Here is a 69,536-nt window from a genome sequence, read left to right on the forward strand (position 1 = left end):
ACAAGACAAATACACGACGACAAAGATTTAACTAAAATATAATGTGTGTGTACGTTTGTGTGTGTGTGCGTTTGTGTGTGTGTGTGCCTGAGTAAGTACATATACGTGTACATATTTGTGTACTTGTGTGTTTGCGTACATGTGTGTGTGTGTGTGTGTGTGTGTGTGTGTGTGTGTGTGTGTGTGTGTGTGTGTGTGTGTGTGTGTGTGTGCGTGAGTGAGGAACAGGGAAAAGGGTGGGGAGAGGTTGGTGACGAGTAGCCTGGTTCTACCAGACTCTCGTACTTCACTTCATTTCATTTCATTTGTACTAGAGAGTACTAGTACTGAAGGGAAATTCAAATTGAGCGGAAGTACTTAGGCGGGCGGAGGCAGGCTAGGTGACGAGTACATGCTGCAGAAAATCAGCAGAGAACATGTATATGCATACAGAACAATGCATATGCCTATAAAGCCAGAAATGCGACAACCAGCACACTGAATGCAAAATCCCTCCTAGCATGACGTCCTAGGTGTCCTTCAACAGCAAAGCTACATTGGCCATCCAGGATCTAGCGTTTGTCACAGCGTTGGTTAGTAGAAAGAAATTGTTTTCATGTTTGTTGAAAGTCTCTTGTCAACAGCAATCAATAAATTCTCTGCGAAAAATAGTGGACATTTTTCTGTAACCTTGCTCTCGCTGGCCTTTAAGAATGATTTCATTCGGCTCGGATGAAATTATTGGATGGCTCATTGCGCAACTCCTGAGTCTTCCACAAGGCTCGGCAGGCCCAGAGCCATTTTACAGAGAAAATCTACCGAGCTTGTGCCGTGTTTTTGGGGGAGTGGCTTTGGAGGAAGGCCTGGAGGAAGCGGTGTAATTTCTGCGGTCAAATACATAACAAATCCTGTTTACCCCGGCTGTTGCCTTCAAACGGCCCCCCTGGCTTTAAACGTGATTCGTTAATGCGAGTAGGTTATGTTTGGGAATGTTTATGCTGCAGGGCTCCTTGCAGTCCCCCCTGTTCCCTGAACGTCTGACGCAGGGTATAAATAGACCTGATGCAGGGCATCAAACCCCCACCACCCCCTGCTATGGGGGGTTTATGCACTGCCATTCCCCCCTGCAGTCAAATCCCACCTTCATGACCTCAAGGTCTCAAGAGGAGAGGGCCAGGCTAATACCACTGTCATGCCGTGCGGCTCCACTTAAATGATACAAAGGCAGGGTTGGCAACTTTGGGACTTTGGCTGGAGTGAGACTCTAAAATATTAGTGTGAGCGGCTAATTTTTTGGACGACCCTTAACCCTAAAAAAATGTTTTATACAAAATAGTCCTCGTTTAGTATAAAGCCTCATCTATGAAAAAAAGTTAAAGAATGGAAACGCTTTTTCAAAATGTACAATCTGGGCCACCTTGAATCATTTGGGGAATTTAAAAGTGCCACTCGCCCGATTCTCAAGTATTCCAAGATATACCCTGGGCTAGGCTCTACCCCCTGTGAAAATCGACAAGATATACTATTTTGCTTAGGCAAATGTCCCACCAATATTTTTACCACTTGCTTACTCTCTATATGTCATTCATGGTTTTATTTTTATAATTTTTATTTTACTTTACATTTAATTCTTCATAATTCAGGCATTACAGAACTTTCATGGTCATAAATAAAAAATATGAACTGCAGTTTAATTTCTTTGTTTGTTCTTGAATTGACGTAGAATGGAGAAAAGGCTCATGGGATTGGGAAATGCGTTTATCCAATAAACAGATGGAGGTCAAGTCTATTTTCGGAAATGTAGGGGGATATATTAGTGGCCCCACGTCGAATGGTATGACCCAAGATACGTCAGACAGAGAAAGCGCGCAAATTCGACGGTACCACCTTGTCATTTGTTTACCCAGGTGCCATGGCAACACCATTGCTACCTCTCATTGGCTGAATCTTTGAGAACGTTGTAGACTCAATCGATATAAGGTGGCGGGGAGACGAAGCTCTGTTCGTTTGTATATTTTATTTACGTAACCATATTTTTGTTTTATGTTAAAAAAAAAAGAATCAAAGAACCAGTTCTTCTTGTTTTGGGATTCATTCGTTGTGAACGAATCGGTCGCGACCGACCCATCCCCAAACGCGCATCAGTGGGCTCCGACTCCGGCTCTGAACTCTCTCTGACCTTTTCAAACGCAACTTAGTATCATGTGCGTGGTTTTCAGCGAATCAACGATCAGAGAATACTGCCGTGATCACGTTGTAGGTAGGCAGATGATACAGCTGTTAGTCTGCTCCCGCAGAAAATGAACGGGAGGATTTTTTATTTTGGCGTGACATTTCTTGCGTGTGCGTGACAGCGTGAGATTGATGGTGAAAGCGTGAGAGTCACGCCAGGGGCGTGACTGTTGGCAACCCTGCAAAGGCTGCGGCACGTACGGTACACACTGTCTGCTGCCGTTCTCTTGGAGCATGGCTTTGCATCCAATGGGGGCTTGTTCGGTGTGAGCTGCCATGTAGCACCTGTGGAATGTTGACCGAAAGGTTGTGTTATTGTTTTTTGCTGATTAAACACTAAAGACTACAAAACTATATTAACCCTGGTCAATTCCCATCCGGGATGAATGTAGTACATTTCTTATAATATGGATTTTTGTACTTTGATGTAACACGCCTCCGAGACACCTTAATGTTTTTCATGCAACACAAAGAAACAGGCTTTTAATGATTCAAATTACAGCAGAGTGGGTGTACCGCGTGTGTGTCACAGGTATTCTTTTATCTACCAAGCTGGCGTGTGTGACTAAAAGTGTGTGTGGATGGGAGAGAAAGAGGAGGCAGATCAAATGGGAATATTAATGAAAGCCTGCGTTCAGTCGCAACATTGCAGCCCATTGTGTGAAGCCCTGCCCCGCGGGATTACCCTGTTCACCCGGTTCACTGCGCATCTGAGTGACAGCCTAGGACGGGTGACCCTATACTGACAATTGTTTACCTCTCTTTCTCTCCTTGTCTTTCTTTGGCTCTGTTTAATTTTCTATCTCTTGTTCAGTCTTATCTTTCGTTCTCTTTTCGCCATCTCTCTCTCTCTCTGTCGTTCTCTCCCACTCTCTCTATGATGTGTCTCTCGCTCCCTCATCTATCTCTATCACTCTCTCATTCCCACCTCTCTCTCTCTATTTGTCTGCCTCATTATACATCTCTTTCGTGTTTGTGAATGTGTGCGTGCGTAATTGTTCAAGTCATCATGACATCCCTACCATAAAATTGATAAATTGTCCAATGGTTGCTTCAGCTGTCCTCCACCGAAGGTCACCATCACCATGTGCTTTGGTCCACCTGGCGAGCGGCGGGACCCTGCTGCTGCATGCTGGGTAATCAGTTGAAAGTGCAGTGGAATACATTGTTTTTAATATAGCACATTTATGTGCAAAGCCTTACCCCAACACAAACACTTATGCAAATCGTATATAGTAATGGGGCATTAACTAATGTTAAAAAAGTGGTTAATTAATGCACCGTTTTTGGTACTACTACTAATTAGTAGTAATTAAAAAAAAGTACTAGTAAGTCTTAGGTAAGATGGCGGGCGAAAGATGCTACAGGATCGAAACCAACAAATGTAAGTGTTTTCTTTGTTGATAATCATTCAAAATTATGCCCATCGCATTATCATTATTCAGTTTCAATGTAGTATAGATATGTCTCTCTCCCATGTCTCCCCCAAACATCATGCCCCTGCCACCTCTCAAACTGATTAGAAAAACTCTACTCTGCAAGTCAGTTACATTATCAACTGGATATAGGTAAAACATATGGCTTATAAAAGCATGAATCATACATGTGATGCAAGATATTGTCCAAAGAGTCGAGATAGTTATTCCTTAGATAACAAGGAAGACATAAAAAAAGACAGACGACAACAATCTTTCAATTCATTTTATTGTATTTTACTTAAGCTATTTGCATTCACATTTTGTCTATCCATGTCCTGTACATTTTTATTTGAACAATAATGATATTGCAGTGTCTTACTATACTTATCACTGTATACAGTATGCAGATGTCCATCTTTTTAAGACTAACTCCACAACGACAAACACTGAAAGTATATCTAACACAGCTGAAATGTTTGCAGATGCATATGCTACTCTGATCCACAAACCGATAAAACAACAACAATTCTTATCGCGACAATAAAAACTTATGCATATGCCTCATATTTTAAGGTTGGTGGTATGTAAAGCACTATATGAGACCCATAATGGCCCTCCACATAACAGACATCCAGTTGGTGCTTAAAGAACATTTATGGCATGGATTCACAGCACCTCCGTCTACCTACAAACCATAAGTCTTAAACACAAACACGACATCAACGGATCCAAATAAAGCAGGCCTGTAGAACATCAAGGTGACACAGCGGGTCTGCTGCCATTCAGACTCAAGACCATTTCAACAGCTACAGTACTAATGTATCAGAGCGACGACACCATGTATTCAGCAAACAGTATTCAGAGCTGAGTTCACGCTACAACAAAACAACTGCAGCATAGCCATGTGCAATGTTTGACTTCCAACTGAAACAGGAATGATGAGTGAGGGCAAGCATTCTAACATGCTCCTCTACTTTTCTACAAAAATGTATTTCTCTGACTGGAAATTCCACGATTTAAAGATATGCATACAGACAGTCTTTCCATTTATTTGCACATAATTACTTTCCCTGATGTCAAACTCTTAAATAAACATACAGACACAAACAAACAAACATTTGACGGTTCAAAATAAGATGTGATTGACTTCTAATTGACTTTTGATTATTACTTTCAAGTTTTAATGCACGCTTTTCTCTTGAATGCAAATGATGCCATAACATACAAAATATCCCTTTTTCAAATGTCCCTTAAGACTTGTAAAAAAAAATATTCTTTCCTTTCACGCTTAGAAAAAATAGTTTTAATTGAGGTTGTTTACCTTTTTATAAATGAGCAACTAAATAAAATACTATCCTGTCGAGAGCACAACATATAACTCTCTTCATCATTTATACACAAAACCCTTTCACATACATCATGTGAATTATTGTGCTTAAATAATGAACATTATTGAAATTGTCTCACCACTCATTTCAACATCCCATAAACCTTACAATTCATAATGTGATTGTGGTGTTTAACCAGAACTTTGAACACATATAAAAAGGCCAACAATATTTCTGCAGATAAGTATAGGTCAAGTAATTTCCCTTTAATTGGCATTTACGTGTCATTTAAATGTTTATAGCACTATTATAAGTACCAATTGCTTAAATTAAAGTTTGAGTTGATTAATTGCTCCTGACTTAAGCAGTGTACTGACCCTGTATTAAGATTCAATTGGCAGTTAATAGGTGAATACATTTGGTAAGCTTACTAGCACTATCGCAAAATTGTTATCTAACTTCATACTTTGAACTATGCATTGAAGAAATAATGAAATTACCTACAATAAAAGCTGTGGTTATGAAAAAAGTTAAATTAATGCAATGTGCCCCTTTTTTTCTTAAATAAACACAAAGTACAGTTTGTCACGTCTCGCGTCTTTCAGTGTGTAAATAACTATACAGTGTACCTGCGCATCATTTTACATGTAGACTTGCCTAGCTGTGAAATATCCCTTAAGGACTATATTCTATATGTTTAGTGTTTCAAATTCTCTAATTCTATTGAATTCCTTTTAGTTAGCGCGGCTGATGCATAAAATGAGCCCGCTCATCTAGACTCCTCTTTCAAACCTCATGATGAGGCCTTCCTGTGGACACAAAGGAAATCCACGAAACAGACATTCTCAGGGTTACACTTCCATGAAGATGTGCTTATGCTGCTTCTGGTTTCCCATTTAAATAACAAAAGACTAATAAGTATCCGCAACTCAAAGTGTCAAAGCCGTGGGATTCTATTGTAAAACGCACACCACTGTGATACAATATCCATTATATGAACACCTGGCTAGTATCTGCTACTTCCTACCGTCATGAACGTAAAAACTAAGAAGGCTGCCGGTCGTACAGCGCCCCCTACTGGATCATCGGGTCGTCTCCCCCGGGCGAGGTCAGCACCGGCACACCGAGAAAGTGGCGGGTTTTGTCCTCGTACGACGGAGTGGCGACGACGGTGGTGGTGAAGGACAGCTGGTCGTGCTCCAGGATGGCCAGGCGGTCCTGGGGCTTCTGCTTCCTCAGGTAGAACATCTTCCTCAGCTGCTTCAGCTGCTGCAGCTCGCAGAAGGTCTCCAGTACCACCAGCATCACCACCAGCCCCAGCAGTAGGTACACTGGTAGGACCAAACCCAGGGAGGAGACGCAAGAGTTTTGTACATGTATGGTGATGCATTAAGATATTAAAAAAAACTAAAAACTACTGTTATTATTATACAAAGACATACAGTAAACCTGCACTGTTTTTCTACTGCAGCTATATGCTCCACTGTTTCCCCCAGTAAATGTCTTAGTCAAGGTGGTCAAGTGGGGGGGGGGGGGGGGCACGACCATTGTTGTGAACAGTATTACCGATGCATTATTGATCTTTATTTTTTACACCTGATGGAAGTATGTTTTCTTTCCCTACGAGAGTTTTCTACTTTGTTAATGCATTTCTTTATTTTTTTATAGATATACATTGGCAGTCAAGGCGGGGCCCTATTGTTGTTAAGGCGGCCGCCTTAACAACACAGTGCTGGGGGAAACACTGTGCTCCATCAGAAATATACGCTTTAGAAGACATATATATATATATATATATATATGTAGGCCCCCCCCCCTATATGATATAAGTTTGTCAAGTAAGAAACTCCTATCCACGAGTCAAAACCTTAAGGGAGTTTTTTGTGGTACACTTCTGCGCTACAACTCAACCACTAGAGACTGCTATAGAGAAAACATACCCGGGGCAGGATTTAATATATGCATTGTAAACAACACGCCCAAGTTAGAACAGCGTGTCCTCAAAAGAGAAAATACACGCAAACTCTAATGGGAACACATGCCAGATGGCATTCAAATGAAAATAGACAAATGGAGGCGAAATGAAAGCAATGAAAAGGTTAGATAAACCCTTTGAACGCCGACCAATGCAGAAAGTTTTGACGTGTCCAATGATTAATCTTTGACTTGACAATCATTTAGGTTATGAGATAATACAATCAGCCCAGAGCATTGACCACGGTGGAAGTGATTAACAAGGGTCATGAAGTCCATTGAGAGGAAGTTTCAGATAACTTGGGGTAGGGTATGGCAGCATACACAAAAGGGCGGCTTCATTCTTTCTTGCCCTTTTTTTTTGCTCTTATTTCTTCAAAATGTTTCTTTATTAGAAAACGACATGAAATGTTATGTTTTCTCATCAAAAAGGTAAAAGCTGATCATTGTACTGCCACAAGAGGGCAGTAGCGGATTTTCACATCAAAGGCTGCACAACATCACTTCATACAAATCCAAACGTGAATGATAGAAAATGTCAATGAAATATGCATTCCATTCATATGCTTTAGGCTTCCCGTCAGCATAGAAATTCACACAACCATGATGGTGAGGCCCATCAAGCATTTAAATCCATTCTGTCACATGACGTAAAAGACGTGTCCGACCAGTCAGGTTGGTGTGCTCGTTCTTCGACAACACTCTGAAACCCAAGTCATACCAGGCTGAACGGTCTTCAGACCCACACATTACTATTGAAAGGGGAGGCGGGGCTATTAATATTCACTTCCGGCAAATGTATTTAAACGCCCACGTTTCATGAGGAGGCCAGACCTCCTTGCTTCTCTGTTCCAACACATGGCAGGCTTTTCTCAATGACGTTCGCCAGGACTCTGGACGTCACCAAGGTCCAAGCAGACATCTGCTTGTTTCCTCCCTTTGAGGGCTCTGTACTAGGTCCAGTTATTTTTAGACACAGAGCCAGACTTGCTTGTCACAAACACGGCATGTTTGTGAGGCTACGCTGCTTATAACAGAAGTTGTTACAAATGTCTTTCTTTAAAAAGGGTAGGGGGGGACAACAAATATGATGTGTACCAACGTCACCGAGCCATACAAATACGGGCCATTCAGACGAGCCCAACCTATTTCTGGAACGCTTCGACTATTAAAGTCGAAAGCAAAGCATATTACTCATACAAACTCATGTTGACATTTAACCTAACGGGAACGCTAGGCCGATTTTCGAGGGGAATCGGCGCCACTCCACTCACCGGTGATGCCCACTTTGTAGAGCTCTCTGAACCTCTGGTTGGACCCCTCTCCCGGTACGTAGTCTCCCAGGCCGATGGTGCTGAGGGAGATGAAGCAGAAGTAGAAGGACTCCAGGAAGTTCCAGTTGCCCTCCAGCGCTGAGAAGATGATGGCGGGGACGAAGAAGAAGCAGGTGACGGCCACGGTGGCCAGCAGGGTGGCGTGGACCACGGCCACGAAGGACTTTGAGAGACCCCACTGGGTGTGGATGTACATGACGGGCCGATGCGTGCTGAAGACCATGATCCTCTGCACCACAGCGGTGAGGAAGAGGAGGGTGAAGGGGATGCCCATCACCGAGTAGATGATGCAGAAGGCCTTGCCGCCGTCGGACAGCGGCACGGTGTGGCCGTAGCCTAGGAGGAGACGCACACAGGAATATGCATGTCGTTAGCATGTTGTGCGTAACATGAGGATTGCCTTTATTCCCCAAGATTTGACAGTATCCATTGAAGGAACCCAGCCCCTCCTTCAGCCCTTCCGCCAAAGCAACTCCCCAAAACATGTGACTAGTGAATGTCAAATGTTTACAGAGTAATCACGAATTTATTTGTGCAGACTAGTTGTAAATATGCTGTACAAATATATTGAAATAGTATTTTGTTACAAATTTTGTTATGTGGAATTATGCTGGTTATATGTTAAACATTTGGGGGAAAAAAAGAAGCCATACTTGCATTAGTCACCAAAAAGGTGAGCTTTATTAATATTAATTTAACATAAAAAGGTCAATGCGGCCTCCGGCTGCATGCTTACACTCAGCACTGATGGACACAAAATCCATTCTGCCATTTGACACAACAAGATTATGTTTCTGTCAATGTCAGGGGGTTTCAGATTATTATTATTATTCTCATGCAATTTCTACCTTCAATTATGCCCTATTTGGTTTGGTTTCAACAGACAATGTGGGTAAAGTGTCTGTGTGTGACCTATAGATAGTGAATGTAACACTTCTGAAGCTGTTAGACTTTGACACGCGGTAGTCAAGCAGAAGTATGGTGGGGAGCTAGCTTAATTAGGCCCTGAAAACCAGAAAACTGAAGTTCACAACTGTTCACAACTGTTCACAACAGAAGTGTGAACTGAACAACAGCCTAGGCAAAAACAACTTTGGACCAAAACCCACAGTCCACACTTCCCTATACACACACATCAGCCTATTAAGGTTAGCAGTATGTGTCTGGTTTTTGTTGTTTTTAGAAACTCTACATAGTTAACATTTAATGTGAATACATCAGTCATACATAATACATAATTTCAGTTGAAGCATGCATTGCTCCTCAGATAATCTCATTTTTGTTGTCATTCTGATTATTCAGTTCTGGATACGTGAGGCAATGAAATTGAGAGGTATAAAACGTTATGGGATGGGTGGGTGCATAACCAGTTACCAGCACAGTAAGCAGGAATGCAAACAAATGTATTATGAAACTATAAAAGAACATGAGGCGAATATGTGGCTAAGGTGCGTAATAAGACAAACACACACCCACACCCACACACACAGTTAGCGGCCAGGGAGTCTGAAGACGTTAAGTGTACATACCTTGTGAAACCTCACTGATAACTGCTGTCTTATAATACAAGACAAGATCTTGGGTTGCTTTGCCCACAAAGGATCAGCTACCACTACCTCTTGCAAAACGCTAGATAAGACAAGGAGCCGTCTCACTCTCTACATGCACAATATTATCAAGGATAAGCTGTTCCAACCCACTGATGCGGGTCTAGCTGGCACACAAGCATTAGCAAGGACAAAATGTCATTGCGTTTAACTGAAACTTGATGGATCTATTAACAGAAACTGGGCGGACCATTGGTTGAACTAAACTGGGCTGATGATTTGAGATCAAATAGTGGACTAATATAGTCAAGAGCTTTACCATTATTGGACACAGACATTTTTGCCTTTAGATGACATGTCATACTTGTGTTAGGGTTTATATTTAAAATCGTTTAGAGGTCTGATTTCCACTGAGATGACTCCCCTGGAGTCACTCACCTAAAATAACAGTCAGACAACAAAGGGAAAAAAGAAATAGCGAAGATAATAGGCCTAGCCTACTCCAATAACACTACCTATGAACGTCACCTGGTGCTATTTCCGCCCACCACAAAGAAACTGTCTCTCCGGCAATGCTGCTGCTGCATGCATGATCCTGTTTGGCAACTCTTCAGAAAAAGAGCAAGAGCAGATGTTCCTTATAATGTAAATTCCTTACATTTCCAAAAATGTTGAAGTTGGGTGCTAAGCAACAATTAGTACCTGCATACAAAATTAAAACAGCAGATAATGTAAACTAACCCTATGCGATGTGGGCCCCGAGTAAAGCCATCTGCGACTCACCTGTGGTGGACAGCACGGTGCTGGCGAAAAACAGCGCAGAGGTGAAGTCCCAATTCCAGTTGGCCGACGCGTTATTGAGGACGGACACCCCATAATTACTGGCTTCCAGGGCTTTCTCTAAAAACTTTTCCAGCCGATCTTCAGTCAAACACGGATTCTCCTGGAGGAATTGCTTTTTGACCGCCCGCAACTCCTGTCGCAGGAGGTCCTCGTACGGCAGCTCGACCGAGGAGAACACCACCGCGCCGAAGATAAGATACAGAAAATAACCCAACACTAGAAATAAAAAATACCATGTCGACCTATGAGTCTGGACCAGGCGCACACACGAACTGCTACTCAGACATTGAAGCATTTCGAGTCCTCTGCCGCTCACAAATCGCAGAGTATAGAGCAGATATTTCAAGGCTATTTCGCTTGAGTGAGGCCTAACGACGCGGTCTGGGTTTTGGGTATCGATCCACTGGGCCTGGACTGGAGGTGGGGATGAGTCTCTTCCGCCTCTCTGGACCTGCTGCCGCGGCGGTGCTGCTATGTGGCGGGCTGCTGCTGCTGCTGCTGCTGAGACAGGGAGGGCCGAGTGACGTAGGACGGCCCCTCTCTCTCTATCCTCCCAAGCAGGCGACCGACGACTAGAAACCTAAAGACCTCAACATCAGGAACAGACGACAATTAATTTCTGGGAAACTGTAGTCAATCGAAAGTTATGGTAAAAATAGAAGGCATTGGCCAGAAATGAACTATTGTTGATAATTACATTTTTGGTTTGGGTCAGAGAAGTCCTCTCTGAGAAGGTGTATCCTAGGAGTTTATCTATTTTATATTATTATTTTATTTTTTTGGTTTTTCCTCCCCCTGAAATACTAGAACAAGGTCTTTAACTGCAAGGGAAACTAGACCACACAGGTGGAAATGTAATCCGTACAGTCCAATGAGTCTGCGCAGAGCATGACAAACTGAATGGAATAGGATGCTGTAAGATCATCGTAGATGTATCGTTATTACTTTTTCTTAGGTTTTCATGGATTTAGATTTGTATGGCCCCATGCACCTTGACATAGTATATAATATTATAGTATTACTAACCTAAAATCAACAATTGCTATTCTTTCTTCATCAGTATGGCTCAGCAATGTGCCTTCATTTTTAAAAAGTTTTCCATCAATGGGACTCAAATTAAAACGAATTGTGTATTGCGTTGAATAACATCATTCGACCTAAACGTAATATTGAGGTTTTCCTAGATACACAGATACATGCAGAATATTTGAGATCTACACTAAAGTTATGTTCTGATTTTCTAATTGAATGATGACCTCTCATTGCAAACTGTAAGCAAGTGTTGATTAGTCTGTTGGTTGCTTTGGTTTTTAGAATCCTTTTTTGCTCACTTCTGCAATGGAACCATAGCCTAAATACTTTACAAGTGCACCACAAACTAATTTAGATTGGATGGTCTGACTGGCTTGCCGTATCAGTCAGTGGCACTCCTCAATGAAAGTGGAAAAATGGCGACGACATACGCACAGGCGAGAGCCAGCCGTGCCGGGGGGGAGAAAGTGCTCTAAAGAAACACATTTAGCCTCTTTTGCAAATATTTTTTATGCAAAGCGAAAAATACATTCTATAGACATGGTTTAGTCCATGCAAATCCAGGACAAAGGTTTTTGTTCCTTGCAATGGAGCCTTCGCGTCGCCGTGAAACCAGCAGGTAGGCGAACAACATCTTGAACCGAAACTACACCGTCAGGGTCTAGCGCTTGCCAAATTGAGAGCTCTGCGAGACTTCCCGGTCGGCTTCGCGTTGGCGCATGCGCATGCCGCCTCGACGTTCTTCCTGCATAATAGGGATCCGCGTGCAGTGGATGCATTTGCAACACAGGAGTTGCAAACTTTTTTGGATACACTTTGTAGTAGTACGCCAGAGAGTTCACCGACGTACGCTTTCCCACCGGTGCAGGATAGTCGGGCAGAATGCTTCACCAATGAAAAGGTAACCTTGCGCCTCCCGCTCGGTTCACTTGAAAGGGCGCAACATGTTTAAATAGACGCTAGCTAGCGCCGACTGGAAGGATTGTCGCTTGTCAGTGTATTGTTCGAGCGCCAGTGGATGTACGTGAGCTAAGGTACTAGCTAGACAACGGTGCGTCCTGCACCCATCACCGGGACTGGTTGACGGTGGTCGAGGGAGTGCATATATATCCAGAGGTGTGAACTTGGTTTTCGCTATTGTGTAGTTGGCAGAGTTATTGTTATTATTATGAATCGTCTTGGTTGACTTGGCGGTCAGGTCGCCCTGCACTGGTTAGCGCCACTTGGGATCGGTGATTGCATCTATGTTGTAAGTTTTCCCTGTCTTTCATCATCTTCGCGTTTTTTATGCATGATTAGGACTTTTTACTTCGTGCATGTGAATCGATTGTGATTGGTCGATCGATACAGGTGGCTGGGATTTGCAGAACAACAAAGTAGTGCCAAAATTATTTTACTGTTTTGCATCATGTGCATTTGACCGCATTCCGTCATAGTAATGCATTTACTACCCCAAAGCAATGTTTTGACTTTTCGTTTCGTGCTGATTTTACCTTGAACTATGGGTTAATCTGTGCTATCAGTCGATTAACGTTAGGTTAAAAATGTTAATTGTAACACTTTATTTTCCAGGGTTAGGTCGGGTTTTTGGAATAATCGAAGCTTTGTAAGTGGCACACATTATAGTTAATAATAGCCTTCATAACAGTAATCATTACTAGAAACATTCAATTGGATAAGTAGGCCTATATCATTAGTACATATTGATATGATCTTGAAGGATGTATTGCATTTTCCTATCTGATGAAAAAGCCTATTTAAGCATGGGACATTGTGTATTCAAACGTCTGCATAGGCTGTTTTTATGCTGTAGGTTAAAGAACTATCGTCTAGTGTTAAAGCTGCAAGGATTCCAAATCAAGTAAATGATATTGCCTAGACAGTGTAAGATATTGGTTCTTCAGTTTTGTTTAGTGTGTGTGTGTGTGTGTGTGTGTGTGTGTGTGTGTGTGTGTTATATACATCCATACTTATATACATCCATACATATATACGGGCATAGACAGAGGAGCATCGTTCTGCAAACAGTAACTTTTGCACGGAAGCGAGAGCACAGTCCTTTGTGTGACCACTGTGCGTCATGGGAGTATTCCCAATAAACGAACGCTGTTACTGGCATTGCAAGGACAGAGAGTCTTTGTCAATAGGGTCTTGCTCTTGAACTCTGTCTTGAGACGCTCTGGCCCACATGCATTCCAGGCCCCTCAGGATGTGGTGTGCATAGTGGGTAAATCCTCACGCCCAAGAGGCAGACATGGCTGCAAGCCCCCATATAAATCTCCCTTATTTGCCTGCAACACTGGCTGAGGAGTACACACATGGCTCACCACTAACTCCTGTTATCACCTCAGCTAATGAGGGAGAAAATGCGCCTCTCATAATGGTCACCGAAGCACGTCCTGTACTTTTTTTTTTTTTTTTTTGACGTATTTCCATAACTCACTTCTACTTGTCTGACATATGCAGTTTGACATGCAGGAACAATCCGAAATCACCAGGCGGTTATATGTGAGGTGCAGGGCTCAATAGATCTATGCAATGCACGCAAAAAAGAAAAGAAAAGAATTCACTGGAATTTCAAGCTGGCGTCGTGCCCACAGAAGGTGTTGCTGTGGCTGTGGGATCTTTCTTTTAGTGCAAACCAGATCAATGTTGTACGAGAATAAGGCGACGTGGGGAAGCATGACCTCCCGTTATTCACCTCCCATGTTTTCTCACGGGCAACCTCTAGAAAACAAAAAGGGTTGCATGAAAGAGTGCTTAGTTAAGCATTGCGTGCGCTGCGTATGCCTTTCACAAGTGAACGTGGGAGAGGTAGGGAGTCTACCCGTAGAGCTGCTGTCGCACTGTTCCTGGATAGGGCGGGGCTGAGGTTGCCGTGTTCCCTTCCCTCTGGCTTTTTTTTTTTTTTTGTTCTCTTGGCCTGTGGCTGGATTCCTGCTTGTGACTTAACACTGCTTGTGTTTCGGGGACCTTCTCCCGGGCCAGTCGGCATGGACTATGGCTGAGAGGGATAGGAAAGAGGAATACTGTGTGCATCTTGACTGCTGCTGCTGCTGCTGCATCTTGGCGTGACGCGGGGTACGTTTGCAGCAGTTTATGAACGATGTTGTTGTTGTCGGGTCCCGGGATGGACAGTCCAGAGCAGAGATTGGTACAGAGATGCATGTTTGTATTTCCTGTTGGCTGTTTGGAAAGAGAATACGGGGAGCCCAGGGCGACCGATTGCATCAGTTGGTGCCACAATGCTTCGGTAATGTGAAAAGCGTGCTCTTGCAAAAAACAAAAAGCTCGCCATCCTTTTCTCCCTTTTTCCTCTTTTTACTTTTTAGTTTTGGCATTGTGAGCAAGTGTGTGCACTAACCAGCTGTTTTCCATTCAGCTGTGGGCCTCACGGGCCACGTGTCACCCCCATACAATGGAGTGTCCCTTCCTGGCACAATGGTGGCAGGTCAAAGGTCAGGCCCCCTCTGACTCAGGCTGCCCTCGCTGTCAACACCTCTGCCCGTGTGCGCAAAAGATTCTGAATTTGGTCGCTGTTTATTATGCGCCCTGTGTTTCTTTGTTTTTGTTTTTTTCCGTGCCCCCTGGGGGGCTGCGGCATTCCGTCGTCCTTTTATTACGGCCCCCCCAATAAGCTATCAGATGGGCCGTTGAGGGCGGCCGGGCCAGACACCATCTGCAGCCATAACTCTCCCTTGCAGCAGGCGGGCACAGACTGGAAATCACAGCACAGCCGTGTTTAACAGGAGACCCCGGCGTCCGGCCTCCGGCTTCCTCTTTTGCAGTGTGCGGCGATATTCTCAGGAAAGTGAAAAGCGCAATCGTCTCGGCCGTTGCAGCCGGGCTACGGTCTTCACCCGGTCCGTTAGGCGAACACAACCAAACAAAGCTGCAGGCAACCGCACCACGGCAATGGCCGTTTCCGCTGTTATTCATTCCTGGGTGATTGAGTCACATCATTCTATGCAGGGAAATGCTTTGAAAGGATGCCTCTTGTACGCATGCACTGTGTGCATTGTTATGACTACGCAAACATACTTGCACAAACACACTCATTTCCGCGATGCTGTTTGGACTGAGGAGGGTGTGGGAGTTGGATGAGCTAGACTAGAGCTGCCCTCGTCAACAAACACACATATTTAAAATGTCTTATCTGATATAATTAATTACGATAATTGGATGTGTTGCTGAGTGCCTCACTGCAGAAGAGATAACAATTTAAAGTGTCTGCTGCAGATCAGAGAGAACAGGCTCCTCCACATTCTCCCTCTGCAGCCCTTGAACTGGGACAGTTTAGAAGTGCTTCCTATCCCACTGGTTTCCATGTTTATTCCCCACAGTCTTTGTGCGTGACAAGCCGGTCCGAGGTCTTTTGGCATGCGAGCCCTTTAAAGGCTGGTGGATCTGCAGCAGGTGTCTGCTTTCAAGTTTCAAGTTCCATTCCGGCTCCCCAGAGAGTTTTCATGTTTAATTGTGAGTGTGTGTGTGCGTGCATAGTATGCACACGTGCACAGCCCTGCGTGTGCAAACACGTCTGCGGCAGATAGGGGTGGCTGTGCACACACACAGTGCATCAGGGGCAGATGGGTAGCTGGGGTCACACACTCCCTCTCGCCGTGTGGCCCCTCTTTTCTTGTGTTGGCAAGTGGCTCCCAGATTAGTGCTCCCCCCTGTGAAAGTGATACAACCTTGTCCCCTTTCAACCGCCTCGCAGCAGAAGCCAAGAGGCGCGTGTGGGCCGGTGGCTTTCAGCGCAATGACGGATAGAGGGGGGGGGGGCGCGCAGAGAATGTGTTCTCAGACCACCCCCCCCTCCCCTCCCCACCCTGGCCGTCTGCTCCAGTTTTGTTTTCGGAGCCTGGGGTCAGACCCCGCCAACCTTCCCCTTCTAATCCTATTAAAAAGCCCCTCAGAAATGCGCCCAAGGAACAAAGCGTGGACATTGTGACGCGGAAAGGCAGGGCACTCCTGCACTCTGCGTTGTTTTGTCTCCTGCACTGTGCAGAAGCATTGCAGGGTTTTCTTTTGGTTTGTCTTGAGTTTTTTTTTCCTTGTGCATGCATGCTCGACGTACCGATGCATGCATTGATGCTTGCTTTTTCGTTTATTGTTTCAAGTTAAGTCCTGGTATGCCCGCGACCTATAGTCTGTGTGGTGCGCAGAACAACCTAGCAGTGAATTAACGAGGGACGCAACTCGACCAAAAATTGTACACCGTCCAAGGAAGGGTGCCAGCAACCAACCCACAGCTTATTTTCTGTGCTGCCTGGACGTCTGTGGTAATGCGCACAGCATTGCTACTGTGTAGCCATGAGACAGACAGCCAGCCAGGCTCCAGAGGACAGACCAATCATCATTCTGCGTTAGGTTGCAGCAGACAGTTAGTCTGGACACATCTCTCCAGCAACCTTCTTCCTGTGTCATTAGACGAGATTAGCTAAACACTGTGTTGTGGGTACAAACATTCCAGCTCTGCTCGACCTTGCGCACATTTACAGCCGGTTTTCTCTCTCCTACTCAGGGTTTTCTGTACAAGTCTGGAATTTATATACTTGACGTTATTGCGTTCTGTACAACTGCGCATGATCAAAAAACAATTCTTAAGATTTAATATTCTGTGTGCAAGACACGGGTTGTATTTTCTTTTTGTGTGTGTGGACCCTCGAGTAACGTCAGGTATTTTGCAGGCAGGACAACCCTCTGAAAGATGCACCCCCACAGAACCCTGAGGTCGATGAACTGTGGGACTCTCCCAGCGAGGAAGAGGAAGCACTGTACGGCACGTCGCCCCCGTGCACCCCCCGCCAGATGAAGCGAATGTCGGGCAAACACCAAAGAAACCAGGCCAGGACCCCCCACCGCTCCCCCAACAAGGGTAAGTGGCCGTAGAAATGAACACTCTAACTAACGATGTGCATAGATGTGGACAATACACACCACTTGATGCTGCTAGTAGGTGTTCAATGCTGACCGTGAGGACGGTGTGTTGTGCGCAGACTCCAGCCCATCGGGCCGGGATCGAGAGAGCCCCAAGCCGGTGGAGCCTCCGCCCGAGGAGCCGAGCTACAAGCAGGGTAAGAAGCAGCGGGCCGCCCTGCGCTCCACCGAGAGAGACCACAAGAAGACCTTCGAAGGCGCCTTCATGCTGGATCCCCTCTCCAAGCAAAGTCCCTTCGGCGGCCTCAGCATGGACCCCAGGAAGCACTACCTGAGCCTGGGCTGCAGCAGCGGCAAGCTGCCCGTCTCCATGCCCCACCCCCTCGCCCGGACTCACCGGCAGACGTCGCGCACGGACTGCCCCGCCGACCGCCTCAAGTTCTTCGAGACGCTGCGGCTGCTGCTGAAGCTCACCTCCATCTCGTCCAAGAAGAAGGAGAAGGAGCAGCGGGGCCTGGAGAACATGGCCTACATGGGCCACAACAACGAGGTCATCTGGCTGGAGCTGCAGGCGTGGCACGCCCGGCGCTCCACGGGCGACCAGGACGTGTTCCTGTTCACCGCCCGCCAGGCCATCCCCGACATCATCCACGAGGTGCTGCACTTCAAGGTCGACTACGACAACCTGAGCCTCGGGCGACTGGCGTCGTGCCCGGCGGCGGCGGCGGAGCATCAGCCCCAGCCCCCGAGCTTTCTGCTCCCCGCGGTCGTCGATGACGACGCGTCGGGGGGCGAGGAGCGGTGGCCGGCAGCGGACGAGGCCAACCGCTACGGAGAGGACCCCCTGGGGTTCGGCACCTTCCTGACGGCGGCGGAGCCCGTGAGCCCCGGACTGGAGTGCCGGGTGCACCTGCAGCGGCAGCGGCTGGCCTTTCAGCAGGTGAAGCGGGTGATGGAGCTGCTGGAGTCGGTGGAGGCGCTGTACCCGTCGCTGCAGGCGCTCCGGCGGGACTACGAGAAGTACGCGGCGCGCGACTTCCAGGGCAGGGTGCAGGCGCTGTGCCTGTGGCTCAACGTCACCCAGGACCTGAACCAGAAGCTGCGCGTCATGGCCACCCTGCTGGGCCTGCACGACCTGTCGCGCATCGGCTGGCCCGTGTTCGAGATCCCCTCGCCGCGCGGCTCCCGCGGCAACGACGAGGACGAGGACGGCGGCGACGGCGGCGACGACGAGGACGACGATGAGGAGAACGACTCCACCGCCACGTTCACGGCGGAGAGCGACGGCGAGGACCGCGACCTGACTGAGGAGGCCGGCGAGGGACGCATGGACGACCTGTCGCCCGCCCTCACGCCCGAGTTCGCCCGGATGCTGTCGCTGGAGGAGGTGCTGCCCGGCAGGTGCGGGGCGGGCGGCGGCGAGCTGTCGAGCGGCGGCGGGGACTCGGTCTGCCCCACGGCGATCTACCGGCCCTTTGTGGACAAGGCACTGAAACAGATGGGGCTGCGCAAGCTGATCCTCCGGCTGCACAAGCTGATGGACCGCTCGCTGCAGAGGTCCCGGGCGGCGCTCCTGCACAACACGCCGGCGCAGGAGGTGAGTGCGGGTATGGGGTGGCTGGCTGGCTCTGCTTTGCGTTCGAAAGTTCTTGGTCCTGAAACTCGGGTTGGAGATCTGCGGCCCTGAACGTGCAAACCTAGAAAGGGGAAGTCGTCTGGAAACTCCCAAATCTCTTTGTTGAGCTCTCTGTGGTGGACTCTCAGTGGTTAGGGTTATCTAGTGCAGACTGATAATGATGACACTGAAACTCGAGGGAAAATGGGTTGCGCAGCAGTCAAACTCCTGCTCATTTATATATAGAGATAGGTATAGAACTTTATTATTATCATGATACACCCTGACAGAATTATGCATTAACTATGTCTAAACTAGCAAAATGTCTAAACTAGGTTTGACGAATTGTTATTGAGATTCAATTATTTCTTCCTGAAGCAGCGAAGCTTCTCTCCTGCTTACTAAGTGGTGTCTGCCCAGTGAAGGTCAGAGAGACGCTTCACTTCAGTGCAGAATACGTTGTTATTCCAGCCCTCCTATTGCCTTGGGCCTCAGAATCCAATCTGCACGATTCAGCTTTCTGTGGGCAGCTGAGTCAATCCATCCATTTCATTTTGCCATTCTCTTTATAGTAAAGGGATGCAACTTTTTTTATGTTTTTAAAATTGTATAAATTATATTATATTGCAGTTCCTATGTAATTAATTCTGCATCGCTATAGGAATGGTGGGTCCTGTCATGGTTAGTCTAAACGGCAAAACATCATTACTGAACATGTCAGACCATGTTCCCACCCCACCTGGCTAATCGAAGCATCCCAATCAAAAGAGGATAAGCTATTATAGTAATATACTACTTAGTAATAGTAATAGTAATGCATGGCAACTGAGACGCTTTCAAGCCAGCCAGCCAGCCAGACAACTTCAGCTAAAGAAAAATCACGAATTTCCAAAGCTGAATAAATTAGCTAGCATACAGGACTCAGCAATAGATTTCCCATGCATTTTAAGCTAGTGGGGTTAGAATGGTTGAATCAATGGCGTAGTAATACCAAAGTGACAAGGCATTTTCGGTGAGAACCACAGACCCGGCGAGTACGTTTAGGTGTGCGTTCACGCCGATTCAATCACGTTATAAAGCTCCAGTTGACCTATCAGGTTGCCCGGTCTGAAATACCTGCGGTATAACCCGGGCAGTTGATGAGGTTGTCTGGTGGGCCCCTGGCTCGGATTCTACTCGCCCTTTGCAAGCCTTTTGTATACCACGACGTAGCAGGTTGACCAGGCAGGTATCAATCTCCAGCCTGTGGTTCTGACCGACCGTAGAAATGAATTGGAGCATCACCGTGAAGGGGGCCAACGCAACCGTACACCGCTGCTGTTGCCTGCGCTGGCTCTTTGTGTGTTAATGCATTGTGAGAGTTCGGCTGCTTATAGCCGCATGCAGCAGGCTTCTGCTTTTGAGTAATGCTGAGCCACACAGCTCTGTGTGAGCAACATTGATTGGATGATAAAATTATGAGATGCGAGTTATTAATCCCAGATGTGAAATTAGGCTGTCGGAGAAGGAAGAACAGTAAATCATGATCATAAAATAACGACACACACACACACACACACACACACACACACACACACACACACACACACACACACACACACACACACACACACACACACACACACACACACACACACACACACACACACACACACACACACACACACACACACACACACACACACACACACAATGAGCAGCGGTGCCAGAAGCACATCTATTAAACGTTATAGCCAGTTGAGTAATTGGGTACAATATATCCTTCTATTACGTTTACATCCGTTATGTGAATTTTCTGTGTTGCCAACAGGGCGATTGCCTTGTAGAAATAACAGCCATTCCAAGTCGTTCATCCCCTCTGCAATTTGACTACTAAATGCTCCGTTAGGGCTGCTCGATTATGGAAAAAAAATCATAATCACGATTATTTTGGTCAATATTGAAATCATGATTATTAATAACAAGTATTTTTGAGTCTGAAAATATGATGCATTCATTGAGCATGTCTCTCCCAAAAACACTTGGCAACTGAGAGCTTTGAAATTTCGACTTAAAAAAATACACAAAATGGTCAAAAAGAAAATGTTCAAATCTAAAATATGTAAAGATATGAATCCAGCTGTTCTAAAACACACTTGCACTTTCTCTGAAACAGTAAAAAAAATAAAAATAATCTCGATTATATTAGTTTTGAGATCGAAATTCGATCGCCCAGCCCTATGCTCCGCAGTTATGTATTTGTTGTTTGTATGTGACTGCATGCACAACAAATTGCCCCTAGTAGGATTAATAAAGTTGTAATGTATTATTCATCCGCGCCCCTCAACGATGCTCTGTTGCCGCCGCTCAGTTCGCAGACTTCCCCGACCCCACGTTGTACTGCGACTACCTGCCCGAGCTCTCCCGGCCCGCCTCGTGCACGGGCCCCGCCCTGCCCGAGCTGGGGGCCGACCAGGTGTCCTGGGGGGACCTGCAGGACATGGACCTGCCCTCCTTCCGGCCCGCCTTCCTGGTCCTGTGCCGGGTGCTGCTGAACGTCATCCACGAGTGTCTGAAGCTGCGGCTGGAGCAGCGGCCGGCGGGGGAGCCCTCGCTGCTCAGCATCAAGCAGGTGAGTGGGTGGAGCTGGGTGGAGCTGGGTGGAGCTGGGTGGAGCTGGGTGGAGCTGGGTGGAGCGGGGTGGAGCGGGGTGTAGCTCGGGGGAGCTCCGGAGCTGATTTGTCACGGTTGTTTTTCCGTCAATTGTCTCCTCTGCCATCCTCCCCATTGACAGAGCTATGGATGTGCATTTCCTAAAAAAAATCCTGCAATGCGCTCGGTTCATGGTAAGAACAGGTGCTGGATCCTTAATGTGGTTATAATAATAAAAAAAAAGACTAGACTTTTTAACTGTATTGTTTTGGGCAAGAAGCCCTTCTTCAGCTTATCCTGGAAAACCTTTACAGGCACAGTCTTGTCGATGAAAGGGTAGTAAACCAAAGTAAAGCAAAACACAAACGATGTTCCCTCCATAAGAAAGAAGCAAATTTAATCTCCTCATTCATCTCATTGGGTTGAGGGTATCAAGGCCGTGTATCCAGTACGCCTCCCTTTAGGGAAGGATTCTGGCCTTTTTCCACATCCTAAAATGAGCATGTCAGAGATGGCCTGAACTGCGAGCTGGCTGTTTCCTGGTTTACTCTGTTTGTGTTTGTGTCCGTGCCGTGGACTGTGAAGTGGTTTGGGTGTGCTACACTGAGAGAAAGCTCCATTCAACCCCAATTTTTATTTTTGAATTTTTGTGCATTTAGTTTTATTGTTTTTCTTTGTAAAGTGTCTGAGTGACCAAAAAAAGCACTATGTATGAATTCAATCTAGTAGTTGTAGTTGTCTTCTCCTTCTACTCCTCCTCTTTCTTCTCCCTCTTCTTCTTCTCCTCCTCCCTCATCTTCTTCTTTTCCTCCTCCCTCATCTCCTCCTCCTCCTCCTCCTCCTCCTCCTCCTCCCCCACCCACCCACCTACCACGGTCATGTCCCTGTCGGTATCCTACCTGACGCTGACCTGTGCCTCCTGCAGCTGGTGCGCGAGTGCAAAGAGGTGCTGAAGGGTGGCCTGCTGATGAAGCAGTACTACCAGTTCATGCTGCGTGGCGTGGCCTCGGACGCCCAGGGCCTGCAGACCAACGCCAACATCGACGGCTTCGAGGAGGACCTGCACAAGATGCTCATGGTAGGGCTCGTCGTGGCCGAGGCGCTGTCCGCACGCCGTTGTGTCTCCGTGTTGAAGGTGGAAGTGATTATGGTTTGGATGATGATATTGTTTGGATGTTTTGTATGAACCATGTATGTATTAATGGGGGATGTGGATCAGCCAGATTCACAGTCAGGACCGCCTTTTCATCCAATGATGTTCAGAAATACAATTACATCTAGGGCATTTAGCAGACACTTTTATCCAAAGCAACTTACAATGATATAATTTGTCATTAGAAAGAGAAACAGCGCTATATCGCTGACGGTATAGTTGGGCTGTTCCTAGAAACAAGTGCAAGGACTTAGAATTGCTAGGTTAGCAAAATCTGACATTAGAAAACAATACCCTATACATATGAATCACTTGTTTTGTGAGCATTATTTTTTTGACCCACGTTATTTCGGAAGGTACTTTTCAGATTCACCCCGTGGCTTTGACTGGACAGTACATTTTGGAGTAGGCTGGTGCGGTTCTTGCGTAGTGTTCACCGCCCTGCAGTGGCGGGCCCTATAAACCACCGGGAACCCATTTATGAGGAAGCATCTCGTCTCCACCCATTACCTGCACAGTGTTCCCAAATCGCTGATAAGCTGTCATTTCCCTGAGCTTCAGCAAAGTGCAGCACAGGCTAGCAGGCCGGGTCCGTGCTAAAAGCGACGGTAGAGGGGCGGTGGCCTGCGTACTAACGTGGGGAGACTGATAATCAAGGTCTGCCACTTCCTCATGTCCTACCGCTCCCCTGCCGAATGTGCACTGCAGCACTCTGCGTGCATGCAAAGAGGGTTATCAATTGAATCAATGGTGTTAAGAGACACTATATGTTCTATCAGTTGGGTGGCAGTCATTATTATACCAAGTTAGGTATGTGTAATTATTATTTAATCTGTTGTGTAACTGTATTGGAAATGGTGGAATATAGAAACTTTGTTGTATCGTCGTCCAAGGGTCTTTTAAATGTGTGTGTGTGTGTGTGTGTGTGTGTGTGTGTGTGTGTGTGTGTGTGTGTGTGTGTGTGTGTGTGTGTGTGTGTGTGTGTGTGTGTGTGTGTGTGTGTGTGTGTGTGTGTGTGTGTGTGTGTGTGTGTGTTGGGGTATAGGTATACTTTGACTACATGCACAGCTGGATCCAGATGCTGCAGCAGCTGCCCCAGGCCTCCCACAGCCTGAAGAACCTGCTGGAGGAGGAGTGGAACTTCACCAAGGTCATCACGCCCTACATCCGCGGTGGCGAGGCCCAGTCCGGGAAACTCTTCTGGTCGGTGTCTGTGCTCCGAAAATATAAAGGACTTGACTTGACTTAAGGGTGTAGTGTTCGGTTAGTGTTCGAACTCGGTTGATTGCAATCTGCAACCTCGCCACTAGATGTCACTAAATACTACACACTACCCCTTTAAGCTGCTCTAATGTGGAGAATAAGGAAAGTATTTAGTGCATCCTGCCAAATATTAAGGAAAGGACTTTGCGCAACAAAGCAACCCCATTTCTATCTACTATTCATAATTTCCATAATTTCCTATTCATAATTTTTGCTTATATCCAAATGGAGATAATGCAAAGAGATACACCATTGAGTTCTACCTCTAACATCCTGTTCAAGGACTGCTACAGGTATACTGTGGATTTGGGATTTGAAAAAAAAACGTTTTGTCTGAGAGTGACTCATTGTTATTGTGATTTCAATGACACGGTGCGTGCTTTGACCCCTCTGCCCACAGTGACATTGCAGGGATGCTGCTGAAATCCACCGGCGACTTCCTCGACGCTGGCCTACAACGGAGCGGCAACGAGTTCTGGCAGAGTGCAGACGACAGCACCGCCTCGGACGAGATCAGGTGAGAGGGGGGACGGCGTGGGAACTAGGCCGCTGTGTCCTCGCCCGCTAACGTCTCGGGGTGTTCTCCCGGGCGTGTTTACAACCCCGATAACCCCTGTTGTTCTCCTTTTGGATTTGCTCTCTCAGACGCTCCGTCATCGAGACCAGCCGCTCTCTTAAAGAGCTGTTCCACGAGGCCAGGGAGCGGGCGTCCAAAGCTCTGGGATTTGCCAAAATGCTTCGTAAGGTAGGTCTCTTTGTTTATATCCCTCTCTGTGACTCACCTGTGGCTGTTCGCGGCCAGTGCACGGTGACACTCGGCTGGGAAGTTTCTTTCCTTGTCGTCTCCCTTGTTAACCTCAAAGAAGAGCTCTAAAAGACGAGGGCTATGTGTTCTGACCCGCTGTGTCCACACTGCCCCCCCCCCCCCCTGCAGGACCTGGAGATCGCTGCCGAGTTTACCCTCACCAGTGGCGTGCCCGGCCTGCTGAAGAACCTCAAGGAGCAGGAATACGTCAAGGTGGCCGCCCTGAGTCCTCTGCTCCTTACCCCCCCCCCGTGCAGCCCTCCTCTCTCTCACCCTCCGTGTGTGTGTGTGTGTGTGTGTGTGTGTGTGTGTGTGTGTGTGTGTGTGTGTGTGTGTGTGTGTGTGTGTGTGTGTGTGTGTGTGTGTGTGTGTGTGTGTGTGTGTGTGTGTGTGTGTGTGTGTGTGTGTGTGTGTGGATATGTTTGTGTGTGTGTGTGGATATGTTTGTGTGTTGGTGAACAGGGTGCTTTTTTTTTCTGTTTTATTTAATATTGATTTCAACTAATCGTGCGTGCCTGTGCATAAGTTTGGCAGAATAAGGTGTGTGTGTGTGTGTGTAGATGGATAACGTTTGTGTACATATGCAGAGATGGATAACGTATGTGTTTGTGTACATATGCAGAGATGGATAACGTGTGTGTGTACACACAGAGATGGATACCGTGTGTGTGTGTACACACACAGAGATGGATACCGTGTGTGTGTACTCACAAACAGATGGATACCGTGTGTGTACATATGACTAACGTCCTGTGCGTGGCGGCGTGTAGGTGCAGGTGCTGGGTCTGGAGGAGCTGGAGGTGTTCGTCCCCTTCTGCCTCATGCAGCACCGGCCGTTGATCCTCCAGCTGCTGAACGCGGCGGCGGGAAACGACTGCTCCAAGGAGCCCGACGAGCCCCCCGACGACGACGCCCACCTGCTCATGAGCAAGCACGGCGCCGGGGACGCTGCCACGCTGGCGGACTGGGCGCAGTGGGACGGGGAGCTGATCAAACTGGTCCCGCAGATGGAGACGGTGGACACCCTCAGGGCCATGAAGGTGTGTGTGTGTGTGTGTGTGTGTGTGTGTGTGTGTGTGTGTGTGTGTGTGTGTGTGTGTGTGTGTGTGTGTGTGTGTGTGTGTGTGTGTGTGTGTGTGTGTGTGTGTGTGTGTGTGTGTGTGTGTGTGTGGCCGATGGTTGCTTTGATTATTAATATTTAGTCAATACTGATGAGTATACTTGATGTATTGTGTGTGTGTGTCTTTCTCACACACACACACACACACACGCAGGCATTCACATGCGTTCACGTACGCACAAACACACACGTACACAGTGACACTCTTACTCAATTACTCACACTCACACTCTCTCACTCTTTCATACACAAACTTACTCATTCACACAAAAAGACTTGCACACTCTTTCACACACACAGACCTACACACTCTTTCACACACACAGATTTACACACTCTCACACACACAGACTTACACACACTCTCTGTTTGGTGTTGAGTCAACTGAAAAAGGATATTTAGCGGACTAGCTAAAAATACTTCATTCGCTTTATGTCTGTATACATTTAATGTTATAAATGTTCAAAGCCCTTGCGGTAAGGTCAGTGCGTCCCAGGCGATGTACTCGTCCTGCCGGGGCGTTGCTGACGCTCCCTGCGTGCCGATTGCCCCCCCCCCCCCCCTGCAGGTGAACAACGTGCTGCTGATCGTCATGCAGTCGGCCCACCTGGTGGCCCAGCGCAAGGCCTTCCAGCAGGCCATGGACGAGGTGGTGACGCTCAGCCGCGAGCAGACCTCCAGCCAGCCGCTCATCGCCGGCGCCCTGGAGCAGCTCAAGGTACGCCCGCGTTAGGGGCTGATCACGGGCCCGCGTTCACGCAAACGCAAGGGGGTCACGGACCCCCTTACGTCCTCGCGGACCCTCCTTGCGTCCACCGCCAGGGCCTGACGTGCGCCTCCTAAAAATGTTAACCTTCCGCCGAGGCGACGCAGCAGCAAGGCCTGTGATTGGTCCGCTCACTGAAACCCCGACGCAGAACCATAAACAGGTTCACGACTGTCGAAGCGTCTGCGCGGTCATTGTGTTGCGTGAACGTTGGACCATAATCAGCCCTTTAGAACTGACCCCAGATCTGTGGTTTATTCCAGAATCAGAAAGGGTTTTATTCCCTACATCGGACATGTTTAAAATAATACAAACAAAATAAAGAGCAATAAAATGCAAGAAATACAATAAAAACAAATGAGATCCTCAGGATCCTAGGCAACAAATGCATAACTAAAATGTTGTTCAAACAAGGACGTTCTTGATGGTGTGTTGGCGCAGTGTAAAGAGAAGACGTCTGTGTTATGTCTCGAATGTAATAAAAAAGGCTTTACAGGGCATAAAGTAAACATGATGATATAAAAAAAGACTTGTAAAACTGAGGGAGCTTGTCCTCGATTCTGATTGGCTCGAAGCCGTTGTAGCACATAAACACACACCTGTGGATTACATAACAGTCGATTTGAAGTGTGAAGTGCAGATCTCAATGTACGCTAAGCCTGTGTTGCTTGGCAACCATTTTGCGGTCTTGAGGAACTTTTATTTCTTGGCGGAAAAATGCTTACTCGTTTCAATCAATGAACACATTTTATGTGGCTGTGTTTGTTGTGTTAAATCGTTCTAGGTAGCCTATAGTAACCCCTGTTTATAAAGGCACTGATCCACATCAGGCTCTGGTTTAGACTAGAACAGCTAGGGGGGCCTGTAACGCAGGCCTCTTGTGACTTAGTGCTTAATCACACACTATACAATGAATGTTGAAGTGCCCTAGTTTCAGATCTAGGTCACATGTTTCAGTGCTGTCACGTTAAAGTGATAGGTGCTTCTATGGAGCAAACAGACGTATTCGCTCTACATCAGTGCAAAGGCCACAGGCGTAACCAGATGTATCCAGTATCCCTGCAGCCTTCTGTTGCAGAAAAGAAAGGTACAGACTCGAATTCCAAAACACTGACTACTGCATGGCCCCTCTGACTTTCTTATTCACGGCCGACACGAGGAACACTGACAGTTGGAACGGACAGAGGGCGAGAACTGTCAGTTTGAGTTCTCTGACCCTCTCCCTCCGTCTGTGTGTCTGTCTGTCGCTCCCTCTGTCCCACTCTCTCTTTCTGTCTGTCTTGCGCTCTATCTCTCTCTTTGTCTGTCCCTCCGCTCTGTCTTTCTCTCTCTCTCTCTCTGTCTGTGTGTCTCTCCGTCTCTCTCTCTCCCTGCAGAACGAGGCGCTGCAGCTGTGCATCAAGATCAACACGGCCATCGACCGCGTGGAGTTCATGTTCACGGACGAGTTTGAGGCGGAGGTGGAGGAGTCCGAGTCGGCCACATTGCAGCAGTACTACCGGGAGGCCATGATCCAGGGCTACAACTTCGCCTTCGAGGTGAGCGATGGGAAACAATTTTCATGTTTGCCCCAGGTGGGAAAAACAAGGCAACGGAAAGAGCAGCGCTATCAGAGATTACATCCGATTTCTCCCCCTATCGAGTCGATAGGCCATGGTGCGCAACAAAAATAAAAACGCGGGAATCAAAAGCTCAAAACAGAAAAAACGTAGCGTTGTCTGTTTGAGCTTCAGATTCCTGTGTTTTTATTGAGATCATGTTGGACTGAGCCCTGGTTTCACCGTGTCTCCTCCTCCTCCTCTTTGTTCTCCTCCTCTTCCTCCTCTTCCTCCTCTTCTTCTTCTTCTTCTTCTTCTTCTTCTTCTTCTTCTTCTTCTTCTTCTTCTTCTTCTTCTTCTTCTTCTTCTTCTTCTTCTTCTTCTTCTTCTTCTTCTTCTTCTTCTTCTTCTTCTTCTTCTTCTTCTTCTTCCTCCTCCAGTACCACAAGGAGGTGGTGCGGCTCATGTCGGGCGAGTTCAGGCAGCGGATCGGCGAGCGCTACATCCACTTCGCCCGCAAGTGGATGACCTACGTGCTGACCAAGTGTGAGAGTGGGAAGGGCACCAAGCCACGGTGAGGCCCCGTACCCCCAGGGGAGCGTTGGGGATACTGTGATGAGTCCTGTGTCTTTATTCATTCCCCCTTTTTCAAATCACAACTCGGAACACATCTGTTCAAAACTGCCTATTCCACCTGATGCCAATTACTATGTCTGTTGTTACTATAATTAATCTCTCTCTTTCTTATTGTTGTTTCTTTCTTATGACTTTTGTTTACCCTGGTACGGTGTCCTTGAGTGCAGAGAAATGCGCCTTCGAATAAAATTATTATTATTGTGAATGCAATGGAGAGTCGCCAGTATGCATTGTTGTTCCCATGCCTTAGGAGGGAAGTGTATCTTACAATTGTTCTGTCGCTTGTAAATCAGATAAGTGATTGATCATATACGCCATCGGTCGAACGCTTCTATTCCTAATGCCTTACAGTGCAGTGAATGAAAAGTTTGCATGTTTATTTTATTCTTTTATGGCTTTTTTTTCCTCTTGGCTGGCAATGCTGGGTGGTGGGTATTTCTTTATTGAAGATGTAATGTCAGTTTCTCACGAACCATCTTCTTTATCCACAGCTGGGCTACTCAGGGCTTCGACTTCCTTCAAGCCATCGAACCTGCCTTCATATCTGCCTTACCAGAGGACGAGTTCCTGGTAAAGAAACCCCCACCTGTTAATCTCCTCTGACTCACAATCCCCCTCTGCTCCTAGCAGCGTTACAACTGTTATTTATTTTCCCTATTTCTTTGGTGTTTTCATTCCAGAATTTACAAGCGCTGATGAACGAATGCATCGGACACGTTATCGGGAAGCCCCACAGCCCGGTCACCGGCCTCTACATCGGTACAACATTTAATCCAGCAGAACCGAGTACCGCTAATACATCTCCATCTTTATTAATCTCCAGCCAGAACACTCTTGTTAAAGGCCAATCGAGTGTACATACTCACACTCCTCTGTCTTCACTGTGGCACATCGACTTCACCTCACTAGCACAAAGCACACTGTACTTGTCTGTGAAGAGAGCCATCTGGCTTGGGGATAATAAATCTCCATCTTTATTAACCCCCGGCCAGAACGCTCTCGTCACAGGCTAACCCAGTGTACATGCTCACACACTGCGCATTGTAAGTGTACAGCCCGCCCGCAAGGGGATAAGTCCTCTGTCTTCACTTTCGTACATCGACTCACGTCCGTCTCTCTCTCTCTCTCTTTCTTTCTTTCTTTCTTTCTTTCTTTCTTTCTTTCTTTCTTTCTTTCTTTCTTTCTTTCTTTCTTTCTTTCTTTCTTTCTTTCTTTCTTTCTTTCTTTCTTTCTTTCTTTCTTTCTTCCCCCCCCCCCTAGCACCCAGGAACAGCCCGCGGCCCGTCAAGGTGCCCCGTTGCCACAGCGACCCGCCCAACCCAGCCCTGTTCATCCCCAACGCGGAAGGGTTCAGGTAGAGGGGGAATACCGCGGGAATACCACCGGCTTTTAACCAATCGCGGCATGCCGTGTCTGTCTGTGTGCTTGGTCCTCTCTCCCATGCCTGGCCGTCGATTTTCGCATGTGTGCGTGTGTTCGTGCGTGCGTGCGTGTGCTGGTGTGTGAGAATATGCTTGCATCCATCCCTTAACCAGACACGCCCCCCCCCCCCCCCACCCAAGCAGCGCCTCAAGTGTGTTTCTGTCGCCGCAGCTCACGAAGCCTCCCGTGCGACCTGCGGAGCCAGCTGTTCCCCACCGGGCCCCGCCCCACCCCCCAGGGCCCCGGGGAACATAACCTCAGCAGGGCATCTGGCGGCCCCCCGACTGACGCCAGGTAGCCACGCCCTCATGTTCGGACCCCCACGCTCGACTGGCCCCTCAGTCCCCTACACTGTGGCCCCTCAGACCCCTAGACTGTGGACCCCTCTGACCCCTAGACTGTGGCCCCTCAGAGCCCTAGACTCTGTGGACCCCTCAGTCCCCTAGACTGTGGCCCCTCAGAGCCCTAGACTGTGGCCCCTCAGTCCCCTAGACTGTGGCCCCTCAGTCCCCTAGACTGTGGCCCCCTCAGTCCCCTAGACTCTGTGGCCCCTCAGTCCCCTAGACTCTGTGGCCCCTCAGTCCCCTAGACTCTGTGGCCCCTCTGACCCCTAGACTGTGGACCCCTCAGTCCCCTGGACTGTGGACCCCTCTGACCCCTAGACTGTGGACCCCTCAGACCCCTAGACTGTGTGGACCGTTGAGAGACCCTTTGCCCGACTGATGGCCGCTGCCTTGCACACTGGCTGTTGCCTCGAGGCGATTGTAATGTGCTTTGAGTGGCAATTGGACTGAAAAGCGCAAATAATACACAAATCTGCAAACTAGTCTCGCCATTTTAAATACAAAAAACCTCATCCCCCTGAATCGTGTGGGGGAGGGGGGGGAGGTATGAGGTCCCCCCCCAAGGAGAGGTGTGAGACCAGAGACTGCGGGGAACGTTTTGGTTCAAGAGCATGTTTGGTCTCTTTGAGACGTGCCTCCAGTCTTCCCATGCCAGCAGACATTTTGCCAATCAGAACCAAGAAAACGGATTTATTATCTTTCCACCAATATTTTGGTTGCTATAAAAATAGAATGGAAACCGGTTTGAGGAAAATGTTGACCTATTTTCTTTTGGCTAAGACAGTGGCTTAGCTGAACTCAACCATGCATTCAACCATCTCATCACTGCTCAAGGGAAAGTAGTGTGTGCGTGTGTCTGTGTGTGTGAAACTCCTCACAAATGCTGCTTCTGCCACAGTGTGCGCCGTTGTCTCCTGCAAGCCTGCTGCTATTAACAAGCCCTGCTTTCACGCTGATATTGCTGTGCTTTCGTGGCTTTGAGCTGGTTCTCTGGGCGCTTTCCAAATGCCAACATGCACTCTCAAGACGGAACCTGTCTGTGTCTGAGGGGTTTAATAAAGGATCTTCCATGTTTGTGCACGGCGATGTACAAAGTGCCATATTGCATATTAAAGGCATGTCTCGAACCTGGTACGACGTGCCGCCGTCTAGATGGAGCATAACAATCTATTCACATCAGGGTTAAAGGTCCCATGACATGCCACCAGGTGCGACTGTGACTACTAGCCAGTACAAGCCGTTTTGAAAATCTGCACCTTATGACATCACAAGTGGGCTCACACCAGGTGACGTGTCATGGTACCTTTTAACAAATGTCCACAAAAGAGTTTGCCTAAGTGTGGAACGATGATGTGATCTCAGCCTCCGAGTCGCTCCCCGGTCTGGTCTTCATCTCGGGGCTCGACCCGTACGAGGCCACGCTGCGGTCCCGCTGCAGTGACCTGAACGCCAATGTCCCCCCCCCCCCCCCCTCCCTCTGGTTTGCAGGGGCTGTAACTTCCACGAGAACGACCGGCTGTCGTCGGTGGCCGCCGCGCTCCAGTTCAAGTCCCTCAGCCGCCACTCCAGTCCCACGGAGGACCGGGAAGGTGGGTGTCTGCCCCCCCCCCCCCCCCCCCCCCCCCCCCCCCCCCCCCCCCCCCCCTCTCCTGCCCGCCCTACCCCCCCCACACCGGGGGCCTCCTCCTCTAAAACGTCTGCCTGTGTGTCCCCCTTCGCCCCACAGAGCCCTCGTACCCCAAGGTGGACCCGGGCAGCGCCGCGCGAAGGAGCTGGGAGCTGCGCACCTTCATCAGCCAGTCGAAAGGTGAGGCCCGGAGGGGGCGTGGTTCTGGATGGACGTGGTGCCGCGTTCTACATGGACTCGTGCTTTGCATGGTCATGTTTTTACTTGGAGTCATGTTGTACGTGGAGTCATGTTTAACGTGGAGTCACGTTTTTACATTGAGTCACGTTTTTACATTGAGTCACGTTTTTACATTGAGGCAGGTTTTCACGGGTTCAAGTTTAACATGGTGTCACATTTTTATAAGTGGGCCTTTTAAGCAGTAAACTGCAAGGCCCAGTTATTAAACATCACCATAAGAGAGGGGAGAAAGGCTTTACTTTAATTGCCCAATTATGTTGTTTAACTATTTGAGTCTATTTGAAACAAAACGCTCGACCCTCAACGAGGAGGGCCTGGACAGGCCAGCTTTAGTGTGATGCTCTCAAAGGTTTACTTTGGTGCTTTGCCTCCTCTTACGATGGCTCTGTGGCCCTCTTTGAAGACGGTCCAGTCCTGAATGTGCAAGAACTACACAGTTGCCCTGTGCTCCCAGCCATACTTTAACCGTCGGCATAATTCACACTGTAAAATAAGTCTGATATTTTTCTACACTTCTTGCTCCAATCAAGATGTGTCATTTGTTTACGACCCGCAGATGACAGCAATGCAAACATTGTGTGTAATTAGTTAGAGAAGCGTGGTGGATTCGATTTTATTAATAAAATGGGGAGGGGGGGGGGGATTGGACCCCACTGGTCCCATCTGGTCCAAGGAGACGTTCAGTGACCAAACCGACACTGCATTGCGTATAAAACAAGTTATTCTGCAAAGGTCTGCTTCACTCTCCAGTCAGTCTACATAAAATCGATGCTTAAGGAAGGTGACCTCTCTCTCCGTCTCTCACTCTGTCTCTCACTCTCTGCCTCTCACTCTCTCTCTCCCTCTCTCTCTCTGTGTGTGTGTGTGTGTGTGTGTGTGTGTGTGTGTGTGTGTGTGTGTGTGTGTGTGTGTGTGTGTGTGTGTGTGTGTGTGTGTGTGTGTGTGTGTGTGTGTGTGTGTGTGTGTGTGTGTGTGTGTGTGTGTGTGTGTCTTTCCCCCCCCCCCCCCTCCTCCCCAGACATGGCGGCCCGCCAGAGCCCCATGGAGACTGTGCGGCGGTCCATCCGCTGCTTTGAGGAGAAGCGCTACGGCGTGATGAAGCAGCGCAGCATCATCGGCCAGGTGTGCCACACGCCCAAGTCCTTCGACAACGTCATGCACGTGGGCCTGCGCAAGGTCACCTTCAAGTGGCAGCGGGGCAACAAGATAGGTGAGGCCCGGCCGGAGGGACTCCGGCCCGCTGTGTGCTCACCGTGGGGGGGGACGTGTTGTCCACTTGCAGGCTGAACCGCTGCAGGGATTCGTTTCAACTCAATAAGGATCCTGATTAACCCCCAGGGCCAAACAAATTAGTGCAATAGTACTACCGATCATGACCCCTGGTGTAATGCTGTGTGTGTGTGTGTGTGTGTGTGTGTGTGTGTGTGTGTGTGTGTGTGTGTGTGTGTGTGTGTGTGTGTGTGTGTGTGTGTGTGTGTGTGTGTGTGTTGTTATTAATTTTATGTAAAGCAGCCATGTGTGACAGCATTGGAAAAATTCCCTCCAAGTATAATAAATTGTATCTTATCTCTTATACCACCAGGTATATGTTTAGGCTTTACAAGCCGTTTTGAAAATCGGCCTCTTATGACATCACAAGTTGGGGTGTCCGGCTCCTAGATGTGTGCTGAATAGATGAGCAACGTTTGATACAGTCCACTGGGTAGGCTGGTAGACTGATCTATCCAGCACACATCTAGGTGGACACGCCCATTTGTGATGTCAGAAGAGGCAGATTTTTTTAAACGGCTTGTAACGGCTAATCACACTCAGACCTGGTGGTAATATATGTCATCTTTAACAGTATCCTGAATCATTCCTTCATTTCCTTTGAAGGTGAGGGGCAGTACGGGAAGGTGTACACCTGCATCAATGTGGACTCGGGGGAGCTGATGGCCATGAAAGAGGTGGGTCACGATTATTTTGGTCAATATTGGAATCGCAATTATTGAAATGATAATTTTTGGAGTTTGAAAACATGATGCATTTATTCAACATTTCTCTCCAAAAAAACACTTTGTAACAGAGAACTTTAAAATGACCCCTTAAAAAATTATTTACAAAAGAAATAGAAATCGTGATTGTAATTAAATTAATCGGACAGCCCAAGTGCACGGAACAGCAGAGTGGAAGGAATGAGAGACATGACTGAATGTTTCTTTCCATTAGATCCGATTCCAGCCCAACGACCACAAAACCATCAAAGAGACCGCCGACGAGCTGAAAATATTCGAGGGACTCAAACACCCCAACCTCGTGCGGTACTTTGGCGTTGAGCTCCATCGGGTAAGAGCAAAGGGACACGGATGTACGGAGAGAACCCACACCCTAAGACGGAGCTTTGCAGCAAGCCGGTAGTTAGAAGTTTGGTTGGACTTGGTTGGGGTTCAGACCCCAATACCTGGGCATTGGGGTTGGCATCGGTCATCAAGATGCCTTTAATACCTGCTCCTTCGAGGGGGAACCATCACACTGGGCTACTCTCTAATACAGGAGAGTATGCTTTATAAATGTGTTGTGAAGCAGTACTCTCCCGGAAAATAGCAGAGTGCGACCTACATCTGAATACACAGAAAATCACTCTTGTGCGAAAGATGTACAGCCAAAAACGCAATTGTGTATCACGCATTGTGCGATTGTGTGCCACGCATTGTGCGATTCTGTATCACGCATTGTACACGATTGTGCATCACGCATTGTGCGATTCTGTATCACGCATTGTACACGATTGTGCATCACGCATTGTGCGATTGCATATCACGCATTGTACGATTTTGTATCACGCGTTGTGCGTTTGTGTCCCACGCGTTGTGCGATCGTGTACCACGCGTTGTGCGATTGTGTACCACGCACTGTGCGATCGTGTACCACGCGTTGTGCGATTGTGTACCACGCATTGTGCGATTTGTGTTGAGATGAACCTCACAGCCCTGTGCTGCCCCCTCCAGGAGGAGATGTACATCTTCATGGAGTACTGCGACGAGGGCACGCTGGAGGAGGTGTCCCGGCTGGGGCTGCAGGAGCACGTCATCCGGCTGTACAGCAAGCAGATCACCACGGCCATCAACGTGCTGCACGAGCACGGCATCGTTCACCGCGACATCAAGGGTCAGGGCCACCGCCCAACGGGTGTTCTTCGATGTCACTTTGGTTTTTATTTGACCACATTTTAAAGATTGTAATATTTCCAGTATTTTGGTTTAAGAAATGTATCTATTTTGATCTCGAAACTAGGAACTTTTTTAATGACTGTTATTACTGACCTTTGGACATGAATTATGTCCATTTCTTAATGAATTGAAGTGATTAGCTAATGCAATAGAAAGGAGCTGAGCGGTGTCTGATTCCATTGCTAATGTGTGTGTCTTACTCCATCGTCATGCGTGTGTCTGACTCCATCGTCATGCGTGTGTCTGACTCCATCGCTCATGTATGTGTGGTTTCTCCCCGCAGGAGCCAACATCTTCCTGACGTCGTCGGGTCTGATCAAGCTGGGAGACTTCGGCTGTTCGGTCAAGTTGAAGAACAACTCCCACACCATGCCTGGCGAGGTGAACAGCACCCTGGGAACTGCAGGTGAGACAATTCAGCAGTTCTTCAAACCCACCACTAGGGGTCGCCACTGCTCGCGCCGTAGAAAAATCTGCCTGGTGGACTTTAATGTACTCACAATTCATTCATCACCTTTCACCTTATTTCTTTCAGAGTGGTTGTTATTTTGTCGTGCAGTGTCACTTCTTTGATTTTACAAATTTGTTCAGAAAATACTTCCGGAAAACGATTTCCCAAAGAATTTTTTTTTCATAATTGTTCATAGAGTGACGGAAGTGTTTCCTGTGTGTGTTTTTCAGCCTACATGGCTCCTGAAGTGATCACAAGGGCCAAGGGAGAGGGTCACGGTCGAGCTGCAGACATCTGGAGCCTGGGCTGCGTCCTCATTGAGATGGTCACTGGAAAGGTACAGAGACCGGGTTCACCTGAACCCCTGATAACACTGAATACCTTTGTTATTCACCACTGGTTGGCCCTGTTTCAGTGCATGAGAAAGTAAAGTGATAAAGTAGTTGGTTAGGGCGACGTGTCCTGCATGCCGAGCCCTCGACGGTCCAGTTTTAAATAGCCACTGATAGTGTAATCGGTCAAAGGTGCATTGTTGACTCTTCTTGTTTGCTCGGCAGTAGTAATGAATGATTTAACTGCGGGGCGTGTGGCCGGCAAACAAGGAACGCCTAAGGTGTGTCTAATGGTTCTCCCTCTCTTTCTCTCTCTCTCGCTCTGTGTTTATATCTCTCTTTCTCTGTGTTTTTCTCTCTCTCTGTCTGTCTTTGTCTCTTTCTGTGCCTCTTTCTCTTTCTGTGTCTGTCTCTTTCTCTTTCTGTGTCTCTTTCTCTTTCTGTGTCTCTCTCTGTCTCAATCTCTGTCTCTCTTTCTCTCTCTCTCTGTCTCTCTCTCCGGCTCTGTCTCGCTCTCTCTCTGTCGCTCTCTGTCTCTGTCGCTCTTTGTCTCGCTCTCTCTCTGTCGCTCTCTGTCTCGCTCTCTCTCTCTCTGTCTGTCTTGCTCTCCCTCTCTCTGTCTCTGTCTCTCTCTCTGTCGCTCTCTCTCTCTCTCTCTCTCTCTGTCTCTGTCTCTGTCTCTGTGTCTCTCTCTGTCTCTGTCTGTCTGTCTCTGTGTGTTTCTGTCTGTCTGTCTCTGTGTGTGTCTGTCTGTCTCTCTGTGTGTGTGTCTGTCTGTCTCTCTCTCTCTCTCTGTGTGTCTCTCTCTCTCTCTCTCTCTCTCTCTCTCTCTGTGTGTGTGTCTCTCTCTCTCTCTCTGTGTGTCTCTCTCTCTGTGCAGCGGCCTTGGCACGAGTACGAGCACAACTTCCAGATCATGTACAAGGTGGGCATGGGCCACAAGCCGCCCATCCCGGAGAAGCTGAGCACGGAGGGGAAGGACTTCCTGGGCCACTGTCTGGAGAGCGAGCCGCGGCGCCGCTGGACCGCTAACATGCTGCTGGACCACCCCTTCGTCAAGGTGTGTGTGTGTGTGTGTGTGTGTGTGTGTGGTATTAAGGGCTCTTAACATGCAGGTCTGACTAAAGTTGGAGTTATGGTTGGACGTCGACGCAACGCAAGGGGGTTTACGGACCCATTCCGTCCTTGCGGACCCTCCTTGCGTCCACCGAAAGGGCCTCCCAAAAAATGTAACGTTGCAACGCAGCAAAGGGCTGTGATTGGTCCGCTGACGCTAACTTAAACCCGACGCAGAACCAAAACAGGTTTGCGACAGCGTCGAAGAGACTGCGTGGTCATTGCGTTGCGTCGCAACCAACCATAACTCTAACTTTAGGGGAATGAGCTGTCGTTTAACGGCCACAGCGCGTGACGCAGCGTTTGCTTGTGTGTAACACGCGGGTCCCTCTGGAATAACTTGATAAATAACTTTGGTTCATGAATACAAATAGTAAAAAAGGGGCAAAGTCTTCAGTACGTCGACGCACGAGGGCCAAACTGTGTCGTTATACCTTCAACTATATCGGAAAACAAATCTCACGGAAGCTCGACCCAACGAGAAACGACCCGGTGGACGTGATGGATGTGTGATGAGAGTGGTGCCGACTTGTCTTCTTACACGCTTTCATTGTCGTCGTCCCCAGGTCTGTACAGACGAGGAGTGACGGAAAGGACGCAACCTCGAAGATTAAACACAACGAAGCACTACTGGACATGTGGCCTGGACAACTGTTGGCATGGAGAGAGAGAGCGAGACGGAGAGAGAGAGTCTATGGCCGCCGGCACATTGGGATGAACGGAGAAACTGTACAGTGTCATTTCATTGGACGACTGGACCTAATGAAATAAACCATCTCCACCTATAGTCTGGGGGAGGGAGGGAGGGGGTGGGGGGTGGGGACAGGGGTGTATATACTGTAAGAATAAGATTGAGTTTGATCCTTGTATAAACGGCATTGTAAAGTAAGAGTTATTAATTATAGCTGCATTTCTTGCTCTCACTGGTGAAGACGTCTCAATAAGCAACGAGGGTTGTTATATTATTATTATTATTATTTTGTTATGACAGAAGGAGGCGATGGGTGGAAGCTCTGGCACTTTTTAACAAACGGTTGTCCCTCGTGGTGGGCGTGGCCGGGGGAGGGTCTTAAACTTTAACCAATCGCAGCAGGGGTCCTTCCTTTTGTCTGGATGCGGTCCTCGCCATTTTACCCTTTTTTTTTTTTTTTTTTTTATCAAACGGACACCCAAACTTAACTTGCCAATTACGTTAACTTCTATTGTTATTAGTGGACACTATGAAGTTTAACATATATATATATCATTTTTTCATTTTAATGTATTTATCTTTGTCTTGCCGAGGAGCTAAGGGAGTCAACGGATAGTATTGAAGGCCCGGGGGGGGGGGGGGGGGGGGGGAGAAGGGGGGTTCCTTGTCCGGCCAGCGGTGTGTCCCGAGGGGGTTATCAAGAGACTAGTTCACTAAGAGAGGAAGGGGGGGGTGGGGTCTCCCCCAGCCCTGCTGCTCAACACACACACACACACACACACACACACACACACACACACACACACACACACACACACACACACACACACACACACACACACACACACACACACACACAAAACTTCTGGTCCTCTGCTGCTCTGTGTTTGCCATGTACAAACAATATTAATAAACATTTTTTTTAAGAAGTAGGTCTGTGTCAATGGTTTATTAAGACTCCAGGGGTAAACACGTTTGTCTTTATTTGTGTACGAAGAACACCTTTCTGCTCGCCCCCACCTTTTCCGTAGTAGTGGGCGGGTTCTTGTTGTTGTTCAGCTGTTGTTCACTTTATTGCCGTAACCTGAGCTCGTGCTGATCTCCGTCTGGCCAATCATCCATCGGAATAGCAGCGAGGCTGAACGGAAAGGAGGAATCATCACAGAATCAGAGTTCCACTACATGTGACTACATATAACACCGGAAGTGGTCGCAACGTCTGTTAATTAGTTTTAATTCTTCAATGAAACAAATAATTGAACCTCAAAATTGTGAATGCAAGCAGTACACTGATATGGGTCAAATCAAAAACTGACGTGTAAGGGTAGAACTGTTTATAAGAGACATACTCCATTACTGCAACTCTTCTTGCTGTATATATAGAATATGTAATGGGCACCCAGATTTTGGATCCTAAGGTAGAATAATACTGTATACATGCAACCTGCTGTGCAATCAACTTTGCCTTGAATGGCGGAGCTGGATCCAATAATGATAAATTTCCATATATATATATATATATATATATAAAATCTATATGTTGATTCCTTTCTCTCTACCAAGAACTGAAAGTGAAGCTTTTCATGCACGGATCACGTGCTGATACAACGGATCTCATTACCATGCCCAACTGTTGCCAAATGGTGTGCTTTAGAACTCTGCACGCTGACGAAATGTGAGGTAAAAGAGTAAGCAGAGGATCCCTCTGGCATTGTGTTTGAACGGAGGACACTGACCTCCATAGCAGAAGGCCAGCGAGGCCAGGATGGTGAGGGTTGAGCCGGAGCTCAGCAGGGAAACCAGGGAAGCTCCGAGGGGGAAAAGCACCAGGCCCGACCAGCACAGCCAGTTGATCAAAGGCCTGAGACGCCTTGGGGCGCTCACGATGGGACCTGGGTAGCGCCCTGTCTGGATGTACTGCTCCTGGAAGCCGTCCTGCAAGGACCCATTCACAAGACGCATGCAAACACACGCACATGCACCCACAGTTTTTTTTAAGACTCCATTTTTTGTACTATTCTTATCTTGTTTGTACCCAAGAAAACCTGATAGTCAAGTCATTGCCGTGAGGTACTGCTGGTCATGTTCAACAGTTGATTTTCTTCAACTGTTTTTCTTCAGCCCTACCTTCTCTTGGTAGAGCTTGTGGAGCCATGCTGCACACTCAGCCTCTCCCTCTGGGATGGACTCTAGGGGGATTCTCCTACAGAGGCAGATACAATGTTCTGGATTTGACCGGAAACCACACAAAACATGACATTGACAGTGCAAACTTCTGGTCATGATCGAATGATAGAAACAAGGCCCGCTAGAATGAAGCCGTTTCCTTCAAAGTATTTTTTGTTTTGCTACGTTCGTACCTGACGTATAGAGCATAGTGATATTTCTTCCCTCTGAGAATTCCTAACAGAGAGGGACTCTCGTTATTCCGGAAGTTCAACGTAAGGTCGTACACGGCCGCCACTGGGGAAGAAGTCAGTCAACTGATCAGTAAGGGGTTGGATCGTCACACCATAATGAGCCCACATTCGATTGACGGGAAAGGCCTAACCTGAGCCCCTGAGGTTTTGAACCGTCACCCAGAATCCTTTGGTTCTTGGCAGCAGGTGATGCTTGAGTTTGGGCAGGCCCTTTTTCTCTGCCACCTCCATGCTGATCTGGTGCTTCTGTGCTGTGAAGCGCGTTCCCTCACAATAGAGCAAGAGCTAGCCACAGGTGGGGAGAAGTGTATATGAATCGCAAAAGGATCATGGAAATTGAAATAATGTTGTCCGCTCACTAACTATCCAACTGAAAATAAACATTCAACTGAACACTAAAAAACACATGAATGTGTCCCTCACACTCCACCGTGATTTAATCTCTATAAGCTCTGCTGGCTGATGTCTTACCCAAAAGTTTTCTGGGTAATCCCGCAGTTTCTGCAGGCTTTGGGGGACTGTGATGCGGTCCTCTTCCCACTTCCTCGTGCAGAACACTAACTCCGTGAAGTACCAGATCCAACCAATCACCGGCACGTACGCCAACTCCTTCTTAACGACAGCTTTTGAACTCTGGGAAAAAGTGAAAATGTATAGTGGATGTCAAAGACGTTGGTGTCCACCCCTGATGGACTAAACCTTTCTGGTTAACATGGTCACATATTGGCTGCATTCTCTGACTGACAGACTTTTTTTTTTCCCGCTCTTACCCCCAGAACACCGAATCTCTCACCGAAGCTCCAGATACACAGGAAGTCTATCTCAAAGCTGTGGTTGAGGACCACTATGCCGTTCTCGTTTCCGAACAAAGTGTACATCTTGGGGTCTGCGTACAGTGTGCACTCAGTCCCGGACCACCAGTCCATGAGAGCCACTGCTTCTGAGAAGAGAAAAGAAAAAGAACACGAATCGAAGAATTTGCTATAGCTCATGAAAATATTCCCAACTTTATTGTACCCATTGATTTATTATTTAGCTGATGCTTTTATCCAAAGCAACTCACAATTGCAAGTGCATTCAATCATGAAGATACAACCCAGACATTGCAAGGAACATGCAAGTACATCAATTTTCTTCATGGGCCAGGATGCATTCTTATCAGATGAGTTTTCAGTCTGGGATGGAAGATAAATCCACCATCTGTTTACGATTTTAACTCACTTGAGTCCCCTCAATATGGCGGAATATCGTCAACAAAACCCCCATGATGCATTCTGATGTACAACCTCTAAACCGGCTCCTGAATGACATTGCCTATCGGCATTTAAAGGTGACATATTATACCAGCAGGTGCGAGTGTGATTAGCCGTTACAAGCCGTTTTGAAAATCTGCCTCTTCTGACATGACAAGTGGGCGTGTCCACCTAGATGTCCCCTGGATAGATCAGCTGACCAGCGTACCCAGTGGACTGTAGCAAACGTTGCTCATCTATCCGTCATACATCTGGGTCAGGGGTCTCAAACTCGCGGCCCGGGGGCCAATTGAGGCCCGCGGGATGAATATTGTGGCCCCCTACTTGACATCAAAGTTTAGTGTTAGTGCCGCGCGTTGTTGTCAAACTCAAATTTTTGCTGAGTGGCTTGCCACGCTTCTTTATCACTTGTGATAGGGTGACCAGATGTCCCGGTTTTGCCGGGACACTCCCAATTTTGAGTTACGTGTCCTGAGTCCCGACAAAAGCCAAAGGACTCTAAAATGTCCCGGTTTCCACCAACCACTATGAAATGTCCCCTGTTGTCTGCGATACATAACCAACGTGATCTAATTATAGCCCGATCATTAACTTAGATTGAGTCAGTTGTGCTACTTTTTTTTGTGGAATACTGGATCTGGCCCAGCCTGACCCAGACTCTACCTCCAGCGGCCCTCAGGTAAGCTGAGTTTGAGACCCCTGATCTAGGTGGACACACCCCCTTGTCAGAAGAGGCCGATTTTGAAAATGGCTTGTAACGGCTAATCACACTCACACCTGGAGGTATAATAGGTCACCTTTAAGGTTGCCTGAGCTCAAAAGCCTATTCTAACCGGACTCAATCGTCACCGACGTCCTTCTACTCACGGCTGATGATGCAGTAGCCCAGCCTGCAGTTGATGCGGCGAGCCAGCGACTTGTTGAGCCACCACACGGGCAGGGTGCACAGCTGTAGCAGGTTGACGAGCAGCCCACTGGCCAGGAACACGTAGCCAATGAGCACGTGGCACAGGACCTGGGACTTCAGGCACTCCCCAAGACCCATCTCTCTGGGGAGCCGGACACAGACACAGCAAGTATACAAGTTGGCAAATAAACGGTGTACATTACTTCACCATTAATTAACATTAGTTAATGCAGTATTAAACATTATTATATTGTGTTAGCATAAGTGTTAGGGCTGTTGTGGGTCAGGGTTAGACTAACCTTATTTAATAAGGCATAAATGAATACATAAGGTAATATCATAAGCACATCATGAGTTAACACCATTACTAAATGGTTACTAGACACGGTAGTTAACTGTTGCTGTTTGTTAATGCTAATTACTGTATTGATTGCACCCTTATTGTGAAGTGTTGCTTCGAGCTATTCAGTTGCATTAGACTCATGACGGATTCTCTGCAAGTTGGAACTATAGGCGGTGCACGAAGGCACACGCGCACACACACACACACACACACACACACACACACACACACACACACACACACACACACACACACACACACACACACACACACACACACGCATACACACACACACACACACACTGTGCCTACTCGAATAGATGAGTCCACTCCTTCCTCTGAGCTGAAAGAGGTCTTTGAGATAGCAGTGGCCTGCTCACTGTACCCACATGACCTTATGGTTGAACAGGCCATTGTACATCCGCTGTGCTGTCCACAGACTCGAACACATGTATAAAGATGTTGGCCATTTGTTTACTGTGTTATAATAACATGGATTGTGGCCTTGCATTGCTTAAGTTACAATTAAATGATACGGTTATTGTATAGAAATAGATAGATGGGTCAAGGCATGTCACCACTTTCTTGTTTTAGGAATTTATATCTATGTGACTAAGAGCTCATGGTCTAAGGTTTATTTCTTGTTTGAATATAGAACTGACTGATATAGAAGACCTAGGCTTTGTTTGCAATGAGAGATGCAAAATTAGCTACAGTCAGTTCAATAGAGAGCTCTAGGCTAGCCTGTTTATATGAGCTAGGCACACATTCAACACTTTCTAAAGTAAACTCGTTTGTCTATTCAAAACACCTGGCATGGGGAATAACGGCCCTGATATTAAGGAAGAAACACTTTCTTCTTCACATTTAGTTTTTTTAACCTTAACTACAATTTCATTATATTAATAATTGTAAACAGACAACCTCAGATAGAATACCTATCCTTTCAAAAATGTTGTCAAATGGGTTATTATGTGTAATTTAAATGGCATGAAGGATGTGTACGTTGGTTTTAAGGTAAAGCTAGAATTACTATATTGAACTAACAAAGCACTGTTTGTGATAGAATAGGACTACACATTGAATAGTAAGCTCTAGAATAAATTGTAATAAAACAGATATTTATCAAAACAGCCTATAAATAACCACACACAACTACGGTTCCCATGACAAAAAACAAAGAAACACACAGCTACAACTTAAAACAAACAACCACTCACCTGCGATTTAGTGTTGATGAAAGGTAATTTTAATCTTCTGTGGTATCGTTGTTTCGGGCTAAGAGTTACTCAGAGAGTGTTACGTGTTCAACGCGTGGTTGATTCAGAGACACAAGGTAAACAAGCTAAAACCCTTGAGGTGTTTCATGAAGCATCACTCGAAGACTGGTAAATATTCTGTTTATATTGGTGATGGGCGGAATGGTTAATAAGCCACGTCCACACAGGTTATAATTTACCCAGGATTTTACATTTACATTTAGGGCATTTAGCAAACGCTTTTATCCAAATAGACTTGCAACCATTCACACACCGACGGCGGAGTCAACCATGAAAAGCCACAGCCAGCTCGTCCGAAGCAGTTAGGGTTAGGTTTATTGCTCCTGGACACCTCAACACTCATCTAGGTGAGGCGGGGGTCGAACTAGAAACCTTCCAGTTACAAGTCAACCCCGAAAGGTAAACCTTTAGCCCGGGAGGAATGGCAAAAAGTGCTTTTGACTTATCTCAAAACCACAAAAGTGAGAGAAGAAGAAACTATTTGGGACTGGTGTTCGCACTTCAAATATGTGGTCCAATGAGGTTCTGATGTTACCTTGAATATAATTTGGTCTAAATAAAATGAATGAATTCACATCAGTTTCCATTTTTCAATTTCAGCAAAGGGTTGTGGCGACTTTATTCCCGTGCCTTCCCCATTGACAGCTCCTGACAACTTTGCCTTCAGGAGGAGTTGAACGACGCCCAAGCACACACTTGTGTGGTAGTAGTTAGCAGGTGGATGGGATGCCTCCTAGAGAGTGTTTCTAGTCCTACTACAACCACCACAGGATGTGTAATGGGAAAATTATATTTTCACATTCTGTGTCTGTAAATGCCATTTGTTGATTTGACTTCATGATGCTGCTCTTGGAGTTACCCCATCTTGGAGGGACGCAGGATGAATTCCCATTTTGGGACTTCTCTTGGAGAGACGTAGGGAGGACTCCCATCTAGGCCTCGGATCAATGTTTGTTTGTTTGATTGTACGGCCTTACCACCATGGACACGCCCAATCTCGTCTGATTTCGGAAGCTAAGCGTGGTCGGGTCTTGTTAGTACCTGGACGGGAGACCGCCTGGGAATACCAGGTGCTGTAAGTGGTGTCGGGTGCCGGCTTATGGGTGGTACTCTTCCCTCTGGCCCCTTCACTCATCAATCCCGATGCCCCAGTGCAGTGACGGGGACACTGTGCTGTGGAAGGTGCCGTCCTTCGGAGGAGACGTAAAACCGAGGTCCTGACTCACTGAGGTCATAAAAGATCCCAGGGCACTTATCGCAAAGAGTAGGGGCTTCCCCGGTGTCCTGGTCCAACCAGGCTCATTCAATCTGGCCCCCTGATCATCCTCCTGTATAATTGGCTGACTCATTAATTCCCTCACTCTCCACCCCAAGCTGGTGTGTGGTGAGCGTTCTGGCGCAGATTGGCTGCCGTGAATCACCCAAGTGGGTGCTACACACTGGTGGTGGTTAGTGAGGTCCCCCCCTTCACTGTAAGCGTCTTCGAGTGTCTAGAAAAGCATTACATAAATTCAATCCATTATTATTATTATTGTTATCATTATTATTATTATTAAGCGGTTCACATTGAACTAGAAATCTTACAATTCCTGGAGAAATTGTACATTACTTGCTTTTGTGTGCTTGTATACCTAGGTGTGTTTGAGTATTTGTATGTTTATTGACCGATGTCTTGTGAACACACGTGTACGCATGTTAATGTGTATACGTGTACATACGTGTGTGGACGTATGTTTAGGTAGGCCTAAGTGTTTATTTTGAGTATGCATGCACATTCCAAACTAAGGTTCTGTCATGTCTGTTCTACATACAAAACAACCATAGTATTTTTCAGGAGTCCACGAATCTTCAGGCAACAGATGTGACAGCTGTGACTGCTCTCTCTCTCCTTCGTCTGCTGGGTCCCCTGTGTTTGCCTACCTGCTACAGGTAGCCAGTGGGCGGGGCTGAGAGGCTTGTCAGCTGATGAGGTGCACCTGTGCAGGTCTGCCACGCAGGCTTTAGCCAGTCTCTCTCTCTTTCCACTGAGGCAGGTGGGCTTGGGTTCTGTTTAGGGTGGTTCCTTAAGGTTTTGGACCTTTGGATTGGTTCCATGTTTTGTTTTATGTTAACACTATTCAACATCCCCACAGCACACTTTCCACTGCCCATATACATAGGCTAGTCGAAATAATTGTGTGTTTGGTCAGTAGTTTAGTTGGTTGGTCACATATGTTGGTTTGCTGTTCAGGTTTGGTTTGTTGCATTTTGTTTGGGTATTTCCAACATGGTAAAGATGGTTTGTTGTTCCCAGTATTTGTTTTGTCTGTCTGGGTAAGTTTCCTCCGTTCTGGCTCGGTCGGTCCTTGTTATTTTGGTACTGGTTTTCTGTCCAAACCATATAATCGCACATTTTCTAATCTTCCATACGCTACACTAATCCCTTTACAGATTTCATGATACTTACTTTATTCTAATAAATAACTTTATCCCTTATGATGTGTGGATCCCGATCTTTGCTCTGACCCGAGCCTCGTCTTAATGCAGCCAAGGAGATGGAAGAGCGTTATGAATAATTATTAGATGATTGTGTTGCACAATGAAAGACAGTAAAGATTCAATATGAATGGCAAAATAAGGATGGGTTTTATTTGAACAATGAAATATGTGTTGGGCAAATTAGAGAGAGGCTGAGATTATAGATTTCATATTCAAAAGGCGAAGGGGTGAAAAAATGTAAGAAATATATTTAAGAAATATAGGCCTACTCAAAGCCCAAATCATTGATATCATACCCTACACAATAATAAAGAGATTTTAATTTGAATGGTAACAATTCCGTTAAATCCTCGTCCTCGTTTTGAATGTCTCACTCATGGCCTCACTCATGGTGTGTTCTTTCTGATTAGCTCTTAATTGAGATCACCTGTCACGCACCCCTTTATAAAGGTGAACACAGTGGGTTTGGTTTACTTTTCGCATCGGCCTGTGTCAATCGAGGTTGTGTTTAGTGAGGGTTGAAAGTTTTCGATCTAGATTGCAGATCACTATTGTCACTTTAAACAAACTGAAAGGATGCGTTGTTGCGTGTTTGTTTTTGTGGGCATTTGACTGAACAGCCCAGACAAATATTGCTACCAACATGGCACTTCGAAACAGACCACCGCAGTGAGTAAAAGTTATTTTCCTTTATTAATTGTTGACGTTTTTGGGCTGTCTCCTCAGACACAAGCCATCAGTATCCCTGCTCTTTGCAGCTTGACATGCATGTCGCCGCTGTTTGTTAACCTAGCTTTGCTGATTTGTATCTTGTGATGTGTGTGTGTTTTTCTTAACAGGTGTTCGATGACTGACAAGATCTATGGGGGGGCCCCCTTTGGGCCCCCCCATACCAACTTAGTCTTCAAAGGAATCTAGTGCCATGGGACTCCAGTGTCTTCAAAACATCCTCGGAATACATGTGCATGAATGGTCCACCGAAGGGTTGATCTGGAAGCCACCACGGTCCACGCAGTAATCTGCTGCGTGAGCTGTAGTGTCTTCCAGAGCCATCTTTCGGTCTTGGTCAGGATTTGTTACAGTTGTCCTTCAATGTAGCAGGCTACGGGTTTCTGAAGAAGCCTGCTTTACGTAGCATTGGAGTACAAATATTGTGCAAAATGCTCATGTAATTGCACTAGCACTAGTAACCTGTAGATTAGCTTAGTTTAACGTCATTCCGTGCTGTCTCTGTCAAATGTGTGGCTTACTTTAAGTCCACAAGGCCCTCTGGTAAACCATGTTGGAACACCCCTGGACAAGGTGATTTGTCACTGGGTGTGTGCTAAAGTTTTGTTCCATTTTTCACTAGTTGGTTAAGGTTTGGTAGAATTGTTTGGATGCTAGCGACGTGTTGGCGTATGTACAAGAGCCTACCGTGGCCAGGCCACAGTTGCGACGGCCACGGCCAGATGGCCTAGTGTGAGTGCAACCTTGATTGCATTTGTATACTGTTTACCATTGGATGTTTATGCAATTTGGCTTAATTCATCCGCAGTAAAGCTGCATTTGACTATTCCAGGGTCGTTTTGTACAGGCTTTCAATTCACCATGTTGACTAGTTTGTGGGAAGTTTTTTTTTTTTTTTTTACCCTTGCTTACAATCCAACGGTTGTGACCACTTATGCAACTGGGCTGTGAACCTTGCAATTCTATTTGCATATTTGTCCATTTCTATCGCCATCACTAACACTAGCTTCAGCATTTCCTTGTAGGCCATTAGCTGACTTGTGTATTGGAGCGATGATTTGGGTATTTTAAGATGCTTGAAAACCTAAAATAAAGCAAAATGCGTGTCTGGTGTGCAAGAGCCAATTTGTTGGCTTGCAGTAGTCGAGGAGTTGCCGTAGGTCATAACCATCTGGAGGTTGTGGCAATGGAGGCTTGTGGTAGATCTGCCATCCAAGAAAGGTCAATTCTTCTGAAGCATAGTTTAGTAAATTGAATCTATTCATATAGAACTATAAAATCCAAGACTTCAGCCAGTAACTTGGATCGCAATATGTGGAAAGTATTAGTCTTCATTTGTAACAACAGAATAATTAACATGACTAACTGGGTTTCTTCCATTTTCTAACTAGGGACTTGACTGGTGAGTCTACTGGATTAATCAGTAGCGGTACTTTGCCCAACAGATTTGATGGCATGACTACAGGGTGACAAAGACAATTATTCCCTGCCTATCAAAAGAGACTTCTAAAACATATCTGCTAGAACAGTTCCTATACTTTTTGTATAATTTGGTCATGCTGCAAATTTACTTTTTGTAGTTGCTCCATATTTAGTTTGACAGCCTCACCTGCTAGAAAAGTCTAATTCAAATCGGCTAAATATAATGAACTAAATTAATAGCCATGAAATGTTGTCACTCATACTAATGGCAAATACCCTCTTTCAGTTGGTGGTTCAACACTGATGTCTCTCTAGGCTTGAGGGAGAGCTCACAAGTAAATTACACGAATGTCCTGGAGCAATTGGGAATACACTTTTATTTAGTCTACCTGACCAGGGACGTCTTTGAACTATAGGTCACCTAACCCAAACTTTTCACTCTTGTTAGGTTGTCCTTTTCTGTTGTTTTAACCCGAAAGGGCTGAAATATCTACATTTCAGGTATTCTGTTTGGATAATGTGCAAAACTTGTGGCTTCACTAATAAAAAAAATTAACAAATGTATTTTTCTTAATGTGGTTAAACTATTTAAAGATTTGTATGCAAAATATTTCTGCTCAATTTGTATTCAATGGAACTCTGAATTTTTTTAATTTGATAAAACACAACTATGGGTTAAAGGTATTTACTTTGGGCATCTTTTGATATTTTTAGAATCTAGCTCCATTGCCGTTAGAAATGGTGTCTCCCAGTACTGTAAAATGCTTCCACAAGTTTAAAAAAGAATGGGCAGAAAAGGAACTGCCAACTAAATCTATTTAACATGGGTAGAAAGTTACCATGGAAGCTCTTGGCTACTGGTTCCCAACACAGCTCCACTGTTAGCCTGTGACCTTGCGTTTAACTTTTGGTGACTTTCACAAAAGAGAAATGAACTGGTTAATACAATAAACAAGACATTTCATGACATTTCATTAAATCCATATGCTTGCAACTTTTCAATAATGCATATCAACGAAACAATGAAATGAATAGTTCAAGCAATTTGAGCGTGTGTGGAGATACACTTAGTAGGGCATCTGAAGGATGCGTTACCTGCAGCATTCTAGCCCCCTAGGCTATGTGTTGTGACTTATCTACTGGGCAGGCGTGGACTCAGTTATGTGCTCTGATTGGCTAAGCATGGTGCTGAACTCCCGCCCCCCTGGATACCCGTATGTGTATTTATGTTGTCCCTTGCGGCTATGTGTTGACATTGCAACTTTATTTGTGGCTATGTGCGGGAATTACACTTGTTCTTGTGGCCTTGAGCGTCTGGGTCTCTCGAACATCTTGACTCCTCGTATCTCTAGAATTGATACATGATGAATGGCCTCCTTTATGAACTGGACGCCTCGATAGGCTCCGGATCCCTCCTTAGCACGGGAAAGAAGCCTCTTTTAATTGACAAGGGCATATGTGGCCTTGGTATGAATGTGTGAATGACGTTACAGTTCCTAGGTTTTTGAAACATCCGAGGCTTATGGTGCGTTTTATTTATCCATCCGTCTCTGAGGTCCGAGGACGTTGCCTAGCAACACGCATGAACACGCCCCTTTTCCTCGGACGGCGAACTTGCTTGCTCGGTTGAACTCAGAGGAGACCGAGCAAGGATCCGAGACCGAATTCAAGATGGCTGCGCCCGGTGTGACTTGTAAGTATGAACTGTTTGTATTTGGACCGCTTTGGTGGTTTAAATGGCAATTTCAAATACTCGTATTACTGCAATACCTTACTGCGTCCGTATCTCTGCCCATGGCCTTTACTTATTTTGGAGGGCCTGGTACTCTGCCAATGCTACCGTGAAAACAGCTTTCAGGATGGCGTCCATGTTTTTTGTGGGCGTGACGTCACATCCGAGGTCCGAGTCGGTTCGCAGAGAATACTAAAACGCACCATTAGCCCAGAGGGAAAGGGAAAATGGCAAAAAAAAGAAAATGCTTTATCGCGCATGCACATTTTTCATAATACTTTACCTAAATACACAAAATACGCAGTTTATTATAGCTCTAAATAGCTACCTGACTGCTGTGCTGCTTATCCCCAGACATCTAAAGTCCCATTCAAGATATTTCAGAGTAAAATTAATACAAGTTAGACAGACCTTACCTATATATATAATATATATGTGTTTTAAACCATTTATTCTCTTGCTATTTTTCTATTTTGAGATGCCCCTGGAATCCCCATGTTTGTTTCTAGTGTAGGAATGCAAGCAAAAAAGCTTTTTTTTTACAAAAGATCCGGGGCTTTAGCCCCAATAAAACCTAGTGACGCCACTGGCCTCACCCAGCCCCAGACTCCAGTCAGTCTGACTCGGGCCAGGTGTGGCTGCTTATACCAGCCATCACACACAAACCCCCACAGTATTTGTACGTTTGAATTTATTTTATTTTATTTTATTTGAAAGGGACCATGTGCAATTAAAAACATAAATTATTAATTGTTAATACATTCCACCAGAGTTAGCCTAAGGCAAATTTGCATCTGCAGTAAGTGTGTATGTATTTTTGCATATTTGTACGGATGTTTGTTTCTGTATGTATGTATACGTCACTCACTCACTCACTCACTCACTCACTCACTCACTCACTCACTCACTCACTCACTCACTCACTCACTCACTCACTCACTCACTCACTCACTCACTCACTCACTCACTCACTCACTCACTCTCTCACTCACTCAACTTTTGGTCCTCGGCTGCTCTCAGTGTATGAACAATAAAAATAAATAACATAAAATGTGAGAAGGATTTTGTCTGTGTGAATGGTATAGTAAGACTCATAGTGTTTCTCGTTCTTTATTTTTGTGAACAAAAAAACCCTTGACCCCAGCTGGGCTCATACCTTTCCTGCTCATTTCTTATTCTTGTTCACCAAAGCAAACCCAACGGCCCGAGAACTATCCAGGGTAAATCTTTCGCTGGTTCCACGTGCTGGGAAGCTTGCAGGAATAGGTCTGCCCAGCAGGTCTGCCTGTCTGCTCGCCCCACCATGTCCGTAGTAGTGGGCGGATTCTTGTTGTTCGTTTTGGACATGGTTTTTCAGCTGCTGCTGTTCACCTTATTGCCGTAACCTGAGCTCCTGCTGATCTCCGTCTGGCCAATCATCCATCGGAATAGCAGCGAGGCTAAACGGAAAGGAGAAATCATCACAGAGTTGAACAATGTGTGACTGGGAGAACACAGGAAGTGGTCATGACGTCTTTGGTACATGGGCTACCTATAGATGGGACGGTTTGGGCATTTCAGTAGGAAACCTTAATGTATAGAAATTATTTTGAAAAGGTATCCTCCGTTAGATGCCTGGTAATGGCAAAATTAGCCGGACCGAAAATATAATTGAACCTCAAAACGGTGAGAGTACAAGCAGGATAGCAATGTATTGAGCATGCAATATAAGAAAAATAAAAGGAAAGAGGAAAGAATATCCTTGTGCAATAGAATTATTTTGATGGGGTCGAGACAACTTAATGGTTGAAGTGTTGCGAAAGGAATAGATAAGGAAAGCCAAGTTAAACAATCAGGGGAACTGGGTTTTCCTTGATGGATATGGGAGGCAAGTTGAAAGGATGAGGGAAACTGGGTAGAAGGTTTGCCACCAATACGTGCTAAACCGAGCTTTACCTTGAAGACTTTGAGCTAACGAAAACCACAGGAGTTAGTTGACGTTGAAGCGACATATGGGCATTGTTTAATGGAGCTTAAGCTTGGAGCTTATGGGAGGAATCACAGAGCGTGACAATAAAGTAGGTGTGCCAAAACTGGAAAAGCAGGTGTTCTGAATACCAGCTTGACTTTTGAGTTACTTTCGTAAAGACTGAAATAAAAGTCAGTTCATTAGGCAGTTTACTGATCTGATCTCTTTTCTTGTTTAAGTGTTGTACTTTCCACAGCACTATTAGCATAACCACCACTAAAAAAAACGTTTCATTTGATTTAATTTTTTATTTGACTAATTTGACACCAAACATACGGAGATTCCACCTACTGGGTATGGACCTCTAGTTAAGATCATGTTAATTCCTTTCTCTCCTACCAAAACTGAAGCTTTTCATAAACAGATCACGTGCTGTTACGAAAGATCGCATCACCATGACTGCATGCCTAATGGTTGCCAAATAATAATGCGGTGTGAAATCACATTTGTGTGGTGAAATCAGCAGGCTGACGAAATGCTAAGAAAATGACAAAGTAGTCTAATGGACGGGCATGGCATATGATCCCTCTGGCATGGGGTTTGAACGGAGGACACTGACCTCCATAGCAGAAGGCCAGCGAGGCCAGGATGGTGAGGGTTGAGCCGGAGCTCAGCAGGGAAACCAGGAAAGCTCCGAGGGGGAAAAGCACCAGGGCCGACCAGCACAGCCAGTTGATCAAAGGCCCGAGACGCCTTGGGGCGCTCACGATGGGACCTGGGTAGCGCCCCGTCTGGATATACTGCTCCTGGAAGCCGTCCTGCAAGGACCCATTCACAAGACGCATGCAAACATTAGATAACCAATAGTATTTTAGTTTGTACCCAAGGAAACCTGAAAGTCAAGTCATTGCCATGAGTGACTGATGCTCATTGTTATACAAACGACAACAGTTGATTGACTTCCTCATGACAATCTACGTGAACTCACACATTCAAAGAGTACAAGGAAGACGGGTGAACACTGATCCCCAGCCCTACCTTCTCTTGGTAGAGCTTGTGGAGCCATGCTGCACACTCAGCCTCTCCCTCTGGGATGGACTCTAGGGGGATTCTCCTGAAGAGGCAGATACAATGTTCTGGATTCGACCGGAAACTACACAAAACATGACATTTACAGTGCAATGGTCTCACAGAGAGAAAACTGCTGGTCGGAATCAAAAGAAAGAAACGGGACTCACTGTCCTTAATTTTTGTTTGTGTTTTGCTACGTTTGTACCTGACATATAGATCGGCATAATATTTCTTCCCGCTGAGTATTCCTGACAGAGAGGGACTCTCGTTATTCCTGAAGTTCAATGTGGAGTCGTACACGGCCGCCACTGGGGAAGAAGAAAGGGTTGGATTGGATCGTCTCACCATAACGACCCAATTCCTAATGTTTTTTTAATTGAAATGCCTCACCTGTGCCCCTGAGGTTTTGAATCGTTACCCAGAATCCTTTGGTTCTTGGCAGAAGGTGATGTTTGAGTTTAGGCAGGCCCTTTTTCTCTGCCACCTCCATGCTGATCTGGTGCTTCTTTGCTGTGAAGCGTGTTCCCTCGCAAAAGAGCAAGAACTAGCCACAGGAGGGGAGAATTTGATATTGATCGCCAAAGGATTTTGGAAATTGAAATAATGTCCACCAGTCTCTTACTATCCCACTGAGGTTTTTTAATGGCTGATGTCTTACCCAAAAGTTTTCTGGGTAATCCCGCAGTTTCTGCAGGCTCTGAGACACTGTGATGCGGTCCTCTTCCCATTTCCTCTTGCAGAACACGATCTCCAGGAAGTACCACATCCAGCCAATCACTGGCACATACGCCAACTCTTTCTTAACTAAAACTTTGGCGCTCTGGAAAAAGTGATAATTGATAGTGGATGTCAAAGATGTTGGCATCCACCCCTGATGGACTAAATCTTTCTGGTTAACATGTTCACATATTGGCTGCATTTTTTGAACAACTTCTATTAGTTTTCCTCTCTTACCCCCAGAACACCGAATCTGTCACAGAAGCTCCATCCACACATGAAGTCTATCTCAAATTGATGGTTGAGGACCACTATGCCGTTCTCGTTTCCGTACAAAGGGTACATCTTGGGGTCTGTGTACAGTGTGCACTCAGTCCCAGACCACCAATCCAAGATTGCCACCGATTCTGAGAATAGAAAAGAATAATAAGTAAACAGACTTTATTGTCATTACACATGACAATAAAGTTACATCCCGTACCAGTTACATCCCGTCCAAGAAACATAAAAAGATAGTGTGGGGAGACAGGACGGAGAGACTGTCGGGGCGCATGCGCTCCCTCATTATTAGATAAGAAAAGGAAAACGAGAGGGAAAACGAGGGGGAAAAAAAGGTAATTCCCAAACTAGGCTGCTCTAAGGGGGGCACAGTGTAGGGATTAGGAAACCTCAGCACATAAGCAACATATTAAAAACATCAGAAAACACATGTGGGAGGGGGGGAAGGGAGGGGAGGTGTCCCAGCTCAGACACCGGGGTGAGGACGCAGCCAGCGGGCGCGTCGCATCACTCGCGGCATACTGTACTGTGACGAGGGAAGGAGAGGGGGAGGGAGTCCAGAAGGCGTTGAGTCCAGGGGGTGTGTGTGTTATATGTGGAGTGGAGAGCCTTCCAAGATATCAGCCTTCCAAGGCCGATGTGGGGGAGCCGAATAAAGAAAGAATTGCTTTGTGTCAGGCCAAATCTGCAATTTTCGCCTGCCTTAAGTCTCTCTGGTACTTTCTGCAATATTCCAAATTCCAAATTGCCGAATTAGCCGAATTTCGGTGGCCCCTTTAAGCCCGGTCCAACATCTCCAGAATGGTATCCATCTTGCGAATAAGTCCAAGAATTCCGTCCAGCTTGCGATTAAGTTCGCATATCACTTGAGTCGGAGTGTTGGTAGCCCGGCACAATCCCTCAATGACGGGCAGCTTCTCAATAGCCAAACATGCTGCCATCGCCTTCCTAATTTTGCGATAGAAGAGGAGCCCGCAAACTCCAAACAGCAGGAATCCTGTTATCATAATCCCAATTATGTAGACGTCTTCAACATCCTCGACGGAAAGTATGGCGAGACACAAAGGCCTCCACTCTTTCCAGGATTCCATCATGTATCCCGCTGCAAATGTTCCGTCAGGGCAGGCGGGCTCCCCTTTGCCCAGTTTTCTCGTCAAGACAATTTGATCAATAGCGTTGAGAGACCAGCCAATCAGATCCATGATTTAGGTTTCAGATAGAAATGCAGAGAGAGGCTCTGACAGATTTAGAAAGAAAGAGACAGCACAAGACAAAGAGCAGAGGCAGGAGAGATAAGGGACGGGAGGGAGCAGAGGGAGCAGAAAGCAGAGAGTGAAGCGACCAACTTCGTTGGAGAGCAGCAGTAAAAGACGTATGTTGGGTATGAAAGAATCAGCTATTTCCTGTTTATCATGTTTATTGTACCCACTGATTTTCTTGTGTGTGTGTGTGTGTTTTTGAATTACATTAACTAGTATTTAGCTGATGGTTTTATCCAAAGCGACTTGCAATTACAAGAACATTCAACCGTGAACAAGCAACCAAGATATTGCAAGATTCGAGATCATACATTTCCTCAAATCAGCTTCTACGCAGACAGTGCTACATAGAAACAAGAGATATAGATCTCTATGGGCCAAGATGCAGTCATGAGTTTTCAGTCTGTGACGGAAGATAAATCCAGGTTTGTTTAAGATTGTACAGTACTATAATTAGGGCATTTAGCGACGGTTTTATCCATGCATGGCGACAGCCAGCTCGTCAGGAGCAGTTAGGGTTAAGTGTCTTGCTCAGGGACACATCAACACTCAGCTAGGAGGAGCTGGGGATCGAACTAGCAACCTTTTGGTTACAAGACAAGTGCTTTACCTCCTGAGCTAAGCCGACCCTCCCTCATAACTCTTTTGAGTCCTGGAATTATCGCCAAGAAAAACTCCCAGGATGCATTCTGATGTACAACCCCGGTACCTGCTCATGAATGAAATTGCGTATCTGTATTTCCGGTTGCTATAAATACGAAAAGCCCATTCTTAAGGGTCTCGAGTGTCACCGACGTCCTTCTACTCACGGCTGCTGATGCAGTAGCCCAGCCTGCAGTTGATGCGGCGAGCCAGTGACTTGTTGAGCCACCACACGGGCAGGGTGCACAGTTGTAGCAGGTTGATGAGCAGACCACTGGCCAGGAACACGTAGCTAATGAGCACTTGGCACAGGACCTGGGACTTCAGGCACTCCCCAAGACCCATCTCTCTGGGAAGCCGGACACAGACACAGCAGGTATACAAGTTGGTAACACTTTACAATTGGCGTACATTTTTAACTCACCATTAATTAACATTAGTTAATGCAGTAATAAGCATTGTTGTAGAGCAATAGCATAGGGGTTAGTGTAAGGGTTAGTGGGTTAGGGTTTATACTAAACCTTCCTAAATAACGTGACTCATGGTTGAACTGTTGAACTGAAGACAGACACACACACACACATGCGCGCGCACATAAACACACATACATGCGTGCGCACACTGTGCCTACACAGTATAGATGAGTCCACTCCTTCCTCTGAGCTGAAAGAGGTCTTTGACATAGCGGTGGCCTGCTCACTGTCCCCACATGACCTTATGGTTGAACAGGCCATTGTACATCCGCTGTGCTGTCCACAGACACAAACACATGTATGTAGATGTTTGCCAACCGTTTTGGAATAGTTCTGTTTTAGTAAACCGATTCTTAGTCACACACTCTATGAATTCTACTTCATAGACAGGGTAATAATAACATGGATAATGGCCTAAATAACTTAAGTAAAGGATCTTTAAAAAAGGATAAATAAATAAAGGCACAGCTATATATGTATCTAAGAGCGCATGGTCAAAGTGTATATTTTGTTTTAATATAAAACTGACTGATATAGTAGGCTACTTTTAGGCTTTTTAGAATTTGCATTTAGTATAATAAGCCTGCTGTCAGTTGTAGAGCTCGAAAAATATATGAGGCAAACTTTAATCACGGGGGAAAAAAGGAAACTCCTGGCAATAAATAACACACAGCATTGGAATTCAAAAATAACCTGGCCTGATATTCAGGAAGAACGACTTTCTTCTTTATACTTTAATGGTTTAACATTGAACTACATTTCCTTCCTTTTTCATTGTACACATAAACCCCAGAGAATATGTTTGTATAATGGGTTATGGTAAATTACACGCCCCAAAGGAATTACGTTTGTTTTAGGCTAAGTTAGAATATCACACGGATAAAGAGCTTTGAGTGATAGAATCAGAATATACATTACATATTTGGCTATAAAAACAACGAAAACAAACCCCCAAAAAGATGCATATATAAGCCTGTTAATTTAAAAACACATACCATGGTTCGAGCGATTGAAAAAAGTAAAGACGCAAGGCTCAACCTAAAACAGACAACAACTCACCTGCGCTTTTGTGATCGTTCAATCTCAGCAGAGGGTTCGCCACTTTCTTCCCGTACATTCCCGAGTGACAGCCTGACAACTTCCCCTTCAGAAGGAGTCGCACCCGCCCAGCCAGACGCGCGCACGCACGCACGCACACACACACACACACACACACACACACACACACACACACACACACACACACACACACACACACACACACACACACACACACACACACACACACACACACACACACACACACACACACACACACACACACACACACACACACACGTCCTTCTACCACCACTGGACGCGAGGATGAAGGCGGAGATCCTACAGTTGGAAAATGATGAACTTTGTCCATGTAATAGGACTTGTACACCCTCACTAATTGGAGAAATTAAATTTCATATTAGTAGTTTACTTTATTAACAACATTGTGTTACATGTAAGCCTAATTGCATATTTATATTTGGCACAGACGCTCCACCATATTAATTTGACAATATCGCTCCCTTGTGGACATTTCCATGCATATTTATTTAGGACACACACGCACACGCACACGCACACGCACACGCACACGCACACGCACACGCACACACACACACACACACACACACACACACACACACACACACAAAAACTTCTGGTCCTCTGCTTAAAAAACATTTTTTTAAGAATCTGGTCTGTGTGGCTGGTTTATGAAGACTCCTGGGTAAACGTATTTGCTAGTTTCTTCATTATTTGTGTACAACAAAAAACTTTGAGTTTGGAGATTAATTCGGTCAAATTATTTTGAAAAGATTTTTAACTCTCACCTTTAATATCTCATGGAACATTTTACCCGCTGACCCAAAATGTCCACTAAGCGGGAGTGTTTAATCAAATACCACCGTCTCTATTACCATGGACAACATGATCAAAATTGAATTCCAATGTTTGTCTATTTTGAATTAATTTATCAAATGATTCTTCTTTAGTTACATGGTTATAACATTATATTAGATTTCGACAAGATTAGATTCCGACAATTCATAACATACTACCTGTTTACAGATTTTCTTTCTCATTAGCGGCTTTAAAACGAATAGAAATGGAAAATACTAGCGTCAAGTTCTTTCCCCACTTTAACCATGTCTTAACACTAGAGGGAGCTAAACGTCGTATTATACACGTAGCTCTCTGGTGAGAAGTCTGCTGGAGGTACTTGAGGTTAAGGTAAGGCAACTGGTGACTGGTTATAGGCCTACCTTTCCTCCAAAGTCAAAGTTAATTCAACACAAAAAAAACTAATCCTTTCGAAAACGTTGAGATGACTGTCTTTCTATCTCCTACAGATGAGTCTCTTACTCCTACAGACATTAGTTGAACACACACACACACACACACACACACACACACACACACACACACACACACACACACACACACACACACACACACACACACACACACACACACACACACACACACTGCAACATAACATGTGCTACTTATTTCAGTATCTACAGGCCCCTATAGCAAGAGGCCAAAGACAACACTGTTTCTTTCATTTTCAGAGAACAGCACAATGTAGGATGCTTACCCAAAAAGCCATTTTCCGTTGTGGTCTCCAGCTCCTTTCAATGCATTCTTTTTGAAGTAATTTGGATACTTTGAAGGAGCAGACACTTTTATCCAATGTGACTTATGTAGTAAATTATGGAAACACATCATCAAGGAACAGATACGATTAATACTATGCTGCCTCTTCATTTTGCTTTAACATAAACCTCACATGGTCATATGAATGGGAAAGCTGATCAAATAATTTCTGCTGTTTATATACTGTTTCATATTTGAATCAATACATGATGCAAAGCTTGCACCGTACTGTGACTAAATTATGCAATTAACATTTTATTTGGAACTCTTTGTAATGATTTCCACTCTTCATCCTGAATATGGAACCATGAGTACGGATAAACCACAAATATCTTACTTGTGTTTATAAAACACACACACACACACACACACACACACACACACACACACACACACACACACACACACACACACACACACACACACACACACAGTTAGTTAGAAACACACACACACACACACACACACACACACACACACACACACACACACACACACACACACACACACACACAGTTAGTCAGAAACACACACACACACACACAAAAGCACACACACACACACACACACACACACACACACACACACACACACACACACACACACACACACACACACACACACACACACACACACACACACACACACACACACAAACACACACACGTACAGATGCACACCCTCTAATTCACTTACAGCATGACCAAAATCTTCCAAAAATCCTGAAAGTTAAGGGATTAACCCTTACCCTAACGGATGCAGCATTAGTTTCAGAGTCTAACTAAATAAGCTGATTCGTGAGGCTCCTCTGACCCAAAATGGCCAACTAATAATGATAACGTCCGTAGAGGCCTTGGTGAAAGAGGTTCGAAATCGTGCTATACGGAGACCTCTCACCACAAGCCCTTTTCCTGTTCTAAGAGATGTCAGCTTTCATTTAAATATGCAGTAGGGAACTTTCTCACTGCAGGCATCACTTTTGGTCAAAATGTGATTTTCCTGCCTGTTTCCCCTCCCCACAGACCAACTGAAAGACTGATCTCTCTGTGATGACATTCAGGTCGGAAAATGTTTGCGATCCTTTTTTGTGCATTTGATCCAAGTCACCCCACTATAAGCGGTAACTTTATATAACAGTTAGAATACGAATCATGATTCTACTGGCATATAGATTTCCTTTTTAGAGAACTTTCTAACCATTTAGATAATTCGTCTTAATCAAACAAATAATAATAATTTAATAATCAAATATCTACAGCTTATAAATCAGCGACCTTCCTCGACCCCATGTATCAGGAGAACCGAAGTTGGGTTCTGACTGCAAGGTTAGGAAGCACTGGAGACACATTGTTTGAACCAAAGTAAGGGCTAGCGACATATAACCACATCTTCTCACGCTTATTTTGTGCATGTATTAGCGGCAGCAGGGCGCCTCCCTCCCTAACGTGAGCGTCTGTAATTGTGCAGCAGAGCACAGAGACCTTTCCCCCCCAAAAAAGGGTTTGCAGCTGCTAATGCTCATTTAGGTCTAAATCAAGTGGAAACTTCCTTGCCAACTCATAACTTTTGAGGGGACTGAACTTTTGGCTAACTGATTTGGAACGAACCACTTTGTGAAAGAAAAAAAAACCTGAGACGCACCGATGATTAAGGAACATAATATCGCTGCATTAGCGTGATTTATGAAGCCGTCTGCGTCAACAACACCCAGGCGGACGCCCTCGGCTGCGAGGCCAAGACAAATTAGTTCTCAGTCAATCCCACGGTGTCATGCTTTATGGGCCGCCGGACCGCTGCCCGGAGACGGCTCAGGCTGCCGATCGGTTATAGCTTTCCTTCAGTGGGTATTTAAAAAACGATTTTCTCTTAGACAGAGTTTCACAGATCTGCCGAGTTGCTGATAACGGGTGAACTTCTGGGAAAATGTCTTTGCCAACGGTTTTGTTTGCCTGTCTCTACTCTCATGAGTCCATAAATGAAACGTAAACAGTAGCCTAGTTAGTGTCAAGGTGAGTCATTTGTCATAGATATTTATATATTGAAATCATGGCTAACATGATCAGGAGAGACTGGAGAGTTAAACAAAACCAGTGGTGGTCTTCTTGTGACCTGGTTACGAAGCGTACAATCACGCTCAACTATGCGACTCGGTTGCCGTTTGCCCATTGTGATTGACAGGGGGAACTCTCCAATCAGATAACCTCACTGCAACAGCTGGAGTTGCGAAAGGTGGCTTCACTGCATGTGACGTGAGGCTGTTCCGCCGTGCACATGGGACCAGTAATGAGAACCTCGTGTATGTCATGTGTTCCTTCGACTACACACACACACACACGCACGCACGCACACGCACACGCGCACGCGCACACACACACACACACACACACACACACACACACACCAGCGTAACCTTCGGTTGTTAAACAGTGGAAGGTTTCCCTGAGGCACCTGCTTCGATCTCTGCTGGAGGTGCAGAGTTTGAAGCGTGACTCTGAGCTTCGAGCTTGGCAACCCCCTGAGTGATGTTGTTTGATGTAACGCCATCGCCGAGGTCAATGACGTGATTATGAAAATAACGGATTCTTATGTCTTTTGGCTTTTTAACGTTACTATTGGGGTTATTACGGACCAGGGAATAGGATTCACCTGTTAAAGCTTTTGCTAAGCGATACAATATGTTTGTTCGCGTGTTCAAAAGACGTCAGCGAGTTGGGTGAGCAGGGCCGAGGTGGGTAGCTCCGTAACTCCGGAGCTTCGGGAGGATGTTCCGGAGAGACCCGAGCGGGCTGAGGCATCATTCAGGACGACGCTGGCCTGGCCTTCAGCCGTCAACACCGGAGAGCGTTCCGACGTTCAGTAGAATCTTCATCCAAACGGTTGCTGGTTTCGTGTTCCTCCCAGTGAAGTGGAATCGAAGTATCACAACTCCGTGAGTATTGGGGTTTCTGTCCAATTTAGAGCATGGAAAAAATGCATTTGTATGTGTTTGCATGTCGTTAACAAACGTAAGTTGATTCTTGGATCACAAAAAAGGAAAGAAATTGTTTTATAAATAAAATGTAATTGAACTTATGTTAAAGAAATTTCCATTCAGACACGCATTCATTTAAAATGTAGAAGATGCTTCAATGATTTAATGGATGCCAAACTTTACTCCTTTTTTTTTTTTCTTCATAAGAATAGATTCAGAACGCTTCTTTCTCAAGATGTGGAAAACTGTGGCCGATTTTCCAGTAATTCTCCACTGGGAAAATTAGAGGGAGAAAGAGAGTGAGCGGGAGAAAAGGAAAAGAGAAGAGAATGTCTGATATCTTTAAACAGCCTGCCATGTGTATTTTCATGAGTGGAGGTTCCATTACGGCACAGCGCAACATGGCTGAAAAATCCATCGCAGAGGTAAATGGATATGGCATGATCACTAGTTTCCACTGGTGAAATAGTGGAGGAGTGTGTGTGTGTCTGTGTGTGTGTGTGTGTGTGTGTGTGTGTGTGTGTGGGGGGGGCTTGTAGTATTGTAGCCCTTCTCATAAAAAGCCGACAGCCTTTTCTTCTGTCATGTCCCACTGGGATCCTTCAACCCGCTCCAAGAATTCCTTTGTTACAGCGTTCGGAAGAAAAAAAAAAAGAATGAAAACCTCAGAAAGGGGGGTTCTGCATCCTGATCTAGAGTCCTAATGAAACGGAGAGGTCTCTGGCCAGCTCTGTGTACCTGTTGCACCCTCCTCCGCACCCTCGCAAAACAAGAAAGAACTCGACTTAATCGCCTGGAACGTTACCTTCCATCTCTCAGTGTTTTCATAATGATGAGAGGCGGCAAGGCGTGCAGCCTTGTGAGTTCCCACCCCCAACACACGCACCCTCCACCCCCCACCCCCCCCCCCCCCACCTCCACAGTGAGGACTCACTGTTGTTTCAGCTGCAGGTGGTGCAACCGGGGTAATGTGGTGTCAGGTCGGCGTAGAAGTGTCTAAGCGTGCCAAACGATTTGACACCTCCCCTGCATACCTCATCTGAACAGCAGCGCACATGACTGGCACACACCTCGCTGACGGATGGACTGACTTACCGCACACGCCAAAACCCTTTCACAAGTGCGCGTGTGCACGTGAGAAGGCCAACGTCTGACCTCCCTCGCGTATCTCGCTATTTCCTGCCCGGATACTCGGAGCTGGCTGTGACATCAAGCGATTTCCATCTTCATTTTGGGGGGGTGGCTTTTGAGGTGGAGCAATGTCATATATTTCATTGGGTTGTTTTTTTCCCCTCCTTGCGGTGGATCTATGGGATGGTTTATTTGATTCGAGGAGACAGGGCGACTATAAAACACATTTAAGAGGAATGCCGCGACCTGGCTGTAGGCGTAAACCACAACAGGTTATGGAAGAAGTCCAGAGAGGTGTGTCTGTGTGTGTGTGTGGTGTCAAAAACAATTCAACGTCAAACGTCCCGAGCTCCACGTTCGATAGCCGAAATGCTCTTTCCTCTCTCCACTGTGCCCCTCCGCGGAGTGACTGAGAGTCACAGGAGTGAGTCGTCGTCGATGAGTGCGTTTCATTCCTCGGCTGTCACCAAAGCCTTGTTGCAATAACATGGCGGCCGGGCGCTTGAGTCGGAGAGCGAGGTTGTCTTCAAGCTTGAGCTGCTTGCTTCACATCGGGACGGGCAGGCCTTCGTTATCACATAGACACGCACAGATACTCACCGCCAAGATGGCGTGGTACCAGGTTAGAAACCAATGTTGTTGATTTGCAGACGTTCCTGCTTTCATTCCTGGAAAGCCCCACTAAATAAGATTACAGCATGAAGGGGACACCACAACCACCAAAAGAAAACAGAGGAAAATCTCATGGGCTTCCTAAAGTTGATCTGTGTTCCTTGTTATACAGCAGATCAATCATACCTCATCGCACATCTGGCGATCTGCTCAGGCTGGCTTTGTTGTGTTCAAGGTTCCTGTCAGGGCAGGACTTCACTACCTGATTTAATGACACCCAGTGCATCTGTTACTGCTTTCACACCGAATGCCATCGAGGTTTATGTGGAAAGCGGCATCGTGATATCACTGGGGCCTTCTAGGCGAGGATCCTACAAATCCTCATTGAAAAGTTGTAATTTAAAATTCGACAACTTGAGGAGGAATGTTGTTGGGGATGGAATGCAGGTAAAATCGTGTTGTATTACATCGTCAAGAGTGCCACATTCCCATTGGATTAATATCGTCATTTACCTTGACTTTAGTTAAGTTGGCTTTTATCCAAAGCGACCCAGGATGTATTCGGACACAGGTAGGGGTCAGTAAGGGCATCATGCTCAAGGATGTCTAAAGAATTAGCTGCAGAGGATGGAACTGAGAGGAGAGCACCAGAGTCAATGCCCCACGAGCCCCTAGTTCACGTCGCTTCTTCTGTTCCTTTGTCTTTACGATTAAACCCCACCGTCGCCACCGGTCCCTCCCATCCATTTGCTACCAAGCAGTCCCAAAGACAGGGCCTTCTAAGCTTCTCAGAAGGCCTGGAGTCACTGCACCAAAACCAAGAGCTCCTGACACACACACACACACACACACACACACACACACACACACACACACACACACACACACACACACACACACACACACACACACACACACAGCTCTGTGGGAGCAATGAGTGTGTTCGCTCTGGAGGCTGGCAGCCCCACACGGCAGTGGATATTTTCCCAGTGACTGGAGGAACTCAGGCCTCTGAAATAAATGACTTACTTTATTTCAGATGACAAGCCCACTTCTTTCCTAACATACTTGCCTTGGCAGGCGCTGAGTCACTTTGTTCACCAACAACAGAGGTTTGACTATTGAAGTTCTCTCTGGGAGCAGGCACTGCCACGACTATCCTGGGGAACCTATGAGGGAAATACATGGCGCCTCTCCAAGCTCAAACGACTTAGTTTCTTTGATAACGCTGTCGCTGTCGCTGTGTGCCTGACATGGAATCGATTCGGGATCGGTTTCCTTTTTTTAAGTGCAATTTGAGATATTGATATTCTGCAAAAAAAATGAAGTTTTTATTGTCTCCAGAGTACCGACCGATCATTTGCGAATACCTCACCCCCTCTCACACTCACTACACCCTCTCCACCCGACCCACCCTTTCGACAACCGAATGCCAGGGAGCCAAACGCTCCAGATGAAAGACTCCTGAGATGAAGTTCTTATTTGGAATGCATCCGCGCTCGAGCGTTTCGAAGAACTGCGCCACTGTGTTCAGCTCCACTGAACGGATTGTTCTAGGACAGAGGATCTGGGAGACGAGGGGAGAAGTTAAATTGGTCCAATATGGAAGAGAAAAAAAGATGAAGAAGATAAATTATAATGGAGGGGGGGGGGGGGGGGGGGGGCGGGCGAGGGGAGGAGGGGGCGGGGTAGCAGGGTCACTGAAGGTCGGCACATATTTCACACCACTGTGATTGAAGTGGAATACGACACAAGACTCCTGTGTTTGGACAGAGTGTGATCCTTCCTTCCCCCCCCCCCCCCAACAGCCCCCACCTCCTCTCTCACCTGTCCACCTCCTCCCTTACGCGCTCCCAGCCTCCCGCTCTGCTCAAACTGACATTCCGAGGTACGGAGCCGCCATGTCATTCCCTTCCCGAGTTGATACCCCGGCTGACCACAGTCCGCTCTCTGCCACCGGGGTCGATCCACTCCACGTCTTACAGCCGGCGATGATGTCGTGTTTAGCTCGGTGAAGGGGGGGGGGGGCCTCTCCACACAGCTCTCGTTCCACCTCCACCTCTACCCGGCAGCAGTCGCTTCCAAACGAAACAGCCGCCGGATTTAAAAAAAAGGCGTAGCCAATCAGGCTGCGGCCGGGTTGAACGGTGTTAACCTATGAAAATATTCGCCGGCTTCCAAGAGGAATCAGCATTGAAATGTGGGTTTACTGTGTCACACGCTGGCATCCCTTGGCACGAGCCTGGGGAACACTGTGGAAGGCATGTTGGAGCAGGGTATAGCGTCGGTGCAGGGCCAGACCAATAGCCCAATCCTCGCCAACGCCACGTGGGCGATTCTGAGGACTTTGCAAAAAAAAAAATGGTTCGCCACAAACCACAAGGCAGAATGTCGATGTTCCCACATCTTTATTTTATTTTATTTTATATTTTTTCTTCTTTCCTCCCGATTTGGCCTTTTGAGCAGTTAACTCTTCAACTCCCTGCTGTGTTTTCCTCAGGGGAACAAAAAGTGGTCTTCATGTTCAGGCTTCAGTCAGGGAAGAGCCGCCCCAGTCTCATTACAACGGCACAGGACATTTAGCAGGGGTTGTTTACTGGAATCATCATGTATTACAGAGTTAATAAGGTTGAGGAAAGTTCAGTAAGCAAGTGCAGTAGCTGGAGTTGTATGCTTTATTCATGCTTAAAGTACTTATGAAAGGTCTGTTGAGAGCCTGAATATTGAAAGGGGATTTTCAACATCAGTCTTGTCTTGTGAACTAAGATTGACTGAAAATGTCGACCATGCTTCGGCAATTTAATTTGTGAATTGTAGTAATCTAATAGTGAAAGGCAAACACCATGAAAACAACCCCCCAAAACGATATTATGGTGTAGAAATAGTTTATTTATATAACAGGAGTATCTCTCTAATGAGGAAAACATACAATATGGTTTGTAGGAAATCTATATAAAAAACAACTTTAAAAAACAATTTACATTTTGTGAGTTGCAAACCCTCGACTTGGGGCGACGAGCTGGAAACAAACATGGAATGCTGTGAATGTCACATCCATGACCACAGCAGCTTACACGGAACATGTATTTTCTGATTTACTTTAGAAGGGTCTTTAGGTGTCTCTCTAATTAGCAGCATAGGGATATTTACTCAACTGCATTGATACTTGATCACACACAAATTTATCCAATTGACTGTTCAAGGAGTTATCTATAAATAAACTCCAATTTATGGCTGACAATTCACAACAGAACATCATCATTTCAAGTTTGAAATGGTCCTTCCCATATTCCATCTTGTTCATTGGACATTACGATTATGATTTTCTCTACGTGTTATGATTTTTTTGTATTTTAAAGGAGGCATTAGAGAGATTTTTTTTAAAGAGGGTAACGGTTATCATATGTCAAACTAACAAGGTAAGTGCATGACAACACTGCATATTAAACAACTGTAATACTATGTCATCTTGATGTTATATTCATTTGTGAATTTTGTCAGTGTAAACAAATAAATAATTATTTACAATCTCTCGCAACAAAAACAACCATAAAAATGTAACAAAAAAAGCAGAGCATAAATAATTTACAAAAAAAGAATTTATAATACAGACTTAGTATAAACATCTTTAGGAATTACTATAAAAAGGCCTATCTAAACCATTCACTCAAGAGCTCTTTCAAAGCAACATTCATGGATTGATACAACTACTGACGCCCACTTCATTACCATGCTTTCTGCTACAGATCGATTTCTCTTCAGGTTATTCCAGATACCATTGGTTTAATCTCTGGGTCGGAACCACGACAGGGCTAAAAGGCCTGCCTTATGTTGCTCTTCATGAATTGAATTTCTCAATATAATAGACGAGCAAGAAGTCTGTTACAAGCCACACAGGCCATATAGAAAGCGAGAAAGTGAGAGAAAAAGGCGCACTCTGTATGTTTGCTGTACAACGAAACCTCTTTAAAAACGGCGACATTGTTACACGTAGCTATGAGTAGATATTTAGCGATGGCTGTTTTTTTTTGTCATGTGTCCATGTTTCCATTTATTTTTTATACTTTTGCGGTGTATTGCATGCACTGTAAAGCACCCAGGAAAACCAAATCCCCTTCCGCGGAAGGGAGTACATGGAAAGGTCCATTTTCCGTTGAAATGGATTAGAAAATCAGGTGTTCCGTTTGAAGATAAGTGTCCCTTAGACCTGGATGTTTAGAGTCCCCGCTCTGAAACTCAGTTATCTGGAGGGAGACCAGCAAAAGGAAATGACAGTTAATACAACCTTCAATACGAAAGCTCGCCTTAAAAAAGCTAGCGTTACTTTTTTTGGTGAGGCCAATTGGGTGACAGCATTTGCAGCGGTGGGGTATGCAGTGTGAGCCTTAAAGAAGCGTGTCCTCTGTCTCATATTGAATCTTTACACTTATAAGTGATTAAAGGTTCTTGAGTCTCAAGCCCTTGGGACTCAAGGACCTTCACGATGCTTTGGAGGCATTGCCGTCCAGACAAGCTCATAGGCAGAGTAAATAGCGTTTTCTTTAATAGCTTCAGCCAATACGCAACAGACCGTCCTTGTCATGATTACCTTCCAAACACTGTTGGCAACTCCGGCTTATCTGAGTATTGAAAAAGATGTTGATGGTTTA

The 69,536-nt window shown here is 46.1% G+C and overlaps 5 protein-coding genes and 1 pseudogene across 11 annotated transcripts in view; 2 read left to right on the forward strand and 4 right to left on the reverse strand.

The window, feature by feature from the left end:
- Positions 1-3,873: 3,873 nt before the first annotated feature.
- Positions 3,874-11,206, reverse strand: kcnk1b (potassium channel, subfamily K, member 1b). The gene is made up of 3 exons (XM_056609216.1): positions 10,596-11,206; positions 8,206-8,601; positions 3,874-6,288 (listed from the first exon to the last, which is right to left on the reverse strand). The coding sequence occupies exons 1-3, from the start codon at positions 10,948-10,950 to the stop codon at positions 6,032-6,034; spliced, it is 1,008 nt and encodes a 335-aa protein (XP_056465191.1). The 5' UTR covers positions 10,951-11,206; the 3' UTR covers positions 3,874-6,031.
- Positions 11,207-12,026: 820 nt separating this feature from the next.
- On the forward strand, positions 12,027-38,611 carry map3k4 (mitogen-activated protein kinase kinase kinase 4). Of its 3 annotated transcripts, none has more exons than XM_056609212.1 (27): positions 12,027-12,306; positions 17,378-17,565; positions 17,687-19,164; positions 21,533-21,793; positions 22,739-22,891; positions 24,012-24,169; positions 24,630-24,746; positions 24,875-24,974; positions 25,164-25,247; positions 25,805-26,074; positions 26,723-26,872; positions 28,297-28,458; positions 28,899-29,032; positions 29,586-29,664; positions 29,775-29,853; positions 30,355-30,448; positions 30,688-30,810; positions 32,349-32,449; positions 32,587-32,667; positions 33,746-33,937; positions 34,603-34,673; positions 34,936-35,052; positions 35,715-35,874; positions 36,220-36,342; positions 36,618-36,724; positions 37,600-37,779; positions 38,402-38,611. In XM_056609212.1, the coding sequence occupies exons 1-27, from the start codon at positions 12,275-12,277 to the stop codon at positions 38,420-38,422; spliced, it is 4,815 nt and encodes a 1,604-aa protein (XP_056465187.1). In that variant the 5' UTR covers positions 12,027-12,274; the 3' UTR covers positions 38,423-38,611. The 3 variants fall into 3 exon arrangements, with proteins under 3 accessions (XP_056465187.1, XP_056465186.1, XP_056465188.1); XM_056609211.1 differs by lacking the exon at positions 12,027-12,306 and adding an exon at positions 12,449-12,588; XM_056609213.1 differs by lacking the exons at positions 12,027-12,306; positions 30,688-30,810 and adding an exon at positions 12,449-12,588.
- Positions 38,612-39,470: 859 nt separating this feature from the next.
- On the reverse strand, positions 39,471-44,920 carry LOC130404468 (1-acyl-sn-glycerol-3-phosphate acyltransferase delta-like). Of its 2 annotated transcripts, XM_056609215.1 has the most exons (9): positions 44,670-44,920; positions 43,067-43,248; positions 41,717-41,886; positions 41,418-41,579; positions 41,078-41,231; positions 40,887-40,989; positions 40,654-40,729; positions 40,263-40,461; positions 39,471-39,664 (listed from the first exon to the last, which is right to left on the reverse strand). In XM_056609215.1, the coding sequence occupies exons 2-9, from the start codon at positions 43,242-43,244 to the stop codon at positions 39,582-39,584; spliced, it is 1,125 nt and encodes a 374-aa protein (XP_056465190.1). In that variant the 5' UTR covers positions 43,245-43,248; positions 44,670-44,920; the 3' UTR covers positions 39,471-39,581. The 2 variants fall into 2 exon arrangements, with proteins under 2 accessions (XP_056465190.1, XP_056465189.1); XM_056609214.1 differs by lacking the exon at positions 44,670-44,920 and having other exon boundaries at positions 43,067-43,303.
- A 772-nt stretch (positions 44,921-45,692) lies between these two features.
- LOC130405269 (5S ribosomal RNA) lies at positions 45,693-45,811 on the forward strand (annotated as a pseudogene).
- Positions 45,812-51,743: 5,932 nt separating this feature from the next.
- On the reverse strand, positions 51,744-58,648 carry LOC130404703 (1-acyl-sn-glycerol-3-phosphate acyltransferase delta-like). 3 transcript variants are annotated; one of them, XM_056609574.1, is made up of 10 exons: positions 58,539-58,622; positions 57,638-57,755; positions 57,174-57,355; positions 55,064-55,233; positions 54,768-54,929; positions 54,500-54,653; positions 54,315-54,417; positions 54,077-54,152; positions 53,658-53,856; positions 51,744-52,529 (listed from the first exon to the last, which is right to left on the reverse strand). In XM_056609574.1, the coding sequence occupies exons 3-10, from the start codon at positions 57,349-57,351 to the stop codon at positions 52,444-52,446; spliced, it is 1,128 nt and encodes a 375-aa protein (XP_056465549.1). In that variant the 5' UTR covers positions 57,352-57,355; positions 57,638-57,755; positions 58,539-58,622; the 3' UTR covers positions 51,744-52,443. The 3 variants fall into 3 exon arrangements, with proteins under 3 accessions (XP_056465549.1, XP_056465548.1, XP_056465550.1); XM_056609573.1 differs by lacking the exon at positions 57,638-57,755 and having other exon boundaries at positions 58,539-58,648; XM_056609575.1 differs by lacking the exons at positions 57,638-57,755; positions 58,539-58,622 and adding an exon at positions 58,475-58,509.
- A 9,076-nt stretch (positions 58,649-67,724) lies between these two features.
- The window catches only part of thbs2a (thrombospondin 2a), a 17,905-nt gene continuing 16,093 nt past the window's right edge, over positions 67,725-69,536 (reverse strand). Inside the window, exons 22-23 of one of the 2 annotated variants that reach the window (XM_056609318.1) lie at positions 69,476-69,506; positions 67,725-69,131 (exon numbers count right to left, since the gene is read on the reverse strand). In XM_056609318.1, coding sequence (XP_056465293.1) covers positions 69,128-69,131; positions 69,476-69,506 — 35 coding nt within the window. In that variant the 3' untranslated portion in view covers positions 67,725-69,127. The remainder of the gene's footprint in view (positions 69,132-69,475; positions 69,507-69,536) is intronic. The other variant, XM_056609319.1, reaches the window with a different exon arrangement.

Source organism: Gadus chalcogrammus, chromosome 15, assembly GCF_026213295.1.
Source record: "Gadus chalcogrammus isolate NIFS_2021 chromosome 15, NIFS_Gcha_1.0, whole genome shotgun sequence".
NCBI lineage: Eukaryota > Metazoa > Chordata > Actinopteri > Gadiformes > Gadidae > Gadus > Gadus chalcogrammus.

What these genes read in the sequence shown, in the direction of transcription:
- LOC130404468 (XM_056609215.1), bottom strand. Translation starts at nt 43,244, where the DNA reads ATGGGTCTTGGGGAGTGCCTGAAGTCCCAGGTCCTGTGCCACGTGCTC. An exon ending in ATTACCCAGAAAACTTTTGG is followed by an intron (nt 41,232 to 41,417) that starts GTAAGACATCAG and finishes ACCTGTGGCTAG; the next exon opens with CTCTTGCTCTATTGTGAGGG. An exon ending in GCTGGCCTTCTGCTATGGAG is followed by an intron (nt 39,665 to 40,262) that starts GTCAGTGTCCTC and finishes CTTTCCGTTCAG; the next exon opens with CCTCGCTGCTATTCCGATGG.
- kcnk1b (XM_056609216.1), bottom strand. Translation starts at nt 10,950, where the DNA reads ATGCTTCAATGTCTGAGTAGCAGTTCGTGTGTGCGCCTGGTCCAGACT. An exon ending in CACCGTGCTGTCCACCACAG is followed by an intron (nt 8,602 to 10,595) that starts GTGAGTCGCAGA and finishes GTCTCCTCCTAG; the next exon opens with GCTACGGCCACACCGTGCCG. An exon ending in CTACAAAGTGGGCATCACCG is followed by an intron (nt 6,289 to 8,205) that starts GTGAGTGGAGTG and finishes TGGTCCTACCAG; the next exon opens with TGTACCTACTGCTGGGGCTG.
- LOC130404703 (XM_056609573.1), bottom strand. Translation starts at nt 57,351, where the DNA reads ATGGGTCTTGGGGAGTGCCTGAAGTCCCAGGTCCTGTGCCAAGTGCTC. An exon ending in TATGCCGATCTATATGTCAG is followed by an intron (nt 54,153 to 54,314) that starts GTACAAACGTAG and finishes CTGCCTCTTCAG; the next exon opens with GAGAATCCCCCTAGAGTCCA. An exon ending in GCTGGCCTTCTGCTATGGAG is followed by an intron (nt 52,530 to 53,657) that starts GTCAGTGTCCTC and finishes CTTTCCGTTTAG; the next exon opens with CCTCGCTGCTATTCCGATGG.
- map3k4 (XM_056609211.1), top strand. Translation starts at nt 12,461, where the DNA reads ATGCATTTGCAACACAGGAGTTGCAAACTTTTTTGGATACACTTTGTA. An exon ending in GCGCCCTGGAGCAGCTCAAG is followed by an intron (nt 26,873 to 28,296) that starts GTACGCCCGCGT and finishes CTCTCCCTGCAG; the next exon opens with AACGAGGCGCTGCAGCTGTG. An exon ending in GGCCCCCCGACTGACGCCAG is followed by an intron (nt 30,811 to 32,348) that starts GTAGCCACGCCC and finishes TCTGGTTTGCAG; the next exon opens with GGGCTGTAACTTCCACGAGA.